Below are 72,089 nucleotides of genomic sequence, written 5' to 3'. Positions count from 1 at the left end.
ACATTGTTCAGTTGCAGTATATCTCCAGTTTCGAGGATCATCGGTGTGTGGTTCTGTTGTGCTATCGTTGGTATAACATGTTTTCCAGGATCGCAAAACCCAGAGTTGCTGATTATTTCAAATCCATCAATGTCAAGGCGGCGTACCAGACCAAAGAGCCTTTTATTTTGGCAAATCAAGCAACACAGATATTTTTCTTGGAAGACACATTTGCACGTAGCGATGACTGGAGAGTATTGCAAAGGTTTGAGCACAGGAATTCGTTTAATGAAGTTGCACAACAAGATGATGCTTACACTGCTCCTGATGTACAAGATTCCACAGATGTTCCTAATATCTTTGGGAACCATCACGTCAATGACGCTGGCGAAAAGATTGCCTGTCGTGCTGTGGACATACAAGAGTTGATCAAGAAGATGCCAACGTTCGAGGACATTGAGGATGAAGAAGAAGATGACACTCTGGGGAATTACGATTCAGACTGATACACATGGCGAAGATGTTGACGCTGCTGCTGCGGATGATGATTAGATTGCTTTTGTCGTATTTGCCTGTCAGAAGACCTTTTTTATCTACTATGTGAAATTTTGTTTGCTATGACAACTGAAACCTGATGAACGTGTTGTTTAGTATTTTGCTGTGAGAACATCACTTGTTATGTATGTTGATTTGTGTTTGGTGATTGTATGATGAGTAAAACATGATGACATTGTTGTTTAGTTGTACTCATATTTGGCTGTGAAACTTGAATTTGATGACATAGTTTGTTGTTGGACTGCAATTTGCTCGACGTCTTCGAATGGGAACAAAGCTGACCCGACAGGGCCTCTGCTAATTTATTTATTTATTACCAAAAGGGCCTCTGCTATTTATTTATTTATGAGCAAAAGGGGATACCCCCCATTTCCGTTAATAGAAATCATTAGATGTTCACAACACTACGCCCAGCCTGCTACACAGGTTTCATTCATTACTAGTTTCAGCAAAGTGCTCATGTCATAGCCACTGAATACATCACGAGTGCTACATACACTGCAAATAAAGAGACAATCATCCTACAGAGCACATCGGTTTTGCCCATTGTCTTCACAAGCTCTTTCATCTCCTCATTGTTGTCAAGGTCGTTCAGCAGCTGTTGCTTGGCCATGATCAGAGGAACTGCATATTTAACCTTCTACTCTGCATCTTCCTCTTCTATCGTTCCATGAGTTACTTGTCCAACACCCCAACCTGCTGGTATTGGGATTCCTCGGCTAACCAAATAATCAGCGTAGTTGCATTCCCCCACATCAGCAACTTCCTAGAAATACAAATCACACGAATCTTCCCTTTTCTGCATGAATCAAATTGGAAGATCATCAACCAAACTATTAAAAAAATCAGCAACTGAAAGCAGTAGAACAACACTTGAACATATTATTACCCCATGATTCGGGCATTTGTAGAAGACTCGGTCAGGGTTGAGGATTGTGGTTGAGACGCGACGGATGACTCTACGTGATTTGCAGCAGTCGCACCACACCAACGGCAGCGGGTTGCGATGAGCAACCGACTGCGGTGCGTGTGTCGGCGGGGGTGTGATGAGACCCACAGGCGATGGTACGGGTGGCGACTTGGCGCATATCTGGTTGTTGCCTGCTGAAGAGCAGGTGACGAGCAGCTAGCGGACATGGTTGCTGCGGCCAGAGCTTCTGATGCTAGGCAGAGTAAGTAGAGAAGAGGAGAAGCGAACGTTGGATATGTCAGTTTCATTACTTGCAGAGTAGCATAGCACCATATATAGTCATAGTCTAGGTTTGGATTCGAACCAGCTACAGGAGCACGTCTCTCTTCTTTCTAAAACTCAGCAACGTCTCTTTACTGGTACACTAGCTTGTTCTGTACGCCTTCTCAAGTCTTTGATTTTCTTTCTTTTTTTGCGAGGAAGGAAGGAGGACAAAACTGAGAGTTCCTGGGACTCGAACCCAAGGCCTCTCGGTTGAAAACCAAGGGTGCTAGTCACTTATGTGGCGAACGTTCCGTGGGAGGAGGACGGCAGGCGAACGCATTTTCCTCGCAGTTTTAGTTGCGAGGCAAGATCGAACAGTCGCAGTTTCGGGAATGTTACCAGGTGAACGAGCCCAGTTTTTCTTTTCTTCCTATATATAAAAAAGAATGCTACTTGGTGTCGGCTTAGCCAACAAATGATTGTGCCAACCTTAACCGTTGGATTGACGTTCAATGTCTATCGTGTTTCTTCAGTCTCTTCTTCCTCCAGCCGCCAAAGCCAAACCAGCGCCGGCGGGACCGCCTGCTCCCGCCTCCCACGGCTGGTTGTGCTGCCGCGCACGCATTGTGTCCACATCGCACCCTAAAACTCTGCGCATCTTCCCCGGCTCCTGTTCGTTCCCGTCCGAGGCCTCACCATCGTCCTTCGCCTTGGTTCGCTCACCGCGGTGCCGCTCTCCGGTGTTGTCAACATGGTCAACAACCGAGAGGAATAAGGAGGTGACTGTGCATGGTGAGGATGACAGTAGGGACCCAGCAGCGCGCGCAGTAATTTTATTTTTTCGGGACGGAGAACGGGAGAAGGGTATCAACTGGGTTGTGCGGGAGCTTTGGCCCGTCTAGCCCAGGCTTTTATTTCATATGTTTAGTGTAACACCCCGAAATCATGCTACAGTAATCTCCCCTAATGGTGCCATGTCATCAAGTTTGACTAAGCCAAATTGCCACTTGTTAAAAACCAGAGTCTAATTCAAATTGAAATTTCAAGTCAAAATAATATTTCTTCAAACAGTAAAACTAAATGTTCACATTATTCTATAATTCCCCTGATCATTTGTCATGTTGAACCCAACCTTATTTGACCCACCAATTAATCCCTAGGGATTGGTAAAGTGGTCCAACAGCAAATAAAATAGCCTTTTCAGAATAAGCAAATATTTATACAATTCCAATTGACCTCAAACTTTATGTGTCATTCCAAGATATTGCGAAGTATTAAAGTGACACGTTTCATGATGAACAAAATTCAATTGGTATTTAAAAGAAGTGCAAAGCAGTGGTGAATAAAAGAAATCAGAGAATAAATTGAAACAGAAAAATAAACAAATAAGAGAAACCTAGCTACTGTACACTTAAGGCCCAAAGGACCAGTAGGTAGCCCAGCCCACCAGGAGGTTTCCTCCTACCTCGTGTTCACAGGAGACGCGCTGGACGCGCCCACGGCGTCCATGGCCGGATCAGCCACGTGCCGGCCATCGAGCGGCGTACCAGCGTCCTACAAGGTCGTCTCGAACCCCCTGCAAACCCTAGCCCCCATTCGCCCCTCTCATCGCTCCCTCTTCCCGTTCTGGACGTGCCCAACGCCGTCGTCGCCATGGCCCTCGTCGATCCCATGGCCACTGCCCTCCCCGTCACCTAGGATTGCGCCAGGAGCTCCTCCCGCCTTCGTTGCTTCCTCTACGCTGAAGAACGTGAGCCGAGTGCCTCTGCTTCGACCGGATCGAGTCGTTCCCCTTCTCTGCACCACCAACGCCATTGCCAGAATTCGTCGCCTCCGCGCCTTCCCCGAGCACGCTATGCACACCTACAGGCTCACCGTGAGCTCCTCTTCCTCCCCCCTCACCTCTCTTGCACGAGCTCGTCCTCTAGGCCGTAGGACCGTCATGGCCGAAGCTTGGTGCCGCACGGCTGGTCGCCGGCATCACTCCGGTGGCCTATTGGTCACACGCGTGTGCCCATCATCTTTGCTGCATCGCGTAGGTGCTCCTCTAGCCTCCTGCTCGTCGTGTGTGCGCTCGTGGCTTCGACCCCGTCGAGTCCGAGCCGGCGCCACTACTCCGCCCCGCGCTCCCTCGCCTCTGGTCGCGTCCGGCCGCGACCTTGGCCGCCCTACGCGCGCTCGCCCGCACCCGCGCTACATCCTGCTTTGCCGCGCGCCATGTCTTCTGCCGCCGCGGCCCTACTGTTGCTGTTGTTTGCTGCCCCGCCCGTGTTGTTGCTGCTCTGGAACCGCTGCTGCCTGCCGCCCCTGCGCGCGCCTGGCCGCCGTGCCCGCGCCCAGCCGCCCGTGGTCGCGCCCCTGCGCCTGCAGCCGGCTGCCGTGCTGCCCTCGGCTCCTCTTGCCGCTGCTCCTGCTCCATGCGGCTCCTTGCTGCTGCTTGCTCTACCTGAAGCCGTTGTTGCTCACTTTGCCTGATGTGCCGTTGCTGCTGCAAACTCTGTCCAAGAGGCCGACCCTATTAGTGCTTCATTGGATTAGGTTAGGGGCTAATCTAATTAGCTAGTCTAATTAGACACTGACTGCTGGCCCCTTTCTAATTAGTTAAACCAAATGACCTCTAGTTTAGTAACCATGTATGACATGTGGGTCCCCTGTCCAGTTTGACCACATGTGGGTCCTGTTTGACCTTGTTGACCAGTCAACAGTTGACTGGTCAACTGCTGACTGGACTAGTTGACTGGGTCAACCCAGCCTTCTGGTCCCATCTGTAAGCCATTGTGACTAGCTGCAGCTAGGTGTAAAAAGTATTTTACTATTTAAATTCGTAATATAAATAAATTCCAGAAAATGCTTTAAACTTTGAAAATTCATAGAAAATAAACCGTATCTCAGATGGAAAAACTTTCTACATGAAAGTTGCTCAGAACCACGAGACAAATTTGAATACGCGGTCCGTTCATCTGTCAGATGCCTATAAATATCTGAATAGGAAACATTCCCCTCCAGTCATCTGTCCGACACATGTCCGGAACCGGGAAAACATTCCCGGTTGAATTCCCCCTTCACCTTTATCGCGTAGCCATCCGTTAGGTCACACACGGCATATCATATTCCCATGTTATGCTTTGTGGTGCTATGTTTGCTTTATATTTATTGTTTCTTCCCCCTCTTCTCTCCGGTAGACCCCGAGACCGATGCCGCCCCTGTGATCGACTACGTCGATGACGACACTTCTTCCTTATCAGCAGAGCTTCCAGGCAAGCCCCCCCTTTTGATCATCCCGATATCGCCCATTTCATTCCCTCATGCTTGCATTAGATTTTGTAACCTGCTTATTGTTACCTACCTACTTATCCTAAACTGCTTAGTATAGGTTGGTTAGTGATTCATCAGTGACCCCCACCTTGTCCTTGTTGCCCCTGCTTCATCATCGAAGACCCGATCAACGGGATCGAAGACCAGGCCCCGGCACCGCACATCACTTTGCCCTTAGTTGCTCGACACTACTGGGTTACTATCGAGTGCCGAGGGTGAGACCTCATGAGCACTTCTGATGTTAACCCTGTAGCGTCGCTATTCGGTCGTGGTCATCGAGGGTGATTCCGCCTTAACCACTTCCGATACGACTCTGTCGTGCAACCCCTCAAGTGTGAACCTCGAGGGTGGATCCTCTTACGTTCACCTTGATGATTACATCGAGTGGAATCCGTCAAGGGTGATTCCTCAGGTTTTCCCCTTGGTGTTAGACACACGGTTACTATGGTTACTGTGACTTTACACTGAATCCTGTTACTAAAGACGGGTCGGCCCTGAGGGGTACCCGCGCGAGCATATTTGCGAGTGATGAGGATTCGGGTTAACCTGGAGGGTGCCCGCGAGATAATTACAAGGCGTGGCCAGGCATTCTTAGCCCTTGCCGCAAGTCCTCGAGACGGGGCGACGGGGTCACATCTTTCGTGAGTCTCTACTTGTTACCGCGCGTTCCTAATCCACTACGATTTGGATATTTGATCCGAGGGGCCTCTGGCCTGGTAGCACTAACCATCACGTGGGCATAGTATGGGCGTTCTGCGTCGTATGCATCAGCCGAAGCTTATTAGATGTCAGCGGCTGAGCGGCGCACGCCGGGTTGGACTGGTAAGCACCTGCCTTTTTTAAGGAGGTAGCTAGGTCTGCTCACCGGCCGCCCTCGCAACGTGCAGGAGTTCCCGGGGCGATAGCCCAAGACCCCTGGGGGCATAGGTTTAGTCCGGCGTGCTAACCTCTCTATTAAGCCTAGGTCGGGTTGCAGCGTATTGTTTGGCCGAGGCCGGGCATGACCCAGGAAAGTGTGTCTGGCCGGAGTTAATCGAGCGTGGTGGGTAAGTTGGTGCACCCCTGCAGGGAAGAAAACATCTATCGATAGCCTGTCCTACGGTAACAGACACTTGGAGTTGTATCCCGATCGATACAACTAGAACTGGATGCTGAGGCATGAATTGGATATGTTGCTTCGGGAATCGAGAAAGGATCCCGGAGCGTTGATACAACAACATAAATATGACTTATGTTATACTACTCTACTCCCTCCTATTGTTGCAAGATGGTGGTTTCCAGAAGATGCTAGTCTTCGATAGGACTAGCTTCTCCCCCTCTTATTCTGGCATTCTGCAGTTAGTCCACAGATACTACCCCTTTCATTGATACCGATGCATAAGTAGTGTAGATCCTTGCTTGCGAGTACTTTGGATGAGTACTCACGGTTGCTTTGCTACCCCTTTTCCCCCTTCTTTCTTCTTTCTGGTTGTCGCAACCAGATGGTGGAGCCCAGGATCCAGACGCCACCTTCGACGATGACTGCTACTACACTGAGGGTGCCTACTACTACTACATGGAGGCCGCCGACGACCAGGAGTAGTTAGGATGCTCCCAGGCAGGAGGCCTTGCCTTTTCGATCGTTGTTGCTTTTGTGCTAGCCTTCTTAAGGAAAACTTGTCTAATCATGTTTGTACTCAGATATTGTTGCTTCCGCTGACTCTTGTATTTTCGAGCTTATGTATTCGAGCCCTCGAGGCCCCTGGCTTGTAATATAGAGCTTCTATTTTTTTATTTGTGTCTAGAGTTGTGTTGTGATATCTTCCCGTGAGTCCCTGATCTTGATCGTACACATTTGCGTGTATGATTAGTCTATGATTGAATCAGGGGCGTCACATTTAGCACATGACCAGCCCAGTTTGTTTTTTTCCTTTCTGAAAATGGCTAGCCCAGCTATTTTGTTTTTTGCAGAATAACCAACGTAGGCCTACTTGCTTTTCTACGCCCTGTTGGGCCGGAAATCTTTCAAGACGAGGAGGGATGCATTTTGCCCAGAAATTGGGCTATAAGTAATAATAATTAGGCTGTAAAATGAAAAAAATACAGCAAACAGGCAATTAGTTCCAAATTACTTTTTTCTTTCGGATTTTGATATTTTAAATTTCATTGTTTTTGTGCGGGTAAAATTTCATTGGATTTAAATTAAGGTATGTTTAGTTTTTTAATTAATTTGAATTTGGCTAGAAATTTCGGGTTGTATGCTGTTTGGGACAGATTTGAAGGCTGACTTGTGGGTCTACTAGGTTGACGTGTACGAAAGGCTTTCTCAACTTAGTCCACAAACGATTCTAGCAGTAGTGACCATTGGATGTTAATCCAACGGCCGTGCTGCTTCTTCAATATCTGATCTTCTTGCTCCAGCCGCCCAAACCAGCGTCGGTGGTACTGCCTGCTCCCGCCTCCCGTGGCCGGCTGTGCTGCCGCACAGGCCGCACCGCCCCACCCTACTCCATTGCTGGCCAGGCCATTCCTCTACTCACCCACACCTCCTGTTATTTTCCGGCGACGGCAGCCGGACCAGTAAACCCTCATACTCCCCACCGCGTGGGCAACCACTGCCGAGTCTTCCCCGGCTCCGTATCGTTCCCTTCCTAGGCCTCACCGTCGTCCACCGCCCTGGTGCTCTCGGCGCGGCGTGGTCAACATGGTCAACAGACGACATCCATCGGACGTGGACTGTACGTGGAGAGGCTGACATCTGGGTCCACGGCCGCACATAAGGAAATGCCTCCTTGTTACGCGCAAAATAATGATTCCTCCACCTGACATCTGGGACCCAGCAGAAGGGCCTCTGTATTTCGTGAAAAAAACGTTCCCCCCGCTAACAGGTCGGACCCACCAGCTATATCTTCGCACGCAAGGAAGTGCCTCCTTATTACGCACAAAACAATGAATACTCCCCCTGCTAGCTGGGATCCACCATAGTGGGAGGCTGACTTGTGGGCCTACTAAGATGACAGGGACAGAGGGCTTTGTCAACTTAGTAAATATGAACGATTCTAGCTCCAGTGACCGTACGATGTCCATCCAACGGCCATAGTGCTTCTTCAGCCTCTGGTCTTCTTGCTCCAGCCGCCCAAACAAGCGCCGGCTGTGCCGCCGGCTCCTGCCTCCCGTGTTCGGCTGTGCTGCCATCGCTGGCCATGCCATCCCTCTATACTCACCCACACCTCCTGTTATTCTCCGGCGACGGCAGCCTCACACCGCAGCCGAAGCAGTCAACCCACGTACTCCCCTCCGCGTGGGCATCCACTGGCGCATCTTCCCCGGCTCCGTGTCGTCCCCTTCCTAGGCCTCGCCGTCGTCCACCGCCCTGGTGCTCTCGGCGCAGCGTGGTCAATGTGGTCAACGAACGACTTCCATCGGAAGAGTACTGTACGTTGAGAGGCTGACAGCTGGGTCCACGGCCGCAGCAAGGAAGTGCCTCCTTATTATGCGAAAAATAATGATTCTTCCACCTGACAGCAGGGACCCACCGGACGGGCCACCGTATTTCATGAAAAAAAATGTTTCCCCCCTGACTGCTGGGACCCACCAGCTACATCTTCGCACGCAAGAAAGTGCCTGACAGTCGGGACCCACCCGGTCGAAGCGTACGTAGCATTGTCATTCTGGTCGCGAACGTGTACGTACAGACGATCGGTCTGTCTGCAGGCTGCAGAGATGAACCGTGGCCGTGTAAGGAAGGGTACGTGTCGTAGTAGAGGCGCGCACATAGCATGTACATGTACGTACAGCGGCCAGGGTGCAAGAAAGTAAATACGGCCACGTACGTACATACGGGCGGGGTCTCGAACGCCTACTCACGCATACGTACGGCCAGGGCTTGCGTACATGGCTGGGTCGGAACGGAGAAGCTACGCCGTCGTCGTGTTCATGGGGAGGCAAGCGGCTGGGTCGGAATGGAATGTGTCATCATGTTCATCGGGAGCCAACCGGCTTGGACAGAACAGGCGATGGAAACGAGGCCTGGTGTACCACGGAACGGAGGAAACGGCCTTGTGTTCGACCGGCCATGGTCGAAACGGGATCCTGTTCATCGAGAGGGGTCTGGCGTACCGCAAACGGAGGAAACGGACTCCTACGGTGGAAACGGGGTCCTGTTGATCGGGAGGGGTGTGGCGTACCGCAAAACGAAGGAAACGGACTTGTGTTGGAGCGCTATGGTCGAAACGGGGGTCCTGTTCATCGGGAGGGGTGTGGCATACCGCAAAACGGGACTCCACGGGATACTGTTCATCTCCATCGTCGACCTCCTCCAGCCTCCATGGCCTACTGTTCATCCACCGTCGACCTCCTCCAGCCTCCACCTGCGACTGTTCATCCACGGGCTCCTGTTCATCCAGCCTCCACCGCGCGCTCCTCCACCGGCTACTATTCATCCATCCCTCTCCACGGGGTCCTGTTCAACCACCCCTCCACGGGTTACTATTCATCCATCCCTCCACCGGCTACTATTCTTCCAGCCCTCCACGGGGTCGTCCTGTTCGTCCAGCCCTCCACGGGGCCCTGTTCATCCACCGGCTTGATCGATCGGGGTACTGTTCATCCAGCGGCAGCGGCCTCTACTACCACGGGTTCCTGTTCATCCAAACCCCATCAGGAACTGCTCATCCACCTTCCCCCCCCCCCCAACAACGCTCACTGTTCATCCAGAGGCAGCATCGATTGGCTTCAGTTAGCAGCAGTAGCGAAGGAATCACTCGGGTTCAGTTAACAGCAAGGGATCGATCGATCGCTCCGGTTCAGTAACGCGTAGCCTACAGTGCAATCGCTCGGGTTCAGTTAGAGCCCAACGCCTCGCTCGAGTTCAGTTAGAGCGCAACGCCTCGCACACGTGCGCGTACGTATGAGAGAAACGCGCATCGCTCGGCCCTCGACCACCCACCGTAACCGGGAACTCCCCCGATATTTTCCTCGCCCTCGCTTCTACCACGGTTTTCTCTGTCATGGACGGCCCAAAGGATGTCATGCAGCTGCGTCTCCGGCCTGCCCAGGACGAAAAGCCCATTTTCTGTCATGATTTTTTGTCATAGAAGTAGGAGCCCACCACATCTATGATGATACCAGGTTTTGCCACAATTATCGTCATAGAAGTGTCATAAGCATGACAGAAAAAATTTCGTTCGGCCCAAAATGTCACGGATGTGTCTTTTTTTTGTAGTGATAACAAACGGAAACGTTTGTGGACTGACTGTGTGGTATCTACTTACGCCCGAAACCGATTGGGCTTGTATAATCCTATTTCATCGCTCGCCCGTCGCACACGGCCTCATTTTGCCGAGCGTGTGTGCCAGGAGGGCCTATCCCCGACGGTTTATGGGTCGTGTGGGAAGGACCCCCCCCCCCCCCCCGCGCGCGCGCCCACACTCACTTGGCGACGGTTCCAAATGTCGTCGCGGAAAGGGGTTAAAAACCGTTTGTATAGCACCTCGTTGTACCAGTGCCTCTCTGAATGAAGAACTCACACTCACAGTAGCTCTGCATAGCCAAGGGATGCAATTTAGTTTGTCTGCTCAGGGCGATGAGATTTTTACTATAGTGCTCTCAGACCCAGCCACTCGCCAGCAGCTCAATAGCTTTCTGTTTACTGCTCTTCGCTCACTAATGGCTTCGTTTGGCCCTTGGAGCAATGGCTATGGAATGAGATCTGACAACATGCAAGTACTGTCCAGACTACGCAAGGCTCTACTAGTTTGCATTTCTCTCAAGTAGCACAGCCACTCCCTGCTATGACTGCGGCACACTCTGTTCTTATTGAAGACATCACTGATCTGCCTGATAACATTGCTCAAACCCATGAGCCTGCTGATGTTGGACTATCCTCTGAAGTGCCTGTTGTATCTACACTTGCTGGTGCAGCCTTTGCAGTGTAGTCAGATGGGGATGATGCAACCCTTGACACATCTGTGACCAGTGTAAAATCTTTACTGACTCGGCTGAGATTATTGCCCACACTCCTACCTGCATTGAGGAGACCTCTGCTACTGAATCCAGTAATCAGTCTACAATCACTCAGGAGCAACTTGCTCTCCCAACAGCCACAACTGGCCTTCTATCAGTGCTTACTGAATCTAATGCTGCTCCCACTGTAGGGGAAACTGAACCCAGGACTACGGCGCGCCGGGGCAAGATGCAAGTTTCTGTTGATACAACTACTCTTCGTCATAGCTTGAGGACCAATAAATATGGTGGCTTCAGGGTCCAGCAGCCAACTGATACCCGCTCATACAAATCCAAGGTAAAGTCGCATGTGGTGCCCACAGCTCAGAGCTCTTCATCCACTCATGATGTTGCTCCTGCTCCGATTGGACAAGCCACTGCTGAGGCTATCCCACCCCCAACTCCCATTCCAGTGATGGTGTTCAGCATGTGCGATCCCTAAAGAAGAACTCACCACGGAGACACTGACAGCACCCTAGGAGGCACGCCCTTCCTCACCATCTTCTTAGTCCCCCAGTGGCTGTCTTGCGCGCACACTCGTTGGTCTTCTGCGTACTAGTTCACCCTACCTTGCGTGATCACTTTGGTACTTTGTTTATCTGCTTATGGTATTGTTGCAAAAGTGGAACATGTTATGTTGGAATATCTATGGTTTGAACTCCGATAAAAAAACGACTAGCTCTTTCCAACGTGATTACCTCTAGCTATTGTTTGATCATTCGCCTTCAAGAATCAAAAATGTCTGATTTCGATCTTCACAAATTGAAATCTCTATGCCCACGTCATTTTTATAAGTATGCTTTTATTCCCTCGGTTGGGGCATCAGGAGGGATTATAACCATTTGGAACAGTCTGATCTTTAACGGTACTGTTATGTTCTCTGAAACATTTGCGTTAGGGATCCAATTCACATCTACTCAATCCGCTTAGTGTTGGACCTTAGTGAATGTCTGCGGCCCTTGTTAAGGAGAATACGAAGAACTATTTACCAAGTGGCTTTTTGACATTGATATTCCAAACAATGAATGTGGCTCTTCTTGGGTGATTTTAACTACTTCCAGTCTCCTGGCGATCGTAACAAACCCGGGGGCAGTGTACAAGACATGTTGAGATTCCATGATTTTATCAGGGAATAGCACTTGGTTGAATCCCCATCAAAGGTTGAATGTATACGTGGATTAACATGCAAGTAGACCCTCTTCTTGAACAAATTGACTGGTTTCTAACCTCCACCAAGTGGACCTCCACATTACCTAACACCACTATTAAACCACTCAGCTGACCAGTCTCTGATCATATCCCTTGCTCGGTTTTCATTTAAACCAAAATTCCCAGAAGCAAAATATTTCGCTTTGAAAACTATTGGATTGCTCACCTGGGCTTCTTTGAGGTGGTCTAGCAAGCGTGGAATAGACAATTACAAATCAAAAATGCAAATGTTGCTTCTGCATTGTGCCAAAAATTTAAACACTTATGACAAGCCCACAAGCAATGGAGCAGGAAAATTTCAAGACTCTCGGCTGCCATCGAGAACACCAGTAAAGCCCTAACCGAACTTGATGACCTTGAGAACAAACATGCACTCACAATGCTTGAATGTAATTTTAGGCGAATTCTCAAAGCCCACCTTCTTCGACTCCTAAACCATCAGGAAGAGTATTGGAAGAAACGTTGCACAATAAGATGGATTCGGTTTGGTGACAAAAACTCAAAACTTCTACAAGCTATTGCCACAGAGAGGTACAGAAAAATTCCATTGCCACCCTTATATCATCTGATGGAACGGTGACCGAGGATCATTCAAGGAAAGAGTCAGTACTGCTTGAAGCCTTCAAGGAAAGGATGGGCACCTCCACCCCACATAATATGAGATTTGACTTACCATCAATCATCAAACGGTGTGGCGACCTACACCAACTGACTACCCCCTTCCAAAGCTAAGATCGATGAGGTCATCAAAGAAATGCCTGTGGATAGAGCCCCTAGCCTAGACGGATTCAATGGAACTTTCCTCAAAGCTTGCTGGTCTATCATCAGAGAGGATTTCTACAAATTGTTCTCTGAATTCCATGATGGATCTCTGCAGCTAGATTGCCTAAATTATGGGTTCATCACTCTCATTCCTAAGGTGAATGCCCCAGCCTATATTAATGATTAAAGGCCGATCACACTGTTGAATTGTTGTCTGAAAGTCATCACAAAATTACTCGCTAATTGACTGCAAAAAATAATCTTGAAGCTCATTCACCGTAACCAATATAGTTTCATCAAAGGGCGCTCAATACAGGACTGTCTTGTGTGGGCTTTCGAGTACATACATCAATGTCAAGACTCTAAACGGGAAATTGTCTTACTCAAATTAGACTACGCCAAGGCGTTTGATACAATTGATCATTCGGCAATGCTGAATATCATGGAACATATGGGATTCACTAACAAATGGATTGGCCGGATCCAAATCTTCTCATCGGGGAAATCCTCAGTACTCCTAAATGGAATCCCCGGCCAGCAATTCCCATGTCGATGTTTTGTTAGATAGGGGGGCCCTTTGTCACCGCTCATCTTCGTCCTCGCAGTTGATCTTCTTTAGTTAGCAATCAATGATGCCTTCAGAAAGAACCTACTCCAGCTCCCAATGGAGGCTCGCGGAAACACGGACTACCCTGTTATACAGTATGCTGACGGAACGATCATCGTGATGCCAGCGTGCACGAAGCAAGCCAAAATCATGAGGCAAATTCTCACTGACTACACTGAATCCATTGGTCTGAAGATCAACTTCCACAAATCCACTTTGATCCCAATAGATGCACCGAATGATCTCTGCAATCCATCGCCAATATTTTTGGTTGCATTATGGGTGGCATGCCATTTACCTACCTAGGGCTCCCCCTAGGCACCACCAGACCCATGGTCCAAGACCTCATGCCCCTTGTTTGCAGAGCCGAACGTCGTGTGACCGCCACCATGTTGATGTTATCGTACGGCGCCAAACTATCACTGCTCAATTCAATCGTCACCTCCTTGGACATGTTTGCAATGTGCACAATCAAGATCAACCCAAAAATAATAACCCAGCTCGATAAAATTAGAAGACACTGCCTTTGGAACAAGAAAACAAACAATGGAGACCGTTGTAATTCCCTGACAGCCTGGGATCTAGTCTGCCGCCCCAAAAAGCACGGAGGACTCCGTGTCTTGGATCTGCAAGTTCAGAATGACGCCCTTCTGCTGAAATTTTGAAACAATTTCTACAATCACCACAACACACCTTGGGTCGAGCTCGTATGGAATACATACTACCCGGATGCAACCACCCACGCCTCTGATCCTTGTGGCTCCTTCTGGTGGAGAGATGTCATGCAGCTCAGCCCATTATTTCGAGGGATCTCCATGGTCCAAATCAGAAATGGATCATTTGCTCTGTTTTGGAAGGACTTATGGCATGAAGAGCTTGCATCATTGGCCTTCCCGCGTGCCTACTCCTACACAACAAATGAAGATATTTCGGTTATAAACTTCCTACGAACGACGGTGTTGAGCTCTGTCTTTCAGTTGCCCCTCTCACCACAAGCCCATGAGGAGGTCAAAACGATTCAGCAACTGCTCACAGAAATTAATATACCCGAGCAAGGTGAAGACAAATGTACATATGTGTGGTGAGCCTCGGACTTCAAGGCCAGCAGATATTATGCATTCTGCTTCAGAGACGTTCGAGCCCACAAAGCTTACAAGTGGCTTTGGAAATCCAAATGCATGCTCAGGATCAAAGTCTTTGGGTGTCTACTGCTCTCTGATTAGTTAAACACCATAAACATGCTTAAGCGACGACACTATAATATAGGCGACAACTTGGATTGTCTAGTGTCAACCACGTGGAGGAAACTATCGAGCATATGATATTTGAATGCTCTTTCAGTCGGCAATGCTGGAATAAGTTGGGGACGCAATGGAATGATGCAACCCACAGACTAAATCTACTTGAACATGCCAAGAAGAAATGGGGCAGACCACTGTTCATGGACACCTTCTTACTTGCTGCCTGGAGCCTATGGAAGGAAAGGAGCAATAACTTATTTAGAGGTGTCACGCCAACAGTTGGAGCCTGGAAGCTACGGTACAAGACTCCAACCTGATCTACAGAGTGCCAGAAAAGCTGAAACCCAGCATCTCTGCTTTGGTGAATTCTATTAACTAGAACACCCCCCCTTCCCCTATAAAACCCTCCCCAACGCTGTCTGTAATTCTTACCCCCCATATGTCAGTTTGTTCTAGGGGTGCCATGTAAATCATTGTACATTATCTTTTAGATATAATATATATGCAGTAGGAGCCTCTCCTACTATTTAAACCCTCAAAAAAAGAGCTCATTAGAGCTACTTGTCCTGATTTTCTACGTTTTTCTGAAACTAAGAAAGCTGATTTCACTTTTAACTAGCTTGAGTCTATTGATTCTAGGAATGGGTTGAACTCGCATTGGCTCCCTACAAATAAAACTATAGGGGGGTCTTAGTTGGTAGAAAGAGTGATATCTTTGACATATTGTCTTGTGATATCCATGCTTTTAGTGTTTCCTGCTTGCTTAAAAACAAGAATGATAATTCTGTTTGGAGATTAATTTCTGTTTATGGCTCCTCTTATGACAATTTGAAACTTGATTTCATTAATGAACTTCATAACTTGCTAACTGGCTAGTTTGGCCCTACTATTGTTGCTGGTGATTTTAATCTCATTAGAGAGGCTGAGGAGAAAAACACTGGGCTGATCAACCATCATTCGGCGACTTTGTTTAATGACTAGATTAATAAATTTGGTTTGATAGAACTTAAAAATTCTGGCAGGAAGTTTACCTGGGCTAATAACCAGGAGAACCTGATTATGGCTGCTCTTGATAGGATTTTCATTTATGCTGATTGGGAAGGCCTTTTTCCTATCTCCCAGGTTAAAGCCCTCCCCAGAATTGGGAGTGATCACACTCCTCTAGTTCTTAACACTAATGCTTTTACTGCCCCTAAGCCAAAAATGTTTAGATTTGAGAGGTGGTGGCTTGAAACTCCAGGTTTTAAGGAAATGATTCATAAAGCTTAGAATGTTGATTGCCATCTCTCCAAATCTATTGACATTTGGCAATTCAAGATTAGAAACACCAAGAAAGGTGCTAAAGGGTGGAGTGCTAACTATGAGGACTCTCAAAATAGACTTAAGCAAACCTTAGTTGTTGAATTCAATTGTTTAGACATTCTTTCTGAATCTCAACCTTTATCTCCTAATTCTAAAGCTAGAGTGAAAGCTATTTCAGGTGAACTCAATGAGATTTGGAAGAAAGAGGAAATCAAGGATAGGCAGAGATCAAGGGAGAGAGACATTCTTGAAGGGGGTCTTAACTCTGGATACTTCAAAGCTCTAGCTAACCAGAAGAGGAGGAAGAAGCAGATTACTGCCCTAGACAGCCCTGATGGGCTAGTGGAGGACCCTAAAGGTATTCTAAATATTGCAGTAGAATTCTATAAGAAATTATTTGGTTATGTTCCTACTATTGATATTGATCTCAAGGATGATTTTTGGGATCATGGTAGCATGGCCACAGCAGAGCATATCACCCTGCTTGAGTCCCCCTTCTCTAAAGAGGAGATCAAAACTGTTGTATTTGGCTCTTATGCTTGTTGGCTTTTGATCGGTAGATCAAATTGCCCACGAGCTGAAACACGTGTGTGCAAAGCTAGCAAGCAAGCAAGCTGACAGCTTGATTGATTTTGTAGCTAGCTAGCGCTACGTGCACGCGTACAGGATCGATATGATCTTGGATCGACGCAGCGACTCTCTCGACGGAACTCTGGTAAACTTGCGAACGTAAACTAGTACAGAGGAAAATTGATTTTTGGTGATAGCTACAGGGGCTTGTCGCTCCTGGCTTTTCTTTATTGCTTTTTTCGTTGTGGTACATCGTGGGGTTTACATGGGTATATAAAGGAGCTAAACAGCCCAAGTGCTAACCTAGTCGGTTCCTACTTGGGACTACTAGTCCGATACGTACACACACATGGACTGGGACATCGGGTTTAATCCCAATATTCACCCCCCTAAACATGACGTCCTTGATGCGACTTGGATCCCAAATGCGATGACTACTACTCATAGGGAATATCCTTGGCATTGCTTTTGCCGTTCTTCGTAGCATATTAGGGATCGCCTTTGTTGTGGTCAGCTCGTCCGTAGCTTGACGCCAGCGCTTCTCCTTGGTCACGTCTTCAACTTTCACCTGTTCTCCGGTGCTTGAAAGACTGTCTTGTAGATCCGTGAGGGGATATCCTTTGAACCCAAGTGACACCAATCTTCGGTCTAACTTTGAGTTCCAAGCTCTCGGCGCTTGTTTGAGCCCGTAAAGTGCCTTCTTGAGCTTGTAAACTTTCCCTTCCTTGCCTTTCTTCTCGTAGCCGAGGGTTTGTTCCACGTACACTTCTTCTGTGAGGTCGCCGTTGAGGAAAGTGGATTTAACATCCATATGATGAACCTTCCAGTCCTCTTGTGCTGCCAAAGCTAGGAGCAGTCTCATTATCTCGAGTCGAGCAACCGGTGCAAAGACCTCCTCATAGTCAACTCCTTGACGTTGTACGTAGCCCTTTGCAGCGAGTCTTGCCTTGTACTTCACAATGGCATCCTTTGTGTCCTTCTTTAACTTGTAAACCCACTTCAAACCTATGGCCTTTTGGTTCGGAGGTCGGGTTACCAAAGTCCACGTGCCATTGCTCTCGATCGCCTTCATTTCCTCATCCATGGCGTGCGTCCAACTTGAACTTTTGCTCGCCTCTACGAAGTTCGCTAGCTCCTCAACTCCGAGTAAACACAAATCGGAGTACTCGAGTGTAACTGGCTTTGCGTACTTGTAGACTTTCTTGAGGGTCTTGTAACGACAAGGCCTGGAAGAATCCGTTGTGGCTTGCGAAGGAGGGGACACAAATTGTTTCGGCGTCGATGCACTTGAGGAAGACGGTTGAGTCTCGGGCGTGGTAGATGTCGGGTCATTGGCATCCGCGTCATCGGCGTAGTCGTCATGATCGTGACCATCATCTTGATTGTCATAATCACTATGCGCCTCGTTGTTGATGTCGTTGCCAAGATCTCTACCCGTGTCTTGCGCGTCATTATCGCTATCACCTTGCGACCCATGCGCGTCGTCGTTGGTGTCGGCACCATGATGATCACTATCATTGTGGTCACCTTGGTTGGGCGTCTTGCCAACCACCTGGACGTCCTCCCCTGCATCATCATCAGTTGGAAATTCAACTGTGAATATGTTACCGATTGGAGCATCGTTGGCTGATGCGCTCCAATTCCACGCTTGATTTTCTTCAAACACGACGTCGCGTGAAATCCGTAGACGCTTGGTTCGTGGATCGTAGAAGCGGTATGCCTTGGTGCCGGAACTCCTCTCGTATCCGATAAACACCATCTTGGTGCTACGATCGGCAAGCTTTGAGAGATGCGGCTCCGCCGTCTTCACATGCGCCACGCACCCGAACGTCCGTAGATGAGACACATTCGGCTTACGTCCGTAAATAGCTTCATACGGAGTCTTGCCGATCACCGCCTTCGTTGGAGCCCGGTTGAGAAGATAGACCGCTGTCGAGACAGCTTCCCACCCAAAAAGTCCCCAGCAGATTCTTGCTCTTGAGTAAGCTCCTTGCCATGTCAATGACAGTTCGATTGCGCCTTTCAACAACCCCGTTCTACTGTGGCGTATAAGGTGTCGTGAGGAACCTCTTTATGCCAATTTTCTCGCAGTAGTCGTTGAACTCGTTTGACGTAAACTCTCTGCCGCGATCTGTCCGTAGAGCACGAACCTTCAGCTTGTGTTCCATCTCCGTTGCAGCCTTCAGCTTCTTAAACGCTTCAAACGCCTCATCTCTAGATCGTAGGAGAACGACCCACATGTATCTCGAGTAGTCATCTACCACAAGGAAGAAATAATTCTTTCCTCCGTGAGTTGCTGGGGTGATAGGGCCACATAGATCACCATGGAGCAGCTCGAGTGCATCACTTGCACGATAGGTAGACTTAGCAGGGAACGGCCTGCGGTGCTGTTTTCCAACCAAGCACCCATCACATACTCGATCAACATGGTCGATAAACGGCATCCCAGATACCATCTCCATCTTCGACATCTTCTTCAAGGCGTAGAAGTTAACGTGTCCAAATCTAGCATGCCATAACCACAAGTCATCATCACTCTTGGCGAGCCAACACTCCGGTTGAGATTGATCAAGGTTGAGGATATAGAGCCTATTCCGCGTGCGATTCACGCGCGCTAGCACGTTTCGGAGGTTGTCGAAGATCGTCATCACTCCGTTCTCAGTATCCACCTTGCATCCATTCTCGTCAAGTTTCCCGATAGAGATGATGTTGTTGCGAAGCCTTGGGATGTAGTATACTCCGGTGAGTATGCAATGTTCTCATGTGAGACCCTCAAAGGGGACAGAACCTTGCCCGCAAATCTCCACATTTGAACCATCACCGAACTTGACCGAGCCTTGAACATCATATTCCAGCTCAAGGAACTTCTCCTTGCACCCCGTCATGTGGTTACTGGCACCTGTGTCTAGATACCACGACACGTTCTTGCTCCCGGATAACTTTGGTGTTACCTTTTTCTCATGAAGTAGCACCTTCCGGTTTGGTTTCACAACGTTGTTTGGACGAGATCACAAACTTCGGCCATCAGAAGACATGGACGTTCGTCTTCCTACTTCGCCAAATTTGCCTTGATCTCCCGCTTGTTAGGCTCCAGACAATCCTTCGCAAAGTGACCCATCTCGTTGCAGTTATAGCACTTGACCTCGGACATATCCAAGTTCTGTGGCTTCCGCTCTTTAGATCGGTCCGCCTTACCACGACTTTGTGGCTTGCCTTTTCCGGTTTGTCCGCCGTGCTTTGCGTTGCTTGAGCCTTACCACCGTCACGCCTACCTTTGCTACTTGGGGCCTCCCAATCTGCGCGCGAGTACATGAGTTGGTCACCACCTCCTCCTTTGCCTTTCCGACAGCCACGAGCATTCTCTTCCCATGTCCGCAAGCGTCCGATCGCCTCCGTTATGGTCATGTCGTCGATGTCGTAAAGCTGCTCGAGCGTGCCGATGATGTACGTGAATTTATCAGTCACCAAACTGAAATACTTCTCCACAATCTCGGCTTCCTCGAGCTTTGCACCAAGCGCGCGGATCTCTCCCACCAATGTAGTCAGACGCATGGCATAGTCGTTCACCGATTCAGTTTCCTCCATCTGCAACTTGTGAAATTGGCGCTTCAGCACTTGTGCCCGAGCCTTCGTGACGCGATCTTCTCCGATCCTCATCTCTTTGAGTGCGTTCCACGCCTCTCTTGCTGTCTCGAACTCCGCCAATGTCATCAGCACGGAATCTGGCACAGACTGAGCTATGGCGGCCATGGCACCTTCGTCGCACTCCTCGTCGACGTCGTCGTCCGTAATGGCCTGCCACACTCGCAGGGTTCGAAGAATGATCTTCATCTTCACTGCCCACACGCCGTAGTTGGCGTCGGTGAGCATCGGGTAGTGGATGGGGATGTTGTGATGCACCAGTACGTTGGCGCCGCCCGTTCCGCCACCACTAGTCGCTGACTTGCCGCCCTTCTTCACCTTGTCGCCATTCTTGTTCGCCTTGGAACCGCCGTTGTCGGACTTGTTCCCCTTGGAACCGCCATTGCCGGACTTGACTGACTCAGTGTCGCTGTCCGTCATCGTAGATCGTCGAGGCTCTAGATACCAATTGTTGGCCTTTGATCGGTAGATCAAATTGCCCACGAGCTGAAACACGTGTGTGCAAAGCTAGCAAGCAAGCAAGCTGACAGCTTGATTGATTTTGTAGCTAGCTAGCGCTACGTGCACGCGTACAGGATCGATATGATCTTGGATCGACGCAGCGACTCTCTCGACGGAACTCTGGTAAACTTGCGAATGTAAACTAGTACAGAGGAAAACTGATTTTTGGTGATAGCGACATGGGCTTGTCACTCCTGCCTTTTCTTTATTGCTTTTTTCGTTGTGGTACATCGTGGGGTTTACATGGGTATATAAAGGAGCTAAACAGCCCAAGTGCTAACCTTGTCGGTTCCTACTTGGGACTACTAGTCCGGTACGTACACACACATGGACTGGGACATCGGGTTTAATCCCAATAATGCTGAGGGGGCCCTGGCCCTGATGGTTTTCCTTTTCTTTTTTACCAATACTTTTGGGATCTTATAAAAATGATCTATTTGCTCTTTTTAGAGACTGGGAAAGAGGAGAACTTGATCTATATAGACTTAGCTTCTCGCTCTTGACCTTGGTTCCTAAAGAGCCCAATGCAGTGACCATGGATAGATTTACACCTCTTGCCATGATTAACTGTAGTTTTAAAAAAATTGCCAAGTGTGCCACCAATAGGTTTGGCCCTGTGTGCAATGATTTAATTTTTCCCAATCAGACTGCTTTCATTCAAGGGTGGTTTATCTTAGAAAGTATTGTGTCAGCTCATGAGATAGTTCATGTTGTTGCCAGCAATAAACTGGTTGGTTTTGTTTTTAAGGTTGATTATGAAAAAGCTTATGACATGATTAGTAGAGAATTTTTGCTTAGAATGCTGAGGAGGAGAGGATTTGGCCCAAAGTGGATGCACAACTTGAATCTCTTCTTCATAATGGTTCTGTAGGTGTCAGAATTAATGGTACCGATTGTGATTTTTTCATTGCTGGGAAGGGTGCTAGGTAGGGGGGCCCTATCTCCCCCTGTTGTTTAATTTAGTAGCTGATGTATTCACTAGAATGTTGAAGAAAGCTATTGATAATGATTTGATTGCTGGGGTTTTCCCCCCTTCCAATCTAGCTGGTGTGAAAAGCATGCAATATGCTAATAACACCTTACTCTTTTTAGATGATAACATTGATCATGCTAGAAATCTGAAATGGTTGCTCTCTTGCTTTGAGCACCTCTCTGGCATGAGGATTAATTTCCATAAGTGTGACTTAGTCCCTATCAATATTAATAGTGAAGTGGCTGCTTTTGCTCAAACATTAGGATGTAAGCTCAGTTCTTTCCCCCGTTAAGTATCTTGGTGCCCCTCTCCATCATAGCAAGGTGAGAAGAGAGGATCTTCAGCCTTTGGTTGATAAAATCATTAAAAGGGGTGCTGGATGGAGAGGGAGGCTCCTCTCTTTTGGCAAGAGACTTGTTTTAGTTCAAGCTTGCCTAGCCATTATTCCTTCTTACTTAATGGGTTTTATTAAATTTCCCAAATGGGCTATTAAGCTTATTAACTCCCAACTAGCCCATTGCTTTTGGGATGACTACGAAGGTCACCACAAATACCATTTAGCATCTTGGGGCTCCCTCACTATGAGAAAAGAATTTGGGTTTTTGGTATTACAGATATAGTTGATATGAATTTGTGTCTATTAGCTTCTTGGGTTAGTAGATATCACAAGGATAATGGGAAAATTTGGAAAGACATCATTGATGCCAAGTACAATACCCAAGGTCCAATTTATTTGCCTGTGTTTCTACTGGTGCTTCCCCTTTTTTGGAAAGTGTTCTTTGGGCTGCTAAAGCCTCTAAATTTGGTTTCTCTTGGAACAGAGGCAATGGCAAAAAAGCTAGGTTTTGGGAGGACCACTGGTTTGGTTCTACTCCTCTAGCTACTCAATATTGGGAGCTTTATTCTCTTACTACTGAGCAAAATCTAATTGTTGGTACAGTTTGGGATGGCACTGACTTGAAAATTACCTTTAGGAGATGCTTCCTTGAAAATCTTCTAATGTTGTGGTTTGAACTGCTTGAGATTGCTAAATCTATTATCCTTTCCGACGAGGAAGACACTTTAGTCTGGAACCTCAATTCTAGAGGAGTATATATTGTTAAGTCCTTTTATAAAATAGTAAACTTCAGAGGGGTGCTCCCTGTGAATACCCCAGCTGTCTGGTCTATTAAAATCCCTGCTAGGAATCATATATTTCTCTGGTTGTTGGCCAACAACAAGCTGTTGACCAGAGATAATCTGCAGAAAAGACAGGAAGTCCCTGATCCTACCTGTGTTTTTTGCACTGAACTTGAATCCTACCACCATCTATTTTTGGTTGTGTTGATTCCTTGGAGTTCTGGAGAACTGTTGCCAAGTAAACTGGTTTTAGAGGAGAGATCAATATGATGTCCTTCTCAGATTGCTGGTCTAGGGGTGATAGTTTTGCTGCTATTAATATTATTCATGCAGCTGGCCTTTGGGCTATCTGGAATTTAAGAAATGACATGGTTTTCAACCGCACCACGTGGTCTGCTTTGCAGGCTATTTGGCGCAAGACGGCAAGACCACGGTGAGCCTTACGTTATGGGAGATGCTATCCTCCGACCGTGTCAAGCTTCATCTACAAAAGGTGGCTCAAGAACTGGAACAATTGTCAAGAGACCCACCACTACTGTTGTGGCCGGACCCAGGCTGAAAACGGCCAGGCCCCTGAAGACCTGTCTTCTCACTTTGTGACGCAGTGGGAGCTGCTGTTTGCTGGAGACGTCCACATTGCATAATCAGTCTCCTACTGCTACATGTAGTTTTGGGGCCTCAGTTTGCTCGCCTTTCTGCCACTTGTGTATCAGCATGTTTAGGAACCTTTCTTCCGCCCAGTTTCTACCCATGCATGCAGACTGTTGTTTGGTTTTCTTTGTGTTTTCTTCTATAGTTTCTTGCTGAGGCAGCGGTTAGCTGTCCTCCGCGTGCTGGAATTGGTGTATGTCAGACGCTGGTTTTCTTTGCTATGCAAATGGAGCTGGGGTTTTTGTGCCCTTTTCCTCTAAAAACATTTATTGGCCAACTTGTAGTGTTTCATGGTTTCGTTATACACAATTACTTACTTTACAAGACATTTTACACCTCTAAAAATTGCCTCAAGCTCAAGGTAGTACAGCACTGGGACTCTCACTGGACTATCGAAACAAAGAGGACATGTCAGTGGATAAATAACAAGCCCAGCCGCACAACCATTTTCATCGCTGGACGTTGCTCGCCTCAGCTACAAAGGTTGGGTATACAGGTTCCCTCCGGATTGGGCTGCTCTTTCCAGATCCGTCCAGTCACCCTCAGCTTCAGCTCCTTCCTGTCACCGCCGGAGAAGAACAGCGCCATGTTCCTCTGGATGATGAGGCCATCATGACTGTCCCGAACCTTCCGGTGACTGTCACGAATGCTTCTAGGGGTGCCCTCCCATACCATCTTCCTACCGTTACCACCAACCTCGAGGCTGTAGGTGTAGTTCCTTGCTTCGTTCTCGTCCCCCATGAAACGAAGGAAAGCCATGTATACTGGTGCCATGCCGAGCTGGAAGGCCTCAAAGTGCAGGCAGAAGTATTGTCCAAAACAATGGAACACCTGATTCAACGAAAACATCAAATCAGCAAGTTAAGGTTGTGAAAAGCATCCCAAACCTCAGATTGAAAAATAAGATGATTTCACACAGATGTCTAAAAATGAGTACCACGAGACTTACTGTTAGCATCCAGGTGGCATTTTCAACCTCTCGTGGATTGGACTTGACATATCTATGGTTGAACGTGCAGCCGCTGTGCATATCGACTTTGTGATCATCCCTCAAATGTGCAACAAGGAAAGGTATATCACCAGCCACAGCACATTCAGAACCAGCATAGGGGCAGTTATATGGCCTGAAGCTGCACTGCCCTTCATGTTTTATCTTGCTGTAGTATGGGAAGATCTCTGGACAACCTAAAGAGCAGTACTTACAGGGAAGCTCTAGTGATTCTGCTACTTTCTCCAATGCCAAGCACCTGATGTCGCCAAGCTCTTGTCTGCATGTAGGGCAACGGTTGTGCACCCTAGCCTTGCATGTCGAACATAAAGTATGTCCATTTTGGCACTGTAGAAACATCAAAGTGCTAACAATCAGATTACAAAACTATACACATAATAGCCTTCAGATGATGAACAATATGTTTAGCACCGCCAAGAAAAATGGGTTTCAATAAAAACATGTGAGAAGGGTTTCCATGATTGTTAGTGACCCTGTAATAAATGCTTCGAGCACAACATAACAACATGCATGTTTTCTCTCACATATGATTGTCCAACAACTCAAACTTCAAAGGATAGCCTTCACTAACTCAACAATAGAGTACCTATATTTTTTATCTGGCTAGGACCATAGAATAAAGATCATACAGAAGTTGAACTGAGAAATACCACACGGCTTTACTTTTTTTAGCAAATGGAAAAGATTCTCACTTGCTGCCACATAAACATTACATCTATCTACAGAAAAAGACTAACATTTAGAGTCTTCAAAATTGTCTGATTCCTAAAACTGAGTACAGCCAGTTCATATACAGCTAGATCAATGTGTGACATGAAAAACACGGAATTAAAAATTCCATGTTGAGAGTTAAAAAAATTAATTTAAAGATCCAACATAATGAACTTGTTACAATAGGTAAGAGAAAATAGTGGCCAACATTGCACATGTGCAAGGTTTTTAGATAATGGGTATGACAACTTCAATGGTACAATGGAATAGAAACAAGGTAGCCAATCATAAGCACTAGCAATATTATTTCATGTAAAGGGATGATTAGTGATATTTCCTAAGTATCATTTTTGGATGAACCAATAAGGGTGATGGTTACTAGCGCAAGCAAGCAGCTACATTAGTCAGGACAGGCAAAAGAGTTATATTTCTGGCAGTGTTCAAGTCCACTAGGTTGTTCCAAAAAAAAGGAAGGCTCAATAGCAGGAACTAAGCAGGTGCACGCCTTGCTATCAAGAATTGAGAAACAGGCAAAGGCACAGAGAAAACTCAGGCTGCGATAAAGAACAGATGAAAGGAGGAAAGTGAAAGTAGCTACCTTATCTGGCTCATTGTACTAGCCAAGGCCCAAAATGGCCAAGCCCCCAACCCTAGCAGCCATTAAGAACAACTCCGGCAAGGAAATAAAACAGGGTAGGAGAGGCTGAGACCCACAGATGCTCCTTCAGTGACTCCGCGGAGATCCCCACAGGCACTTCAACCTACCAGAGCACCAAGCTCGTCCTTCACACCAGTACCCTCTCAAGTGGCAGGAGAAATCGTGGTCGATTACGGGGAGCTAGATTCATGGCGGACAGCCTCGATCCAGTGGGAGAGGACACCCCTCAGCCGCTGACAAGTTCCCCATCGCATCACCATGCTCTACCTCGCTTTGACTCGCCGATTAGCGGTGAACAACGGTAACAGGCTCAGCGCCGATTAGCCAGCCATCTTTCAGAACATTGACAACTGGCAAAAATATGGTTGCCATATAGAAGTCACTCTTGACTTTCTGAAGTCTATGAAAGTGTGGCTACCTAGCAAGCAAATTTAGCTCTCTTTACTAGACAATAAATTTCTCTCTGTTTCTGGACTTCTTATCACCTCTCTTCCACCCAGTCGATTTAAAGAAATCGAAATGTGAATATGTTACTACTCCCTCCGTTCCGAATTATAAGATGTTCTAACTTTTTTCTGAATCAGATGTATAGACACGTTTTGGTGTGTTTGTTAGCTCATTTCAGTCTGTATGTATTCCCTCCGTTCCTAAATATTTAGAGATTTCAATAGGGATTACATACGGATGTATATAGACATATTTCAGAGTATAGATTCACTCATGTTGCTCCGTATGTAGTCCACATTGGAATCTCTAAAAAGACTTATATTTAGGAACGGAGGGAGTAGTTCATATTGAAATATTCAAAACGTCTTATAATTCAGAACAGAGGTGATACATCATTACAGTGATGTTACTCATATTCTGTCAACATCACTAATTATTCCCTGATTTCACTTTTGTCTCACAGAACTCATGTTCTTAAAAGATAATTCTCCCTGTTTCCCAACTATAAATTGCAACTGAGTTCAGGAGTGATGTACGTTCCATTCAAACAGAATACCTATGGAAATAGAGGTGATTGCATTGGTATAGGTAATTATGTTGAATATCTAATGTAAAGTCAGTCTCCTCTCTCTAGCTTTAAACAAAATGGCAAAGATAATGTCTCAACTAGATGCCACAGTAGTTTGCTCATGTCCAAACAGGGTTGATATGCCTGGATTATCAGTTTAATAACAATCTGACTAACCGACAACGGAAGACACAGAATCATCGAAACAGCCAGTCTAATTACAATGTTCAAGCAGGAATTTATATCCAAGCTGAAATGGCATGTTAGCACTACAGTTGTTACAACTGAAGTTAGCACAGATGATACAGCTGAAGAGGTAACAACAATAAACTTCAATTTTCAAGATAACTCAAATAAGTGAAACAACTGTGATGAAATATAGGCGACACCTGGCTTTTCAAGTTTCCGGTGTTAGAAATGTTCTTGGAAAATGGTCCTTAAGAAAAGAAAATTCAGCGTGTGGAAGCCGCAGCTCTCCATATGCTTCATTCATGTTAGCATGGAGAGTGCACAAATGAGTCAACCAAAAAGCAAACATGTTAGATTGCGCAACCATTATGTTTGGTAAACTATCTCGTTGGAGAATATGAATCCGGGGTCCCAAATCTGGATATATGAAAAAAACTGAGCAGAGAGCATTTGCATACCATTACTTCACTTCCATTGATATCTCTCATCGATTGTTGTGCTCTAAATTTTGCAAGTGCAACTAAAAAGCCAATCCTTGTTGCAGAGAATACCGACATAGAAGGTATGTCTAGTTGTGCATTGTCATATTGTTCTTACTATATCTGTACACAATGCACTCCCTCGGATTCCAGCATATAGGGGAGTTCCTCACTCATTTCAACTGCTATCTTTTGTTGAAGCTAACTGTGATTGCCATCAAATCGTCCAAAACGGGGCGATGGTAAGTGCCTATAGTGCCTCCTGAGGGTTTTGAATGATTAAAAGACAAAACAGTTAAGGGACTAATGTGTTTGCGAGATTACACAGGTGAAAGTCCCTGAGGATTTGGTTTAACCAAGAGTTATCTTTCCTACTTCTAAAGTTTTGAGTTGGTGGTCGTTCGTTCACTACCAATGTCACATGGGACATGCCCCTCTACCCTGAAGTGGACCATCCAACTGACAAAGCTTAAGAGACAAAACGTCAGGCAATCGATTCCTTCCCCACGATCCTTCTCGTGCATCTTGCCTTATCGTTAATTTTTTTCTAATAAAAAAAGAAGTCATCCCTATCGAGACCCTTCTCGCCTCCACCGCTTCTACCGCCTGCCCATGGCTTCCACCAATGCTGGGCCTCGCCGCCGCCAATCTCCACCAATCCCGCGTCTCGTCGCCGCCAATCTCCACCAATCTTTCTCCCCCGTCCACCACTATAGGCAATCCCAGTTCAAATTTCAAATCACTATGTACACCGGCCGACTCCCAGTTGCTCCTCCATCTTCCCCTTTCCTCTTTCTTTCCTCCACACCTTGTTCGTCGCCCTGCTCGGCCGCTTTCGCCCGGCCACTCTCGCTGCCGGTGCCACTCGATCCCCGTCGTGGCCTCATGGGTACGCGGAAGCCGCACCCCCTGCTTGCGTTCTCGCTCGCCATCCTGGGACTGCATGGAGGCCGCGCAGCCTGACGGCATGCCTGCCCGTTGTCGCCGGAATCAAAAGCTCAGTGCTGCCACGTCGACCAACATCTGGACCATCCATCCCGCTCTGCGCTGCCTGTGATTTTCCATCCGAGCACATCGCTGGCTCTTCGGTTCTATTGATCTATTCACGTTTTCTGGGTCTCCAATAGGTACACACCATGGCTCCTGATTGAGACATGAGTCAGTTGGTTTGTAGTTTTATGAACTGTACTTTACTGTTGTAGTTGAATGTATGCACGAGACATGACTGTGGATTGTAAATTTCTTTCATGATGCTTGTACTTCATGCACGTTCATGTCTTTCTGCTTGAAACTTTCTCTGTCTTCTATGTGTTCTAGAAAATATGATTCATCTCTGAACATGAGCAATTTGTACTTCTTAGTGCTTACTCAAACGATTACTCCTTGCAATTCAGATTAGACTTACAAGTCCGTGTGTACAGACATAATAAAAATAAGATGGGCAATTCAGATCAGATTTGAATACAAGAAATTCATTCAGTTTGAGATACTATTTGTTTTAGGTGAAGAGATTGCCAAATATAATCATGATATAGCATACAGCATGAGGTTAATGAGTGCAAAAGGAACTTTTAGGTGACTGAAAATCTGTGTCAGAATGTACAAAAGGTTCATATACAGCTAATTAGGTTAGATAGAAAGAAACGAAGGATATGCTCAAATTGGAGACGTGATCTGTTCCTAAAAACAGATTGCTTCAGACGCCTATACCTGGATAGGAGTGCAGACAATATAGAGAAGTACAAGATGGCGAAGAAGGCTGCAAAGCGAGATGTTGGTGAAGCAAGGGGTCGGGCATATGAGGACCTCTACCAACAGTTAGGCACGAAGGAAGGCGAAAGGACATCTATAAGATGGCCAAGATCCGAGAGAGGAAGACGAGGGATATTGGCCAAGTCAAATGCATCAAGGACGGAGCGGGCCAACTCTTGGTGAAGGACGAGGAGATTAAGCATAGATGGCGGGAGTACTTCGACAAGCTGTTCAATGGGGAGAATGAGAGTTCTACCATTCAACTGGACGACTCCTTTGATGAGACCAGCATGCGTTTTGTGCGACGAATCCAGGAGTCTGAGGTCAAGGAGGCTTTAAAAAGGATGAAAGGAGGCAAGGCGATGGGCCCTGATTGTATCCCCATTGAGGTGTGGAAAGGTCTCGGGGACATAGCGATAGTATGGCTAACCAAGCTTTTCAACCTCATTTTTCGGGCAAACAAGATGCCTGAAGAATGGAGACGGAGTATATTAGTACCAATCTTCAAGAACAAGGGGGATGTTCAGAGTTGTAATAATTACCGTGGAATTAAGCTGATGAGCCATACAATGAAGCTATGGGAGAGAGTCATTGAGCACCGCTTAAGAAGAATGACAAGCGTGACCAAAAATCAGTTTGGTTTCATGCCTGGGAGGTCGACCATGGAAGCCATTTTCTTGGTACGACAACTTATAGAGAGATATAGGGAGCAAAAGAAGGACTTGCATATGGTGTTCATTGACTTGGAGAAGGCCTATGATAAGATACCGCGGAATGTCATGTGGTGGGCCTTGGACAAACACAAAGTCCCAGCAAAGTACATTACCCTCATCAAGGACATGTACGATAATGTTGTGACAAGTGTTCGAACAAGTGATGTCGACACTGATGACTTCCCGATTAAGATAGGACTGCATCAAGGATCAGCTTTGAGCCCTTATCTTTTTGCATTGGTGATGGATGAGGTCACAAGGGATATACGAGGAGATATCCCATGGTGTATACTCTTTGCGGATGATATGGTGCTAGTTGACGATAGTCGGACGGGGGTAAATAGGAAGTTAGAGTTATGGAGACAAACCTTGGAATCGAAAGGGTTTAGGCTTAGTAGAACTAAAACCGAGTACATGATGTGCGGTTTCAGTACTACTAGGTGTGAGGAGGAGGAGGTTAGCCTTGATGGCCAGGTGGTACCCCAGAAGGACACCTTTCGGTATTTGGGGCCAATGCTGCAGGAGGATGGGGGTATTGATGAAGATGTGAACCATCGAATCAAAGCCAGATGGATGAAGTGGCGCCAAGCTTCTGGCATTCTCTGTGACAAGGGAGTGTCACAAAAGCTAGAAGGCAAGTTCTACAGGACGGCGGTTCGACCCGCGATGTTGTATGGCGCTGAGTGTTGGCCGACTAAAAGGCGACATGTTCAACAGTTAGGTGTGGCGGAGATGTGTATATTGAGATGAATGTGTGGCCACACGAGGAAGGATCGAGTCCGGAATGATAATATACGAGATAGAGTTGGGGTAGCACCAATTGAAGAGAAGCTTGTCCAACATCGTCTGAGATGGTTTGGGCATATTCAGCGCAGGCCTCCAGAAGCTCCAATGCATAGCGGACGGCTAAAGCGTGCGGAGAATGTCAAGAGAGGGCAGAGTAGACCGAATTTGACATGGGAGGAGTCCGTTAAGAGAGACTTGAAGGATTGGAGTGTCACCAAAGAGCTAGCTACGGACAGGGGTGCGTGGAAGCTTGCTATCCATGTGCCAGAGCCATGAGTTGGTTGCGAGATCTCATGGGTTTCACCTCTAGCCTACCCCAACTTGTTTGGGACTAAAGGCTTTGTTGTTGTTGCTGTTATCTGTTCCTAAAAACGTGAAGAAACCATGGTTGGATCTTTGACGGTTTGATACCTAGATCATGTACCAGATCCAATTCCATCAATATTATAAAAGTACAGCTTCATATGAATGTATTCTTAAAGTGAAAACTCAACATTGCTCAATATTTCATTTCTCCAGGGAATCGTCGGTAACTACTTTTAAAGTAAGGACTTATTTGGGCAATGTCTTGCCGTCCAAGTGATTCCGCTGCTAAAGCAAAGCAAGGTCCTTCTTATCTCAGCCCTTCAAATTGTGTGTATATATAGAACTATATATTATCATAATTCTTGAATAATAAGATAGGCTGACATAGTTCACTTTGGAATAATTGCAGCGGTGCTGGATGAACATGATAAAGCAAAGAAATTGTGTCTCGGCACTGTGCGCCATAGTTCAACAGGTTTGTCCATAAGGGAGCCATTGAACACGGGAAACTTAAGTGATTTCTCCTCGGACGAAGAACCTGTACTTAACCAATTAGCTACAACATTTCCTGCCTTCAGTACGGGAACATTAGTTCGTGTGTTGGAACAAGGAGAAAGCTCAAAGGGTATTGTTCTCTAACTACATGACGTTTTTATATGTCAATATATCAATATATTTGCACAAGTACGCTGATTATGAAAACTATTTTTCCTGGGATTATTTAAGGGAAAAAGCGATCCTATGATTCTGCTCGCTATGCTAGCCTTACAGCAGAGCAAAGAACAGCCAGACAGGACCGTGATAGAGCCCGCAGGCAAAGTTTAACACCTGAGGCTAGGGAAGAGGTCAATGCTCACCGAAGAAGTCGCATGCAAAGTTTAATACATGAAGAAAGACAAGAAAAGAATGCACGTCGAAGAGCGCGGCGGCAGAGTTTACCACCTGAGCAGAGGCAATCATTGCTAGATCGGCGCAAGGCAAACTATATTGTTGGGCGAGACACGATATGTGCTGAATCCATCGCAATGCGATGCCCCGAGCTAGGTGCTTCATCGTCAAGAAACCCATCATTGAGCACACCGGCATCAACTGTTGGAGATGGTACTAAAGTCCCAATCTGTATTAACTTTCTTCTATTCAAAGATTTATTCCATCGTATTTACTTGCTCACCCAAATACAGATGCTCGAGAAATGCTCCATAAGGATATCATGGATATGGACACCATCCTTGAGTCTGGTGCTTCACCGCCGGCCATTTCATTTTTGAGCACACCAACGTCCACCATTGGAAACGGTAGTAAAACTCACACCTGTGTTCACGCTTTTCTTCTAAAAGATTGTTCTGTTATTTACTTGCCCACCCACATGCAGGTCTGGTGGAAACCCTCACCGGCGATCTCACTTTAGTACCATCTTGATAACTTCCTCGAAGATGTTATGCATGAAGGAACAATCCCCGAAGAGGACATGGACGAGGAGCACTATATGTTTGCTGGTGAAGGTACATTTTGATGATGTTAAGATAATAATGAGCAAATTCTGTTATATTAATTATATGTTTTCATATAAATTAAATTGCTTGAATTAAAATACAAAACAGGTGGGGACATTGGTGAGGTCTTAGAACCAGCTGAGCTAGCAGATGCCTCTATCCTCAGTTCTAATGTCCCCGATCCTTATGAACATGTCTGCTCAAATATCCCTGATAGCACACACGTGTTGAAGCCCATGGCAGATTGTAAACACTCTGGAGCAAAGAGGTTTGAGTACGAGCCAAAGTCATTTTGTTGTCGTGGTGGGCAAATCAGGTTACATGAGGAACCTCCCTTAGAACTCCGGAGGTTGTGGTCAAGCTCAGATGGCAACGCGAGGCATTTTCGCGACAACATTAGGTTCTTCAATGGACACTTTTCCTTCACCACCCTTGGTGTAAGCCTTGATAACAAATATACGATTATGAGGTTGGGGGTGTACACGTTTCAGGCGCACGGACAGATTTATCACAACATATATTCATTTGGCCCTAGCGAATCATGTGGGCCATTTGCAGTTGTACTTTTACGATGACGATCCGGGCTTGCAGCATCGGTTTCAACACTCCCCTAGACTTGACCAGGTGGTCATTAGAAGGCTGGTTGACATTCTTAGGGACAACCCCTACTCGCAAACTTTTAGGAGTTTGGGCCAAGCTGAGGACATGGAGGAGTATCGTATCTCTGTAAACACCGACCCAAGGATGGACCAACAGACATATAATGTGCCGTTGTCTTCAGAGGTAGCTGCCGTTTGGGTCAAGGGAAATGATCTTATCAAAAAGTTTAACCGTAGTATTGTCCTCTATGGGAACAACAATGTGAAAGTATGGAATAAAGCCATATTATGGATGCTATGACCCATTGTCGTACCCTCCCTTTTTCCGAGAGGGGGGGGGGCTTGGTTGGCATGCCCAAATCCCAAAGGTTGGTGTGTCCTTGGATGAGGTGCTTCGGCCCCATGATAATGAAAATGAGGGCCCAGGTTAGCCTTCTTAACTATTAACCCTCTTCTTACTAAGAATTGCACCGCTTAACATTTTTTCATCTTTACATTTCAATAGATATCAATACTCGGTTGTGTGTCTCCGTTCGAGACTACTACTGTTACAAAATCCAGATGCGTCGTGGGATATTCAATCCCATATTATACGGCAAGCGTCTTTTCCAGCAATTTGTGGTTGACATGTACATAAAGATTGAGGGTGCAAGGCTTGACTACATCCGGGGTCACCAGAAGGAGATATGTGTCGATCTTTACAAGGGAGTTGTTGATAGCATAAATGCTGGCGAAAGTCGTGCTGATGCGGTAGGCAAAAGGACGGTACTCCCGGCAAAATTCATCGGGGGAAAGCGAGATATGAAGCGACGGTTCATGGATGCAATGGCCCTGGTTCAGAAGTACGGGAAGCCCGGCATCTTCCTAACGATGACGCACAACCCCAACTGGGAAGAGATAACACGTGAGCTTGAACCTGGATAGACGCCTCAAGATCGTCCTGATCTCATCGTTCGGGTCTTTCAAGCGAAGCTAGCAGATTTGAAGAAGCAACTATTTAAGAAGCACATCCTTGGTAAAGTGATTCCATATGTCTATGTTGTTTCCGCATGCTCACTTCCTCCTTATCATGGAGTCTGGGTGCAAGCTCATAGTTCCAGAACAGTACGGCCGTCTCATCTCGGCTGAGCTCCCGGACAAGCATAAGTATCCAGAGCTTTATGCGATGGTCGTTAAACACATGATGCATGGGCCATGTGGTGTCCTCAATCCCAAGGATGTGTGCATGTAAGACGGGCATGATGCATGGGCAATGTGGTGTCCTCAATCCCAAGAATGTGTGCATGCAAGATGGGGGTTGTAAGAATTGATATCCACGTCCTTTTAACTCAAACAACCGTCCAAGGAAAGGATCCATATCCTATGTATCGAAGACGCGATGATGGTCTTTGGGCACAGGTTCGAGGGCGGACGCTGAATAATAGGTGGGTTGTGCCATACAACCCTTACCTTCTTAGGAGGTACAACTGTCACATCAATGTCGATGTGTGCTCGAGTATCAAGGCGGTGAAGTACCTATTTAAGTATAAATACAAGGGCCATGATCGGGCTTCAGCTTCCCTTGACGAGGCTGATAGCAATGGCAACATCGACGAGATCAAGCAGTATAGGGATGCAAGGTGGCTAACACCGCCAGAGGCGTTGTGGAGGATCTACAGCTTTAACCTTAGTGGGATCTTCTCATCTGTGAGACAATTGCAACTTCACCTCCCGAACATGCATATGATCTCATTCAATGCAAGAGAGGATCTGAGTGATGTCGTTACTCGGCATGGTGCCTCCAGAACAATGTTGACCGAGTATTTTGAGGCAAACAAGAAATACCCGGAGGCTCGGGCATTGTTGTATAGGGATTCCCAAAGGCATTCGTATGGGATGTATGTAGAAAGCAGGTAGGCAGAGTCGTGTCGGCCCATCCAGCCGAGAGGGGCGATACTATCTCCGAGTGCTCCTAAACCATGTCGTAGGCGCAACCTCCTTTGAAGAACTTAGGACAGTCGATGGATTTGTTTGCCCAAGCTTTCGTGAAGCCGCTGAAAGGAGAGGCCTTGTCGAGGCCGACAACACAATCGACGAGTGCATTGCGGAGCTGAGCTATTCCAGATCCATCCTCACTTCGAAGGCATTTTGCGACTGTCGAATGTGGGGTTCCGGCAAACCCTTAAGGTTCGAACTCTGGGGTGCGCGCGAAGTCTTTCCCTCCTACCGATCTTCGCCCTAGCTCACTAAGATCTCGCGGACGAACTCGACGAACTCGCAACACAGAAAGACACGAGATTTATACTGGTTCGGGCCACCGTTGTGGTGTAACACCATACTCCAGTGTGTGTGGTGGTGGATTGCCTCTTGGGCTGATGATGAACAGTACAAGGGGAAGAACAGCCTCCTGAGGTCGGGGCGTTCTTGTGCTTGTCGAACTTGTGCGGGTGAGGACTCGATGCCTCTACTGTGCTGGCTAGCTCTACTTATATAGGCCCTGGTCCTCTTCCCAAATATTGAGCGGGAAGGGAGCCAACAACGGCGGGCAAATTTGAAAGGGGACAGCTAGTACAAACTATCCTGACAAAAGTGGTCTTCGCCTGCGAAAGGCTCTGGTGGTGACGCTGTCTTGGGCTCCACGATGACCTCCGTCTTGCCGTCCTCCTGGTCTCGGTCTCGTTGCACCGATATAGCAACCTTTGCCTGATGCCTCGGTACTCCTCGCCTGCGCTAGCCTTCTTAGCACCAAAGAGGAAACAAGGACGCTGCGCGCGCTGGCGCCCGCCTGGTGCCGGTCGTCATGGCTCACGTCACGAGAGCCTCGTGAGGTTTGCCCCGCCTTGATATCTCCGCTCTTCGTGAGCCTACCTGGCTAGGCCACTCCTGAGGAGGTCTTGCTTCGTCCGCCTCGCGAGGCTTGGCCCCTCGCGAGGGTCTTGGATGCCTTGTTGATGAAGATGGGCCATACGGCCCGCTGACGGCAGGCAAGTCTGGGGACCCCCGTTCCCAGAATGCCGACAGTAGCCCCCGGGCCCAAGGTGCGCTCGGGCTTGGCTTCGCGGCGAAGCCAAGGGTCAAGTATGGAGCGCCGCGGGCCCCCAAAGCCTGCGGCCTCGGTTGACGCGTGGCGGTTGATTGGACGTGGGCGTCTCCGCTTCCCCACGCTGCCTCGGCAACTGCACGACTTGACAAATCCCTGCGACATGCAAGGAAAACCATTATTACCTGCGATCGTGGGAGGCGCCGGTTGGCCTTCTTTCGCTATAAATGGGAAGGGGGGGCGAAGCCCCCGTCGCCCATCTCTTCCTTGCTTGCTTGCTCCTTCCTCCTCGCTCCACTGCTAACAACAATGGCGCCTATCAGAAGGTTCTCTGCTGAAGAGAAAGGAAAGGCCCCCCGCGATGATCCGGGGCCGCTCCCGCTGAAGAAGAGGCCGGTCCACCGCCGTGATGAAGCGGCGATGCAGGTGGTGACGAGGCCTTGGTGCGAGCGGCCTCCTCCCGGGTATCCGCTACCCTTGTATGCCCGAGCCGAGGGCTCAAGAGGACGGAGCGACGAGCGGCGTCACCCGCGCTGCGCTCGTGGTCGCCGCGCCACGGCGACACGCGTCCATGCCGCGGACTCCTCGCGCGAGCTTGTGCTATGGGCGCCGATGCCTCCAAGCTCTTGGATCCGCTTCCCTCGGTTCTTCTCCGACGTGATGCCGCCAAGGGGGCCTCTCGAGCTCTGGTTGCAGCACGCCGACTGCGACACTCCGGCGACCGGAGCAGAGATCGAAGCGGTCCCCACCGGCAAGATCTTCATGACTCGCGGCTGGGGCGAGGTCGCGCGGGTCTGCCATGCGAGGGGCGCCCTCGCGATCCACTTCGCGTATGACGGCGCCTCCACGCTCTTCTTCAAGGTCTGATGCGGAGGGCCGCCGCCTGGAATGCTGCTCCGGAGAGGAGCGTCAGGCTGACGCGCGCTCCGCTCGCGGCCACTCCAGCAGCAGCAGCCCTTGGGAGTCCAGCAGCTCTCCTGAGCTCTACGAGACTCCGGAGACGAGCGACGACAGCTACGTGCCGCCGAGCTCTCGCCGCGCTCGGAGCAGAGCCACGGCGTCCGGCCGTCGCCGCCGCTGATCTGGATGGGGTTGGCGCCGGCCTCCCGTGGCCCACTGTTGATGATGGCGTCCGCCACGGGAGGGTGTAGATAGGATCCCTCTTAGTTCTAGCTTTTGTTCCCTGCGAAGAATCATAAAGTGCCCCATGGGGGCGTGTAAAGGGTCTGTAATGTCTTTTGCGCTCATCTTCCCTGTTATGAAAATTTGGTGAACGCATGTCCCGTTAAGGCTCGGTCCCCCCTTTCTTCCCTCGTGATAGCTTGTTGCTCTACGCTGACAGGTCCCGGTCCCCAGGCAGGCTACAGCCGTCGCTGGTATGCCAGGCCGCGTGCCGTGGTCAAGGCCAGGAGGTGTGCGGCCCGAGGTCCAGTAAGAGCCCCTGAGGCGCGATGCTCAGGAGGTCCCCCTTAGCGCTCAAGCAGCCATGGTAAGGCAAGAAAGAGAGTCGACGTGGCCGCAACGGGGCTGCGGCGAGGGTGACCCTTAGGCCCCAACATTTAGCCGATCCGAGAGCGGGACTTATCTTGTTGGTTTCGTGGCGATTCCTGGTGGTGCGCTAGGCCTGCGCGCCAGCTTGTGCGGCATAGCTAGGCCGGCCCATACGAGTTTCCCTCCCCCATGCTCTCCTTAGTGCTCTACGTCCTCAGGTCCCGGCCCTCGAGCAAGCTCAGCCGCCGCTGGTATGCCAGGTCGCGATGTCGTGGTCAAGGCCAGGGGTGAGGGCTAGAGAGCCAGTAAGAGCTCCTGAGTCGTAATGCTCAGGAGCCCCCCCTTTAACGCGCAAGTGAATTGCACGAGAGAAAAGGAGACTCGCGGTGCCGCCTGCTATCCTCCCCATGGGATCCCTGTGAACAGGCACAAGAAACACGGTTTGCCGTTATAGCTGCCAGCCTGCCGCTGGCTGCTCTGGGATGAAGTGAAGGCACTGAGGGCCTGGTGAGGTGACGTGCGCGGGGCGTGCCGCGAGCCAGAGCTCGACCGCTCAAATTTGTCGACGTGGCAGGGACGGACCCATGCACCAGCGCCGTGCCTGTGAGAAGGCCTCGTGGGAGGCGATGATCGAGCAGGTGATAACCGTAGGCAGGTTAAGCATGAAAGGCAAATCAGCGATAAATGCAGGAAGATACATGCCACTGGGTCCGGCCCGAGCGGCTTGGGGATGATGCAGCCCGAGGGGCGCCCCCAGCAAGGTAAGCTAAAGACATAAGCAAAAAAGGGGTACATGCCACAAGGACGAACCCATGCGGCCTGGGAATAATGCAGCCCGAGGGGCGCTCCCAGCTAAACGAGCTTGGAAAATGTCACCTGGTTCTGTAGACGAAGTAGAGTTGGTGCAGCTGAAGGCGCGCGTCGAAGGAGTGGCTCCTCACGAACCACCAGGGCCCTGAGCCTCGGGAGGCTCTGGGGGCTCGGGAGGTTCCTTGAAGACCGTCTCCATTTCCTCCAGAACGGCGTGGTATCTGGCCTCCTGAGCCGCCAGGGCGCGCCGCATGTTGCGCTGATAGGCTGACACCACGCTCGGCAAACCGAAGGGCATGCGAACGGAGCTGTGTGGTGGACCCTCGCAACAGCCCACACGCGAAGGCCAGAAACGCTCCTGAGAAGCGGCCCTGTTGAGCCCTGGGACGTCGATGCAGACGCGCAACCCAGCATCCTCGCCTGGATGGGGAGCTGCGCCTCGTGAGCGGCTGTCGCCGCACATGGCCCTTGCGTCTTGCAGTTCCTGAGTGGTCTTGGTGATGAACTCCTGAGTGGTGGGCACTCCTTGCCCTGTGTTCTCCTGAGGGAAACGTGCCGCGAAGCACGCCTCCAAGTGGCGCCCAAGCGCCTCCCTCGTGAGGTTGGCAAGGTCTGAGGCCCTCCAGAAGAGAGCCCCGAAGCCCTGCCCGAGGAGGGCGCCGGGCGCGCCTTCCTATGTGATGGAGGGAGGCGCCCCTGGAGCGGGCGCTGATCCTGACGAGGCTCCAGCTGCGTCGCCACTCTCCTGAGGTCCGGCACGGCGCTGCTGCTTCTTCTTCTGGGTGAGGGCCTCAGGAGGGCCCTCACTCCTGCTGTCGGGGTCGTTGATTGCTGCAGCTTGGAAGGCGCGCTCGAGGGAGCACACCGCATCTCTTTCTTCACATGGGACCGTGATGATTCCGCCGCTTCCCGGCATCTTGAGGATGTTGTAGCCGTGATGGGTGACTGCCATGAACTTGGCCAGGGCCGGATACCCGAGGATGGCGTTGTACGGCAGGCGGATGTGCGCGACGTCGAAGTCGATGAGCTCGGTGCGGTAGTTCTTGCGCTCTCCGAAGGTGACAGGCAGGTGGACCTGCCCTACCGGTGTGGTGGAACCGTCGGTCACTCCTGAGAAAGGCTTGGTAGGCTGGAGCTGCTGATATGGCACTTGGACGTTGTCGAACGTGTCGACGGACAGGATGTTGAGCCCTGCGCCGTCGTCGATGAGGGTCTTGGTAACCTGCCCATTGCTGATGACTGGGGAGCACAGCATCGGGAGGGCGCCAGCGGTGACCGCGCACTTGAGCTGATCTGCCGAGTTGAAAGTGATGGCGCATTGGGACCACTTGAGCGGGCGCGTGGCCTCGAGCTTGGGGAGCACCGTATTCACTTCTCGAGCGAACTGTTTGAAGATGCGTTCAGAGGCTGGGGCCTACGCGCCGCCCAAGATGCAGGCGATTGCACGCAGCTCCTGGAAGCCCCCAGCCCCCTCGTCCTGATGGTGATCGTTGTTCCTTCTTGGTGGTGGCGGCAGCGGGGGAAGACCGGCGTTGCCCTGAGGGCGATCCTGACGAGGCTGGTCCCTCCAGGCGCCCTCGCGAGGATGGTCCTGCCAGCGGTCCTCACGAGGCCTGTCGCGCCACTCCTGGCGCGGGCCACGGACGTCCCAGCGTCCGCCTCCACGTCCTCCTCCACGGTCGTAGCCCCGGTCGCTACGCTCGGGGCGTCGACCGAAGCGTCCTTCTCGTATGGCTCTGAGCTCTTGACAATCACTGGTGTTGTGGGTGTTTAGGTTGTGGAAAGCGCAGAACGGTCGGCTGTTCTTGGATGACTCGGGCTGATCTCTGCCCCGCTTGGTGTCGGGCTCCGCTGCGAGCACTGCCGCTTCCTTGCGCTTCACGTCCTTGGCCTTGGCTTTCTTCTCCTCTGTGCCCGCGGCTGGCAGCTCGAGGAGGGAAAGGCGCCCCTCCTCAGCTCTTGCACACTTGGTCGCCAGGTTGAACAGCTCCTGAGATGTGCACAGCTCCTCATGGATAGCGAGCTCTTCCTTCATCTTGACGTCACGGACGCCGTCCGAGAACGCGGAGATGATGGCCTCGTCCGTGACCTTGGGGATCTTGAGGCGAGTGTTGTTGAAGCGTTGGATGTACTTCTGGAGGGTCTCCCCTGGCTGTTGCTTGATGCGGCGCAGGTCGCCCGCGGCCGGCGAGCGGTCGCGGGTGCCTTGGAAGTTGGCGACGAAGCGCTCGCGCATCTCGTCCCAGGAGGAGATCGAGCCGTGCTGCAGGTTCAGGAGCCAGGAGCGGGCACCATCCTTGAGAGCCATGGGAAACCAGTTCGCCATGACTTTCTCATCGCCGTTGGCTGCTTCGATGCTCAGCTCGTAGAGCTGCAGGAACTCCGCGGGATCGGCGGTGCAGTCGTAGTGGGGAGGCAGATCCGGCTTAAACTTGCCTGCCAGGCGACACTACGCAGCTCGGGGGTGAAGACGCGGCAACCGGCCGTGGTTGCCAGGGCCCGCTTCGGAGGTGGAGCTTGGTCTTGATGAGGTCCGCGCAGCGCCGCTGCGGACGGTGCGCGGTCTTGACGAGGCGGCTTGGGGAGCGCGGGTGCAGCTTCTCGCGGCCGTGGGATTTCTTGGCAGCTTCTCTCTTCGCGCGCGAGCACCGTGCGTGGTGGATCACGCCGCGGGGCCGCACGCCTTGGTGCCAAGGCACCGTCTTGGGGCAGAGGTGGTGGAGGCGCGCCATGAGCCTCGTCGCCCGTGGCTGGCGGAGGGTGAGGCAGAGAGAGGAACGGCGCCGGGCAGCCCCCTGCGGCGCGGACGAGCTCGGCGACGTGGTCGAGCCACTCGTAGAGGTCGTCGACTGGGCGGTAGCGCAGGAGCTCGTTCGCCGCGAGGAGCGCGGCCCGCGCCTCCATGGGAGCGCGGCGAGCATGAGACGAAGAACCGGCCGGGATCAAGCAGCGAGGACGCCTGCTGCTCGTTCCCCGCCGGGCCGGTGGCAGCGTTGGCGGCGGGAGACGGAGAACGATGAGGTAGCCCGCCGACGGGAGCCGTCTGAGCAACGCGGGCGGTGAGGGCAGCCCGACGCTCAGCTCAAGCACGGCAAGCGTCCACCATGGAGACGACGGAGCGACGGATCGACGAGAGGGAAGCTACAGTGCCCCCCTACCTGGCGCGCCAAATGTCGGATGTGGGGTTCCGGCAAACCCTTAAGGTTCGAACTCTGGGGTGTGCGCGAAGTCCTTCCCTCCAACTGATCTTCGCCCTAGCTCACTAAGATCTCGCGGACGAACTCGACGAACTCGCAACACAGAAAAACACGAGATTTATACTGGTTCGGGCCACCGTTGTGGTGTAACACCCTACTCCAGTGTGTGTGATGGTGGATTGCCTCTTGGGCTGATGATGAACAGTACAAGGGGAAGAACAGCCTCATGAGGTCGGGGCGTTCTTTTGCTTGTCAAACTTGTGCGGGTGAGGACTCGATGCCTCTACTGTGGTGGCTAGCTCTACTTATATAGGCCCTGGTCCTCTTCCCAAATATTGAGCGGGGAGGGAGCCAACAACGGCGGGCAAATTTGAAGGGGGACAGCTAGTACAAGCTATCCTGACAAAAGTGGTCTTCGCCTGCGAAAGGCTCTGGTGGTGACGCCGTCTTGGGCTCCATGATGACCTCTGTCTTGCCATCCTCCTGGTCTCGGTCTCGTTGCACCGATATAGCAACCTTTGCCTGATGCCTCGGTACTCCTCGCCTGCGCTAGCCTTCTTAGCACCAAAGAGGAAACAAGGACGCTGCGCGCGCTGGCGCCCGCCTGGTGCCGGTCGTCATGGCTCACGTCACGAGAGCCTCGTGAGGTTTGCCCCTCCTTGATATCTCCGCTCTTCGTGAGCCTACCTGGCTAGGCCACTCCTGAGGAGGTCTTGCGTCGTCCGCCTCGCGAGGCTTGGCCCCTCGCGAGGGTCTTGGATGCCTTGTTGATGAAGATGGGCCGTACGGCCCGCTGACTTAGCCATGCCGTGGGCCGCAGGCAGGCAAGTCTGGGGACCCCCGTTCCCAGAACGTCGACAGCGACAATCTTGGTATTCTGTGAGCCTAGCGATGTGCGTGGGTTATGGGATAGGCACCTGGAGGCGATGTCGGATGACTATCAGTGTTCACAAACGTGCCCACACACAATAGAGCAGATGGTGCTGCATGATATCAAGAACATGTTGGAATCAATGGGGAAAGATATAGCATCATTCCCTCTTCCCAAGATCGACGAGTCATATGACACTACTGCTGGAGAGGTTAGAGAAATCATTGAAGAAGCCATGATTGAGGTAGACCATGAGCATACTTGTCTGGCATCCTCCCTCAACCCAGAGCAAAGGTCCGCCTTTGATGAGATTTTGGGAGTTGTCGATAGTGGCAACGGAGGCATCTTCTTCGTTGACGGCCCAGGAGGCACAGGGAAGACTTTCTTGTACAAAGCATTGCTCACGAGAATCCGAAGCGAGGGCAAGATAGTTGTGGCAACCGCAACATCCGGTGTTGCCGCTTCCATCATGCCTGGAGGCAGGACTGCTCATTCAAGGTTTAAAATCCCCCTTAACATTGAAGAAGGTGCGATATGCAGATTACAAAACAAAGTGGCACGGCCAAGCTACTTCGGATGACATCTCTCATAATATGGGATGAAGCGGCAAGCTGTTGAAGCACTAGACAATAGCATGTGTGATATCATGGGCCGATATGACATGCTTTGGAGGAAAGACTGTCGTGTTTGGAGGTGACTTTAGGCAAGTGCTTCCAGTTGTGCGGAAGGGGACAAGGCCGCAGATAACTGACGCGACCTTGCGTATGTCCTATCTATGGGAAAGTATGCAACAACTACGCCTTGTTCGTAACATGAGAGCCGACAACGATCCATGGTTTGCGGAATTCCTCATGCGCATAGGGAATGGCACGGAGGAGAACGATGAAGAAAATAATGTACAACTTCCAGAGGATATTTGTGTGCCCTGCACAGGGAAGGACACTGACATTGACATGCTGATTGAACACGTCTACCATGATCTAGATGAGAACCAAACCGATCCTACTTATATTACCACAAGGGCGATACTGATGACTAGGAACGAGAATGTTGATAGGATAAACATGAGGATGATCGAACACTTCCCAGGTCAAGAGATGATATATCACAGCTTTGACCACGCGGAGGATGATCCATACAACTACTACCCCTCTGAGTTCTTGAACTCGCTTACTTCCAACGGGCTACCGCCACATATTCTCAAGCTAAAGTTGAACTGTCCAGTTGTACTACTACAAAACATTGACCCAGCAAACGGACGATGCAATCGAACGAGGCTGGTGGTACGGGGGGTTCCAAAGAAACGCTATGAATGCCGAGATAGTGCTAGGACAACATGCTGGAAAGAGGGTGTTCTTGCCTCGGATACCCCTATGCCCCTCAGACGATGAGTTGTTCCCTTTCCGCTTCAAGAGAAAACAGTCCCCAGCCAGGCTTAGCTTTGCCATGACAATCAACAAGGCACAAGGGCAGACTATTCCTAACATCGGCGTGTATCTACCTCATCCGGTGTTCTCTCACGGTCAGTTGTATGTGGCGCTTTCTAGAGCAACAGCAAGAAGAAACATCAAGATACTCGCTGTCATAGAGAGACAAGGGCTGGCAGTGCAAGTCTACTAGGAATCGAGGAACAAAGACAAGGAATATTGTCTACAAGGAAGTCCTTAAGCATGTAAACATGTTTGGCAGTTCCAAAGGGCTCGCCTAATGTCGCGTGGGTTGCATTGTTGTTATTCGTTGAGGAAGTAGCAGCTGCTTATTCAATCTAGAAGTCTCAAATGTACAAAGTGTTTGTTGAATATCTTCTGAGAAGACTTTGGAATCTCCTTTCAGGCGAGCTATTTAGCCTCAATGTCTTCAGGACATCAGAGCCAAATGTCTTCATTGAGGAGTTGAATGTCTTGCCCCACAAACCAGTTGAGGAGATGGATGTCTTGCCCCGCAAGCCGTCCACGTGTGTCTGACTTCAAATTCGATCAATAGCCACTTGTCGTGTCGTCGTTGTGAGTGCGCCTCCAACGATCATATCAGCCCTTGGTTGCCACCCTCGGCTATAAATAGCCCCCTACCTCAACAATTGGTGGTTCGTTGCACCGTGAGCAAATTAAAAAGTGATTGTTTGAGCAACCCATCTTCCTGAAGATTTGAGTGATAATCCTAAGTGAGGAAAAACCCGGAGCCTAAGAACATAAAGTAATTGAGCATCACTGAAGAATTTGATCGAGGCCTAACTTGAGCTTTTTACTATTGAGGATTGTGCATCCTCTAGACGGTTAGACGTCTATTCAAGAACATCCAGATTGTGTATTCGCCTAAGAACAAGTCTGTGAAGGTCCGGACATCCCCTCAAGATCTACCTCAAGTGACTAGGCGAGTTCCAAGGAACTTAGCTCAGGAAGAACAAGACAAGGATTTAGTGTTCTCAGAGTTGTGGTGCAGCCTCTCCAGTCCAGACGTGGAACTGTGCGACCAGTTTGAACTGGGGTAACACATCTATGTGTCTTCGCCGAGCAATGGATTGTAATTGCCTCTGTGACGAAGTTCTACCCTTTCTTCATTATCCGTGATTGTTGCAAAGACATTTGTAAGTACTTTCTGTTTATCCGCTGCCCAACTTCATGCTTAGCTTTGTACTCTATTTCGCTATGCTGAAGTGTATTTGTCTATTTGTTAAGACTTCTTTTCCTGTACTACTTAGTTATTCTTCTAGCTAGCATGTCTGTGTCTCTAGCTTACTAGTTTTGCCTCGCATACTTCTAAGTTATTGTCTATTTTTGTTTAGCTACTCCTCTATTCAGTACTTGCGAAGTTCTGTTTACGCTGTTATTCTTTGGAGAAGTTTGCTTTCCAAAGAAATTGTTAAAATCTTCCATTCACTCCCCCCCCCCCTCTAGTCGATAACCTGATCCTACAAATTGCCACCGTTGATGTTCAAGAATCAACTTTCCACTAGAGGCACCCTTAGCAACGTGGTTAGAGATTAGTAGGTGGGGTTGCATTCGGCCCTATAGCGAAGGTCGTTGTACACTCGACAAAGTGACACAAGGATGTTTTTTAAGTAGGTTCAGTCGCCTCATAGGAGCACGACCTACGTCCTATGGAAGGGTCATCAAGAGTGGTGCCCGACGCAAGGAACACTTGAGAGTGTCACCGCTTCCAGAGTCCCACGGCTCCCAACTAGTCCGGGCCTTTAAGGTCCCTCGGACTCCGAGTCTCGACCTTCTTTGCTCTCCTGAAGGAGCTTGGAAGGGGAGAGTGACCCTTCTCTTGAGTTTATTCAAATGGGAGTGAGTGATCTTACATGCCCATAGGGGGCTTATATAGCTAGGTGTCTTTGACAACTGACGACTACCCTTTAGGGTTGAACTAGGTAATTTTCCATCCTTTGGCCCATGTGCTCCTAGTTGGGCTAGGAGGGGTGGAGGCCCAATTAGGAGGAGATTTTCTCTACCATAGAAAGGCCTTCTTGCTTGGGCTTGGCCTTCTTTGCTTCTTTGTCTTCATCTTTGACTTATTCTTTTATGTGGTCTCCTTTCTCTGACTTGTTGACCACGAAGGCTTGCTTGGACTTTTGTTGACCGGGGTGTCTTGCTTGGACTATTGTTGACCATCTTGACTTGTGTTGACTGCCTAGGTGGTGTGCCTCAAGTATGGGACCTCAAGTATGGCAGGAGTCATTGCTACAACAACCACTATTTCCTATTTGTACTAATCCACTCTGGTGAACTAGAAAGGGAAGGACTATATTATAACTGCAAAGGGCAATTTCATCCAAAACAAGCAGAGAAGACACAACCTATCAAGAATACTGAAATGGATGCAAGACCAAACACGGTACTGAAAAGTCAGTGGAGTAAAAGAATACTATACTAGCTCACAACCAAATACTACAAGAGTGATCCAACAGAGGATCCTCTACGTACTATGAAGCAGCACAAAGGTTGTGGAGGAGCAACTCCACTTTGTTGCTACAATGTGTACAGCACAAGTGTTGAAGGAACAACTTCAACGTGTTGCGCTAGATAGAGCTCTAGAGGCGAATGTAGGCTGATATGGCAGCAAGAGTTCAATCCAGAACTCCTAGAGCACAAGATCTACTCCAAGATCTTAGATAAGAACAACAAGTTCTATTATAGGTAGTGGGTACATAGTCTGGGTTACAAAGTAGAGGTGGGGACCTCTATTTATAGGGCTTTGGGAAGCCTTCACATACTTCTACTTATAGCTGGAACACTCTAGAAAACATTATTTAGGATTCACCATTCTACTCACGGCTACTTATAACTAGAGAACTCTAGAAATAGCAGGTAGGGTAGAAAGAAAAGAAACACTACACTAGAGTGGAAGCATCTAGAAGTAGCCAAACAAATCTGACACACGATTTTTTTTTCATCTAGTGTTCCTCATCATTCTCCTCTGGTTGTTTGGAACTCGCCCTCGAGTTATCTTCATAGAGCGCTTCTTCTGGATGATAGAGTCAAGTCCGCAACATTGAAAGTGTTGGATATGCCCATGTTGCTTGGAAGATCTATCACATAAGCATTATCATTTATCTTCCTCATGATAGAGAAGGGCCCATACCTTCGCTGCCTAAGCTTCCCCTTAACACCTAAAGGCAGCCTCTCTTTTCGAAGGTAGACCATCACCTTATCACCAACTTGGAATGATTTTGGCCTCCTTTTGCAATCAGCAAGTTGTTTATATTTCTAATTTTGTGCTTCCAGAACACCACGAATCTCTTCAAATAACTCGGTGTAATTATCAGCAAAGGACAATGCTGATTTTGAGTTTCCCCTTGATGGTAGCTTCACCAGGTCTACCACATGTGTTGGAACTTTAGTGTAGACAATGGAAAAAGGGCTCCTTCCTGTGGATCTATGCTTGGAGTTATTGTAGAACTCTGCAAGAGATGGGGCCAAGTCCCATTGTCTCTTTCTTTCTCCACAAATGCAACGGATCAGATTACACAAAAACTTGTTCACGACTTCCGTTTGTCCATCTGTTTGTGGATGAGCAGTGCTAGAAAATTTCAAATTCAGTGTTGAATTGCTTCCACAAAGTGAGCCAAAATGCAGCAAGAAACTTGTTATCACGGTCTGAGACGATGGACCTTGGTACTCCATGAAGTCTGACCACTTCTCTAAAGAATAGGTTTGCCACATGATGAGCATCCGTTGTCTTGCAGCATGGGATGAAATGAGCCATCTTAGAGAATACAGCATCACTTCCTCGTCTTGTTCTTGGCAAGCCCAAGACAAAGTCCATAGAGATGTCCTCCCATAGAGCGACAGGAACAGGCAAAGGCATGTATAACCCTGTGTTCTGGACTTGGCCTTTGCAGGTTTGACATATAGGGCATCGCTGAACAAACTTTCCAGCATCTCTCTTTAGTTGTGGCCAAAAGTAGCGAGCTTCCAGGCTAGCGATAGTCTTGTCCCGTCCAACATGGCCACTAAGATCACTTGAATGGAGCTCTCTAACCAGCTTGTCGCGTAGAGAACCTCTTGAAATGCACAAACGATCATTTTTGAAGAGATATCCATCTTGCATCAAATAGTCATCACCTAATGGTTGGCCCCTTGCGTGCTTTTACCCAAACATGGCCAAAGTCTTCGTCACCCTCATACAACTCCTTTATTTGATCCATGCCCGGAAGTTCAGCTTCAAAAGAAGTCAAGAGGCATGCACGGCGACTCAAAGCATCGGCCACTCTGTTAGTTAGTCCAAATTTATGCACGATAAGATAGTTAAACCTCTCCAAATATGCTGCCCATCTTGCTAGCATGTGGTCAACATGCTTTTGATTTCTAAAATGCTTCAAGGATTGATGGTCGCTATAAACAATGAACTCTTTAGGCAGCAAATAGACTTCCCAAGTTTTCAACGCTCTGAAAACGGCATATAATTCTTGCTGATAGGTACTCCATTTCTGTCTAGCTTCACTTAACTTCTCACTAAAGAAAGCAATGGGCTTCCTTTCTTGAGATAGGACAGCTCCAATGCCTACTCCACTTGCATCACACTCCAACTCAAAAGTCTTGTTGAAATCAGGTAGCACCAAGACAAGAGCTTGTGATAGTTTTTGTTTAATCTCATTGAAACTAGCTTCAGCTGCTTCTGTCCATTGGAACTTTCCTTTCTTCAAACACTCGGTAACTGGTGCCATGATAGTGCTGAAATTCTTCACAAATCGCCTATAAAAAGTTGCAAGGCCATGAAAACTTCTTACCTCAAAAATGGTCTTCGGAGTTGGCCATTCTTGGATTGCTTCAACCTTAGAATCATCAACATGAATGTCGTCACATGTTATGACGAATCCTAGGAAAAGAAGCTGTGTTTACAAGAGAACACATTTCTTCAAGTTGACGTAGAGCTCATTTTCCCTTAGTACTTCTAGCGCCTTCCGAATGTGATCAAAGTGTTCATCCTCATCCTTGCTATAGATCAAGATGTCATCGAAATAGACCACAACAAAGTGGGATAAGAAGGGTCGAAGGACTTGATTCATTAAGTGCATAAAGGTACTTGGTGCATTTGAGAGTCCAAATGGCATGACTAGCCATTCAAACAACCCTTCCTTTGTCTCGAAGGCGGTTTTCCGTTCATCCCCGGGTCTTATACGGATTTGATGATATCCACTTCTTAAATCTAGCTTTGTGAACACTCTTGCTCCACTAAGCTGATCCAACATATCATCCAGACGGGGAATCGGGAATCTATACCTTACGGTGATCTTGTTAATGGCTCTACTGTCCATACACATGCGCCAAGATCCATCTTTCTTTGGCGCGAGTAGGGCTGGTACAGCACGTGGGCTAATACTTTCTCGAATGTGCCCCTTTTGCAGCAATTCCTCCACTTTCTCCTTCAATATATCATGCTCCTTTGGGCTCATTCGATAGTGTGGAAGATTAGGAAGACTTGCTCCCGGAATTAAGTCAATTCTATGTTGAATTCCTCTCATCGGTGGTAGGCCTTGTGGCTCCCCAAGTATGTTATGAAATTCTGCTAATAAGCCACGTACCTTTGCTGGAATTTCAACAGTCGGGTGCTCTTCTCCTTTTATAATAAGTGCAGCACATAAATCTGCCTCCTTCAAGTCTTCCATAAACTCATTAGAGGTGTGGGAGATAGTTAACATACTTTTCCCCTCGTCCTTAGATATATTACCATTAGTTTTGTTTGGTAGAATAATGATCTTTCTCTTGTTCCAAATGAAAGGGTAAGAATTTTCCTTGCCCTCGTGTGTAGTATCCACATCAAATTGCCAAGGTCTCCCAAAAAGAACATGGCTGGCATCCATGTCAACCACATCACGCAACACATTTGAGCAATAATGCTTATCCAAAGAAAGTGGCAGGTTGCATTGTTTGGTGATCCTCATATTCACTCCTTTCTTGATCCATCCAATAGTGTAGGGATTTGGATGATCATGGGTTTCAAGCTTTAAATGGTCCACCAACTTCTGGGAGATAAGATTCTCGCAGCTGCAACTGTCAATCACTAGTTTGCATACCCTGCCATTCACCGTGCATTTGCTCTCAAATATTTTCTTCTGTTGTGTGTCATCGGGTTGTGGTGCGGAACATAGGAGATGCTGGATCACAGATACCACCTCTTCACCTTCTTCTTGACAAACCTCTTGTCCGTCTACATCTTCAGATTCGTATTCAGTATTCTTCCTCATCGCCTTCACCATCATGGATAGTCGTGTTAACAAATTTCCTTAGTGGGCAACTGCTGGATATGTGTCCCTCTTTACCACATTTATAGCATTTTGGGCCTTCATTTGCCTTACAACTGCCTCTAGTTTGCTTCGGGATGAGTTGTTTTGTCTTTGGTGGAGTGGTCTTTCTTCCACTCTATTAGGTTGGCTCCTAGATGAGCCTTCGATATGAGGATATGGAGCCTTAGTTGTATTTCTCATCCTCACAAACCTCTCGGCCTTTAAGGCTAGAGCTTGTGCTTGATCAACAACAACAACAACAAAGCCTTTAGTCCCAAGCAAGTTGGGGTAGGCTAGAGGTGAAACACATAAGATCTCGCAACCAACTCATGGCTCTGGCACATGGATAGCAAGCTTCCACGCACCCCTGTCCATAGCTAGCTCTTTGGTGATCTTGTGCTTGATCAACGGACCAAATTTGTTGCATCATCAATCGATCTTGAATAGCATCATTGAGACCATTGATGTACCTTGCAACTTGTTGATCTTCAGTTTCAACAAGGTTGCACCTCACTTGTAGTCGTAGAAACTCCCCTGTGTAGTCTGAAACAGTCCTATTTCCTTCAGCACAATTTTGAAATTGGATAAATAGGATCTGGTCTTAATCAGCGGGCAAAAATTTCCCTTTCAAGAGACTTTTCATTTGCCGTCAAGTTCTCACACGAGGTTCTCCTCTCAGCCTGCGCTCTTTTTGAATGCGATGCCATCATGCACCGGCTCCTCCTTTCAGCTTGTATGCGACCAAAGGAACTCTACGATCTTCCGGAACCTCCATGACCTCAAAGAAAGTCTACACTTCATATAACCAATCTAGGCACCCTTCAATATCAACATTTTCATTAAAAGTTGGGATCTCATCTTTCACCTTGTATGTATCCCTTGCATATGTAAGGTTGGGTACTCTCCAATATGCATAGACATCAGCTTCTTCAAGGGCTTCATCATATTCTTCACCTTCAGAAGTTTCAACATAAATTGGCCTTCTTGAAGCACATTGAAAAGCACGTTGTTGTGACGGTCTTGCTCCAAGATTACCTCTCATTCTTCTTTGATGAACATCTTCTTCTTCTTTAGATGAATCTCCTTCATTGGTAGCAGGGGGAACACCCTTTCTTATCATCTCAACCAGCTGATCAAATCTCCGATTAAGATCTTCACGCAGCTCTTTGATTTGTTGTTCTGCAGCATCCATCCTTTTCTCCAATTGCTCCATTGCTTGCTGCAGCTTGCTCTCGAAGGGGACAGCAAGAACTAGTATGGATCAACGAGGCTCTGGTACCACCTGAAGCAGCACAAAGGTTGTGGAGGAGCAACTCCATTTTGCTGCTACAATGTGTACAGCACAAGTGTTGAAGGAACAACTTCAACGTGTTGCGCTAGATATCGCTCTAGAGGCCAATGTAGGCCAATATGGCAGCAAGAATTCAATCCAGAACTCCTAGAGCACAAGATCTACTCCAAGATCTTAGGTAAGAACAACAAGCTCTATTATAGGTAGTGGGTACATAGTCTGGGTTACAAAATAGAGGTGAGGACCTCTATTTATAGGGCTTTGGGAAGCCTTCACATACTTCTACTTATAGCTGGAACACTCTAGAAAACATTATTTAGGATTCACCATTCTACTCACAGCTACTTATAACTAGAGAACTCTAGAAGCAGCAGGTAGAGTAGAAAGAAAAGAAAAGAAACACCACACTAGAGTGGAAGCATTTAGAAGTAGCCAAACAAATCTGACACGATATTTTTTTTTTCATCTAGTATTCCTCATCATACTACCTAAGCGACTGGATCAACAATTTCTCTCACTGGATCAAGAATTGCTCTCGGTTGCATACAGTCCAAGAAACTAGAAGTACCAAAGGTTACTAAAAGCAGCAACAAGACAAATGATCGGCAACAACAAGCTAAACAGTAAATCAAAAGAAAAAGAACAAGTTAAGCGGCAAATAAAACCAAAAAAATGCTCCACTATTCCAAAGTATTTGGAGCTTGCGAAAGCAAAAAAAAAAATTTACCCCCTAAATAATACAATTAATTCGTAGATAGGGAAAGACTCCACACACTAATAGCTCGACTCAGATCCAAAACAGAAGATATGTGTCAATTCAATATGTGCATGGAAGGGAGCAAATCAACACAAAACCTAACAAAAATCCGTATATGTGCCCATTTCGAATCACAATCACCCAATCCCTACAGGGAGCAAAAATCCCCATTCCAGCTAAACGATTCCGCTAGAATACGCGAGTCTAATTCGATCCCATCAAAATTAGCATAAAGACCAACCTTTGTGCACCTGAATACCCTAATCACAGCCACCGGATCCAGTTCTAGACTCAAACCCACACGCATACTCATCTCAAATCGAGAAGCGTAGACAAGCCACCCCCAAATCAGGGAACGCGGAGTGCCACGAAGAGCACCTACCTGGTGGATGGGCGGGAACATGGAGTTGGTGCAGACAGGACACTCGAGCAATTCGTGTACGCTGGTCGCCGGTGGCCCGCCGGCGGCGGCCGCGGTAGCACCCACTCCCCCGGCCGCGGCCGCGCCCCCGGCATTCATCTTCGCGAACGCGCGTCCTCCGACGCCCCCGTTAGCGGCGAGGTGCACGGGATGGATCGGGATGCTGTGGTGGTGCTGCTGGTGCTGGTGGCTGTCGACGTCGTCTACGTCCATGGAGGCGTCCGGGAGGGAGAGGCACTCCACGCTGTCCATGTCCATGGTGGCCTCCCAGGCGAGCGTGCCCCGGCGTCCGCTTCCGTGTTTCTCTCGGTTGCGCTGGGAATTGAGGACGGAGGCGCCTGGCCGCCGCGGTGGGTTCGTTGCGTTTGGGTAATCGGGATTGGTTTGGTTTGGGGACGGGACGACGGGGCAACGACGCTGGGCCGTCTCATTTGGCGTCCGAAACTACGCGGTGATAGCGACGACGTCGTCTCGTGAGGTAGGCCTACCGGGCCTCTCAAACCAGTGAATTCTTTTTTGACACCGATATCCACTACACGTATGGCATTTAGGATGATGGGGAGCATTCCAAGTCCATCTGTAACGACACTTCATCACCACCGCAAGCACCGAGAGGACCAATGACAAGAGCACGTGCACGCGCCATCCAGAATGAGGTGAACTCCTTCTTCGAGCTCCACTCAAATTCACACGAGAGTTGGGTCCTACCTTAAACGGAAGGTTAGCACGAGGACCCGAGCAACTACGGACGAGAAGAAGGAGGAAAGGAGCGAGAAGGATGAAGGAAGGGAGACTCTGGACACTCCGGGTGTCCGGTCACTTTGCCCCCGGGTGCGCGGCCCCTGCAAGCCCCGGGTGCCCGGCCATGGTGGGCCCGGGTGCCGGCACCCCCGGGCGCTGCTCCCAACCACCCCTGGGTGCCCGGCCCCTGCTCCCAGCCCGCTCCCCCCCCCCCCCGGGTACCTGGACATGGAGCCCCGGGTGCCCGGCCACTCCCCTGTCGGCCCCCTGACCAGGCCGGGTGCCCGGCCCCTTCGCCCCCGGGTGCCCTGTCCTTCCTGAGCGGGTGGCTCTGACCGGTCCGGGTGCCCGGGCCACTTTGCCCCAGGTGCCCGGACCCCTCCGAGGGCCTGCGTGCCTTTTTGGGTGTTTACCCTTGTATCCCTCTTCCCCTCTTATTTCGCCTCTAAACTATAAGTACCCCCACCTAGCTCATTAGAGGGATAGAAAAGATTTAGATGAGACATTTGTGAGTTTTGCTCTTCTCACCTCCTCCCTTGGAGATTAAGGCCTCCTAGGAGAGGATCCACATATGGACTCAAGACCTCCACCTTGGAGTAGACTAACACCATCAAGCCCTCATCTCTAAGGAGTGGGATGAACATTATCATTGTATCTTTCCTTTGATTGTGTTTTGTGAACTTGTGGATCTTGTGATGCTATTCTAGTGGATGTCTCATTGGGAATTGTTGGAGTGATTTTCTCTTGTGTTCTTGCCCTTTTCCCCCTCCAAGTGTGAAAAGATCCCACCTAGGGTTTCACCCTACAACATCTTTGTGACACCCCAAAATTTCGGCCTTGTTTTATTTATTAAAATGTTGCCAGGAAATAAAACTTTTTCCAATTGTCAAGTTTTACCTTTTGTGATTCTGGATTTTTGCTTCAAGTGGGAAAAACCTTCAAAGGTATTGTTGGACTTGATTGCTCTCTTTTATAAAACAATTCCTCATCAGTGGATTTAAATTTTGCAAGATTTATTTTTCCTCAAAGCTTTCTTCCTTTAAAATGATTTCTTTTACATTTGGAGCCTGTTTGCACTACAACCATTTGACAAATGCATTTAAAATTTCCACCAAAATTTTGGGATGTCATGTGATGGTTCCACATCACTTTTATGCAAAAATACCTTCTGGCCATTGGAGATTTTGAGCTCTACACCAACTTTTCCAATCTGGTCCAGTAGGCATTTTTGCACTACAACCCATTTAAATATTTCTTTAAAAATTCTTCCAAGTGTTGGAGATGTCAGTGGATGCATACAATTCATCTTCAAGCAAAAACCCAGTGATGTTCTTTGAAAAAATTGAGTGGATCAACCTCTTTTGCATTCTGGTCCAAATTGGTGATTTGTACTGCAACCTTATTTCCTTTGCTCTAGTAACCCTGAGCTTTTTCCTACTTGTAGCCCTCCCTACCAAACTCTTAAGTCCAGGAGATTGGGCTCATTGGAGGTTTTGAAGTGCATGCTTTAAACCCTTTTTCTTTCTGTCCAAAACTGGAGTTTTGCAAAACTTGCACTAACAAGTTCCTGGTTTTGACCAAGTGATCTTACCATCATCTCCTGCATCTAAAGAGACCCTGATCTGGGGATTTTGGCCACTCCAAGAGTTGCCTAAGTGCTTTTGGCATTCTGTCGAACACCTGGTGTGCACAGTCTGTTTTGGCATGAGTTCTTTGTGCACTGTGATTTTGTTCCACTGGCCCAACAACCTTGTCCACTGAACTCCTAGCCACCCCTACCCTTGTTCTGTTCTTTGCCAGCCTCGCCCAAGCTCTCCACAGCACACTGGCATTGCGTCGAACACCTGCCGTGCGTGCTCTGGGCGCGCCCAGAGCGCACGTTTTGCACGCGCGCACTGAGCCGACACGCCGCTCTGCCGCCCTCGTCGCGTCCCATCTCTGGCCCCTGCTCGCCTGCCGAACCACGCCAGGCACTCGCCCTCTCTCCAGTACCCTCCAAGCTCTCCCTGGCACCCTGCAGCGCCGCCTTGGCAGCACGCCGGCGTCGGCAGCGGATTCCGCCGCGGACGGCGCCGCCCAAACCGCCAGCGCACGCCAGCTGCCCCAGAGCACAGGCCGTGCTTATCCTCCCGCTCGTCGGCACGCTTTCGTCGCCGCCACGATGCCCTGCAACTACAGAAAAGTGGTCGCCGGCGATCTTATCCTCGGCCACTGCGGGAGCCAGCCTCGAGCGCCTATTTAAAGGGAACCCCGAGCCCCTCCGAGCACTCAGGCGACATCAGACCCTCCTCGTAGAGCTCCCCTAGCAGTAGATTGACCGGAGAGGACCGTCTTCACCAACTCCGGCAAGTTCGGTCGCCGCCACAATCCAGTGCCGTTCGTCGCAACCGGAGCTTCCCCCGCCAATCCAACACCACCAGTAGCTCCCTTTGGTCCTTGCGGAGCTGCCCAGCTACCCAACTTCGATCGGAGACCACCGGAGCACAAAAAGCACTTCACCACCGTAGCCCTCTCCGCCGCGGAGCTCGCCGCCGGCGACTCCTTCCACCTCCGACGACCCAACAACCACCCAGAGGACCGCCTCGGTCTGGCCGTTCCATCCCCGCCCTTGGATGCCCGTGAGGCGCTGTCGTTCGTCGACGGCGATCGCCGGAGCCCCGCTCCCGTCGGGTAGAAGAGAGGAGAAGGAGGGAAGAACGGTCAAACCTGACCAGTGGGCCCCCTGGACCCACTGTCAGTGACCCGCGCGGCCGTCCTCTCTCTATTTAAGTGAAGGCGCATAACTCCCGAGTGCGTCTCCTCTACTGCGAAAGCGTATTCCTTCTGAATCGTTTTCTTTTCTGGTTTTATTTAAAAACAGAGATTTGACCAAACTTTGACTGACTATAACTTTTAAAATAAAACTCCAAAAGAGTTTATTCTTTTTCCTACCTCTCTCAAATTTCATCTAGTTTATTTTAAGATTTATTTCAAAAATATTTGAGACAATTTTTGGTACTGTGTTTGAAATATTTGTTATTTGTATATTTTGCAAAATAGGATTTTGGAGGAAAGGGAAAGCTTTCAAAAAGTGCATCCCTTGCATACTCTTGAAGGCAAGCATTTCTGAACTCTGGCATAATATTTTGTTGTGGTGTTCTGGTGCGATCACAACACCTTTTGACTTGGTATATGCGTTGGCTTTATGTATCGATATAGTCTCGTGCATGAGTGCACTTTGGAGTTGTGTTGTGGTCAGCAATGGATACATTAGTGATTTGGATCATCCTCGTGAGCTCCTCATGCATACCGGTAGGAAGCCGGGAAAGTCGTGGTCTTGGGTAGACACGAGCTTGTCCCTAGTCCCTCGTCGAGACGAGTATGTCCGGCATGGCATGGTGAGGCTTGAGGAGTGGTGATTTATTTCACTAGTGGTAATATTGTTGGAGGATTCTTGGACCACCTGAGTCGGTTGTAGATCGAGTCTTGATCAATAGCTTCCTTATTTGTTGGTACCACCACTTGTCCCTGCAGGGGACAGGGTATGGTTCAGTAAGTTGTCAACCCCTACCAAAGAACACACCGTACAGAGGGGCCATGGTGGAAGATACCGGAGGCCTCCGGTAGGCATGCCACTTGGTCAGGGGGCATGGGTGTTTCCGGTTGGGACCGAGAGGGGGGGCACCCCCTTAGAGCGCGCGAATAGAAATTTGATCCCATGCTACGTCGAGGTTGTAGCCTCCCCACTTAGAGTTTTGCTTGGCAGGTGTCGTGGGTGATTCCAGACACCGGTGAGTTAAGCTGGTGTGTGCAGGTCAGGCATGTTTTCAATTAAAAGACCGTAGACGGAATTAGTCCCGATGGACTAAGTAAACCCGTCACTCGTGGGAAAATGGTACTCCCTCTGCAGAGGATATATCCTGTTGGATAGTCATGTTCTTGAGTAGAGACCACAGTCTGAGTTGAAACCAGTAACGGTATTCGGATGGAGAACGGTTTAGCTAGAACTCAGTGACGGTTTTCGGATGGAGAACGAATTAGCCAGAGCTCAGTAACGGTATTCGGATGGAGATACGTTTCGACTAGACCATATTATCGGTTTTCGGATGGAGAAACGACTGAACTAAATATTGTTTATGATTATGGCACATATGAATTATTTCTGGACTAACCATTTATATTATGTATTCTTTTTGAGTATCCCTGGGATGGTTCTACCTCCTGGATACTCACTGTGATTATTCTCTTATAAGCCCTTTCTGTGGTGTCGCTCAGACGCCCGACTGCGGCATGCTTGTTGTTCATTTATCTTTTATAAGCCCTTTATGTGGTGTCGCCCCGACGCCCGACTGCGGCATTTTTATTCTTGCAGTTTCCTCTCGAGGAGTCATTCAGACCCTCGTTTGGCACCAGTATTACTATTCTTGCAGTTTCCTCTCGAGGAGTCATTCAGACCCTCGTTTGGCACCCAGTATTTTATTTTGGAATATTTTTAACCATATGTGTGCATCATGGTCTTTTGCATATTTCGCGGCAGACGTGTGATCATCTAATTAATCCGGAGCATGTTTTGATATATTATACCCGTGTTCTTAATGTTTGCGAGTACATTCAAACGTACTCACTGGCTTGTCCCTGGCTATTATCTTGGCCAGATTCCTTGCTTGGAGATAAGCATCGCGGTGACAAACCTCGGAACCTACGTGTTGACGTTTGTAGCCTTGCGAAGATAGGAGTTATCCTGGTCAGCTGTTCTTGTGGGAAATGGAGTCCCATAGACGCAGATGTACCCAACCGCTTCCGCCCTCAACCACTAGAAACCAAGTGTTGTACTCCTAGGCCTAAATGGTCTTGTACTACATATTTTTTGTACCTCGCTTGGAATCCTTGTATCAAGTTGGTGCCTCACCAGCTAACAGTAATCCTGGGGCTGGTGGGCACAAGGCCGTTTTTTTGGGAATTTATATCCCGAAAATCCGGTCGTGACAATCTTGGTATCATGAGCAAGGTTGATTCATATCTTGGAGTCCCATCCCCCCATTTGCTAGTTTGATTTTGTTGTTTTTCGTCCAAATTCGAAATTCCCCACAAAAATAGCCTCAATTTTTTCTTGCAATTTGTTGGATCTTGTATATTTGGTTGTTTTGGTCAACGGATTTGTTGTTTGGCAAGTGAATCTAGCCCCTACCCATCAATCCCCACCCTTCCCACCACGAAATCCACTGAATTTTGCTTTTCCCCACAATTTTCCGCCCAAATCGACCACCACCGGGTGCCCGCACCCCGAACCCCCGGGTGCCCGCACCTCCGGGCCAATTCCCGCTGACCACCCCGGGCACCCGCACCTCCCACCCCCGGGTGCCCGCACCCCCCCCCCCCGAATCAGCCCACCAACAACACCATATTGACCATAACTTCCACCCCCAAAGTCTGTTTTTCGTGTTCTTTAGCTTGTTTGGAAGCTCTTGACATCCCCCATCCACATATATCATTACCACCACCATTAGCCTCCATAAAAAATCATCATAAAAACACCCACCTTCCGCATTTGACCGATTTTGAGTTGCGGTTTTCGTTTCCTAAGGTGTTTCGGCTACTTAGGAACGTGTGACATCGACATCACCGCCATTCATCATCGCCTCGGAGTCATCTTCGCCAACGATCGTCACCGTTGACACCGCTAACCGTAAGAAAGTACGGTAACCTCGACGACACTTACTTCTTACCCTTGCTTTTGCATTGATAACCCGAGCCATTTTGCGTTACTTACCCATCGAGACTAGCAAGTTGAGAATTGTCGGGCCACGCTATTGTGCACTGTAGTGATCTTGTTATCATCTTAGTGACATAAGTCTCTCCCGTGCATATCTTACATGCTTGTCTCATATCATATTTGGCTCGAGCATCAAGCATAGTGAAAAAAAAGAAAAAAGAAAGAAAAGCTTTTAAGCAAAAGAGGAGAAACAAAGAGCTTGTAAGAAATAGCATTGAGCATCGACATATCATCTTGGTCACCACATACATAGCATAGTTGGGATTTAAGACGGCACGTTTCTCTCATAGGTTGGTCCACAAGCGTATATTGCCCATTTGAGCAATCGAGCTAGCGTCTCTCTAGCATTCGCACAACAAGAGCATTTTCCGTGGTTACACATTTTGAGCTCACTCCTTGGTTGTGCGGATCCCATCTATCTTCTGTGCGTGTGTTCCTAGTGATATTCTTGGCTTTGATCTATTTGCTTTACTTGCAATTTTGTGAACCTTCTCAACCTTATCGATATCTTGACTAACATTTGCTTGAAATTTTTTGCCACCATCCTAACCGAGCTACTCCATAAGCCTTTTACTTGTAGGTGTGAGAAACAATACCCGGTACCAATTCTCCTATTATAGCATCACGTGGGATCGTACTTGTTTCATTCACAATCTTCGGAAAAGGTAACTTTGGTTTTGTTCTCTCATTTTCCTACTCACCTCCACTTTCATATGATGGATAGGCCGAGTTCTTCTACCAATCCACTCTTCCTCAAGCAAGACGGCGACATGACCTCCTTTGTCACCAAGAGCCACCTCTTTGGTGCACAACGAGCTTTGCATCAAGAACAACAAGCAATGAGCGACCGCATCGACCATCTCGCCACCGACCTACGCCTCTCCGAGCAACGTACAAGAGACTACTTCGACAACAAGCTCGACGAACAAATACAAGAGAGCAATGCAAGAATGGACAAGATTCAGGCTTTGTTGGTCAACCGCTCTTCTACCTCGTCGTCCTACTCAAGACAGAGTCACTCGATTCGGCACTCCTAGGACACCATCTTCGGCTCAAGTACTCCGACATCAAACACTCTTCGACGAGCTACGTGCCAAGACCGTCAAGCAAACCGCAATCCTCTTCACGGCATTGATCCTCAAGAGCAACTTTGAGCACAAGAAAATCGCCATCGCCACAATCAAGCTACCTTTATGGAAGCACAAGAAAGGCAACGCCAACATCTACAAGAGGAAGAGCGGGCGCGCCAACACCAAGAGGAGCAAGACGCTGAAGCACTTCGACAACAACAACTCATCGACAACGACCATGTACGTGAAAGCTTAAGCCCTTGTGCCGTTCCGGTTATCCTTGTGCCTAAACAAGATGGTAGTTTTCGCATGTGCTCCGATTGTAGACCCATCAATGCTATCACCGTTAGATATAGGCATCCCATATCTCACCTTGATGATATGCTAGATGAGCTTAGCGGTGCCACTATTTTCGCAAAAATTGATCTCAAAAGTGGTTGCTATCAAATCCGCATACAAGAAGGTGATGAATGGAAAACCGCTTTCAAAACTAAATTTGGCTTGTATGAATGGTTGGTTATGCCTATGGGCTTATCCGAAGCTCCCGGTACTTTCATGCGTCTTATGCATTTTGTGCTTCGTCCATACATATTTGTTGTGGTCTACTTTGACGACATACTTGTTTTTAGAAAATCCATCAAAGATCGTGTAGCTCATGTTAGGGCCGTTTTGCAAACTCTTCGCAAGGAACGTCTTCATACCAACATGAAAAAGTGCATGTTTGGTGTTGACAAGCTTGTTTTCTTGGGTTTCGTTGTTTCTTCAAAGGGTGTCCATGTTGATGAGTCTAAAGTTGAAGCAATTAAAACTTGGCCACAACCCACAAACTTGCAACAAGTGCATAGTTTTCTTGGCCTTGCGGGCTTCTATCGTCGCTTTGTGAAAGATTTTAGCACTATTGCCGCACTGTTGCATGCCTTGAGTAAGAAGAATGCACCCTTTGTTTGGGGACCTTTGCAATCTACCGCATTTGATGAGCTCAAATCCTTGCTTACTCATGCTCCGATTCTTGCTTTGCCTAACTTTGAAAAAACTTTTGAGGTTCATTGCGATGCTAGTGGTAATGGAATTGGTGGAGTTTTGATGCAAGAAAAGCGAGCCATTGCATATTTTAGTGAAAAACTTTTCAGTGCTCAACTTAATTATCCCATCTATGACAAAGAATTGTATGCTTTAGTGCGTGTGTTGCATGTTTGGGAGCATTATCTTCGCCCACATGAGTTTGTCATGCATACCGATCATGAGACACTTAAGTACCTTAAAGGTCAAACCAAGTTGAATAAACAACATGCTAAATGGAATGAATTTATTGAATCTTTTCCCTATGTGATCAAGTACATTAAGGGAAAAAATGTTATGGCGGATGCCCTTTCCCGCAAATGCATGTTAATTACTCAACTTGAATTGAATGTTGTTGGATTTGACCATATCAAAGATTTGTATGCGCATGATGTGACTTTTGCTACTCCTTTTGCTAAGTGTGTGACGCCTACAACCACGCAAGACATTATACCACCGTCAATTCCCCCTTCGAGGTTGTCTACGGCTTCAACCCATTGTCGTTGTTGGACATCCTTCCTCTACCGCTTCAAGAACGAGCAAACCTAGACGCTAGTGCAAGAGCAACCTACCTCAAGAAGATGCATGAAGAAACACGTTCCACGATCAAGCGCCAAGTACAACGACTTGCCTCCAAGCTCAACATCAACAAGTCACTGATGGTGTTACGACCTGGTGATCTAGTATGGTTACATCTATGTAAGGACCGTTTCCCCAAGGAGCGCATGTCAAAGCAACTTCCGAGAGCCGATGGACCATTCAAGGTGCTCGCACGCTACAACGACAACGCCTGCAAGATCGACATTCCACGTGACAAGTACAACATTAGCGACATCTTCAACGTCAAAGACTTGGCCAAGTACCATGGTGATGATGATCATGATCCGTGGACGGATCTCTCCCAAGGGGGGGGAGATGATGCGGAGCATCCCGAGTCCATCTGCAACGACACTCCATCACCACCACAAGCACCGAGAGGACCGATGACAAGAGCACGCGCACGCGCCATCGAGAACGAGGTGAACTCCTTCTTCGAGCTCCACTCAATTCACACAAGATTTGGGTCCTACCTCAAACGGAAGTGTTATGCATGATCAGATATCAAGGTGTTGATCATGAAGAGGCTAGCATGAGGACCCGAGCACCTACGAACGAGAAGGAGGAAAGGAGCGAGAAGGATGAAGGAGGGGAGGCTCTGGACACTCCGGGTGCCCGACCACTTTGGCCTCGGGTGCCCGGCCTGAACCTAGGCGCGGCCCCTGCCAGGCCCAGGTGCCCGGCCATTGTGGGCCCGGGTGCCCGCACCCCCCTGGGCGCTGCTCCCAGCCACCCCCGGGTGCCCGACCTTGAGCCCCGGGTGCCCGGCCCCATGCTCCCAGCCGCCCCCCGGGTGCCCGGACATGGAGCCCCGGGTGCTCGGCCACTCCCCTACCGCCCCTGACCAGGCCGGGTGCCCGGCCCCTTCGCCCGCGGGTGCCCTGTCCTTCCTGAGCGGGTGGCTCTGACCGGTCCGGGTGCCCGGGCCACTTTGCCCCAGGTACCCGGACCCCTCCGAGGGCATGCGTGCCTTTTTGGGCGTTTGCCCTTGTATCCCTCTCCCCTCTTATTTCGTCTCTAAACTATAAGTACCCCCACCTAGCTCATTAGAGGGATATAAAAGATTTAGATGAGACATTTGTGAGCTTTGCTCTTCTCACCTCCTCCCTTGGAGATCAAGGCCTCCTAGGAAAGGATCCACTTGTTGAACCAAGACCTCCACCTTGGAGTAGACTACCAGCATCAAGACCTCATCTCTAAGGAGTGGGATGAACATTATCATTGTATCTTTCCTTTGATTGTGTTTGTGAACTTGTGGATCTTGTGATGCTATTCTAGTGGATGTGTTATTGGGAATTGTCGGAGTGATTTCCTCTTGTGTTCTTGTGTGTTCTTGCCCTTTTCCCCCTCCAAGTGTGAAAAGATCCCACCTAGGGTTTCACCCTACAACATAGGGGGTATGTGCCGCACGTCCCGTGCGGCATCGACACCGTCCCGCCCGCATGAGGATGCCCGGGTGCATCCAGTCACAGCCCGCATGTCTGGTGTGCGGCGCGATCATCCACACGTCCGGGCGAGCGACCCCGTGGCCCGCAGGACCTCTCTCGGTCGTCGTCCCTCTCCGCCTGCGAGCCACAGTAGCCATCATCCGTCGCCTCCAACCTCCGGATTGGCTAATCTTGCCTTACCTCCATTGTCTTCCTTCTCTACTTGCAATGGCAACTAGATCGGATCGCTAGCGCCCCCACCCTACCTCCATCCTCTTCCCTCTCTACTTGCCATGGCAACCAGATCAGATCGCTAGCGCCCCACCTCCCCCCACCCACGGCGACGAACTCACACAGAAGGTGAGTTAAACATCCTGCATCTAGTTCTCGTTCTCCTATCTCCTCCCCCCAATAATTTCACTTCTAGATTTCCCACGTAGATGGCAACTGGATCCACAAGGTCATGGAAAAACATACCACATACATACTAGATTTGTGTCGCATGGATCTACAAATCACATGAATCAGACCGTTCATGTGCATTATCCTCTGCCCTGCAAAGTATATAAAAGTTGCCATCTTGTATCCTACATCTGATCTTTCATAATTATGGGTGATCAGAAGTTCGAACTAAGCTCTTAAGTTGGGTTGCCACCAGAAGGTGCTCGAAAGTATGTTTAGGATTCACTAAAAGTTGGACGAAAAAACGATGGGGGGAAATGTTGAAAACAGTGGGAAAGCAGGGCATAACAGAGAAATTCGGCCAGTACGTATGAAGGGAAAAAAATAGTTGCCACCTATCTATGTTGGTAGTTGCCGTCATGTTATGTTGTTAGTTGCCGCCAGTTCAACATGGTAGTTGCCATCCAGGTTGTAGAAAGAGAATGAATATGCATGCCCTATCAACAGAAATGCACGGCTACGATGTTTCCTACTTGCCATCCTGTAATAGCTGTTTATGCCAGAAATGTGATAAGATTGCCGTGTTCCCTTTTATGTGGAAATAGCAAATTGGAATTCGAATAATGATGCGTTCGTATTCATCCAGTGATTGAGAACACAGTGGGAGAAGAAGAAAAAAATGAATCATGAAGACGGGACTGATCCTTGGTTTTTCGGAAGGCCGCAAGCGCCCCCTTGAGATGCAGTAGAGTACGATCAACTCGTTTCCGCAGGACCATTGCTGCCACTACTAGAGCAGTACGCGGGCATAGGTACGATGCATGATCAAAAAAAGGACAGATGACATATTCGTGGACTTGGAAATGGCATTCTACTTATGTACTACAATGACATTGTTCACAGGTTCTTACGACACAACCACAGGCAGGGATACCATGGCAAGATGCAACAGGGGGACTATCGGTGATACATATGCGGGGAACCAACTTCAAGTAGCAAATGTGACAAATCAAGGTAACAAAAAAAATAGCATGTTAATGTGGCGAAGAAAACTTGCAAGGATAGCAGTACTCACGAGTATTTTGAAAAAAACACGGGACCATCATGCAACACGTGGCAACAGGTGGCAACCGGATACCTGCCATCAATGTCATATAGAGGTGCGACGTATGAAATGATCTTGCGGACAGTGTATCAGAAAAGGAAACTAGATGACATTGGTGTTTACGTGGTGTGACGAGAAATGAAAAATAGATGACATTGGGTAGAAATCAAAAAAATGATGGAAAGTGCACCTGCCAAGCCTGGTCAGCTGTATTTGCCATCCGTGGACAACTTCATGTGTCAAATTAAATGTACGACTGCCAGTTTCCATACCTGATTGCACGCAGTTGCCATGTCTGAACAATTGTAGTTGCCATGACTGAACAACTGTGCTTGCCATGTGTGAACAACTACAGTTTCCATGAGTGAACAATTATATATGTCATGTTTTAATAGCTACAGTTGCCATGCCTGACCAACTGCAGTTGGTCAATGCTTGTCAACTGTAATTGCCTTGCATGGTGCACTATGTTTTCCATGATTTCAAAGCTAAACTTCCACATGATACGACAAGGAAAAATGAGATTTAACATGTTTTCATACAAAAAAATAAAACATGGCATCCCATCTTATGATATACGTTGACATGATCGCAGGTTCTTATGGTACAACCACACCAGCAGAGGTCTCGTGGCAAGCTGCACCATTGCAGGCCATCAGTAACGCAGATACAACACACCAACTTGAAGTGGCACACCAACTTCGATTAACACGTATGGCACAACAAGGTAATATGTGAACCAGGAAAAATTATGCATTTGCTTTGTGGAAAAGCATTGGGAAAGTGCACTTGTCATGGTGGTGCTAGCATGTGCAATTGCCACCAAGTGAATACGGCCATTAGTCATCTATGATCATCTAGATTTATCAATTACTGTCTGTGTGTACTTGCCATTAGTGATTATCTGCATTTTCCTTTTGTGCTCATATCTAGAATGCATTTGATGTTAAGATGTTGATTGCAATGACTTGGCAACTGCAGATGCCATATTAGGTCAACTGTAGCTGCCATGGCTGGAGAACTGCAGTTGCCATACATTGCCAAAATGCAGATGCTCAAGACTTGCAGATATGCATGATGTCATGCCAAAAAAAGATGGTTTATAGTTGCCATGATTTTGAAGTTGCACCTTCCAACAATTTATACATGTAAATTATACAACTGCAGTTGTGTACCATATTTTCATATGCGGTTGCCATGAACAATCAGATGCAACTGCCATATTTCATTTCAATGAATATGCCATTCAAGCAATACTGCTTACACACGTACCTGATTTTGCAGGAGCTTCGACTACAATCAACAGTGATGCACGAACATCTACTATGGGTACCTCAGAGCACGCGGAAGGGGCGTTCCACGAGCCAGTCACCGATACTACGAGAAACAATGCAGAATCAGTGTCAGAACTGGCAATCGTTGCAACAATGACCACAAGCACGCCTCTGCGCACCAACACAAGCAATGCTTAAACAGAAGAAACAACCGCCAATACTGCAGTGGATTATGAAACTGATGACGAAACACAAGGAGAGGAAGAAGAGGGGCAATCAAAAATCATGCCACCTCAACCACCTTATGTTGGATAGAGATTTGGTTCATTTGAAGATGCCAAGGAATACTACCAGAGATATGCGTTGTTTCATGGATTTGCGGTGAACACAGAATACCATCGGAAAATAAAAAAACTAACGAGTACAGCAGAGGTGAGCTAAGGTGCTACAAGGCATGAAAGAACAAGAAGAGTTAAGGTGTTGTGGATGTCGTGCCGGAACGAAAGAGAGGCATCATTCTCAAGACGGGATGCCCTGTCACGATGGAGCTAAACGCAGATGGAGCATGGTGGGTGGTCACCGAATATGTCAAAGAACACAACCACAACCTGATAAAGAAGTTTTACCTAGTAAAATTTCTGAGCGCCCATAGAGGATTCAGTCCTCACGAGAAGAAATTCATAAAGTTGCTACATGATTGTAACATCGGTCCATCAAGAATGGTCCAGATACTGTCCCTGATCCACAGCAAAGATGGAAGTTTGAGTAGCATGCCCTACATACCAGCAGACATCACAAACCTAAAGGCAAAGTACCGCATAGAGAGCAAGTTGGCTAACATAGAAGACACGATCGCCTACTTCGAAGAGAAAGCAAAAGCAGATCCTGTTTTCTTCTACAGGATAAGACTGGACGATGAGGACCGTGTCAGAAACATGTATTGGGTGGACGGTGCTGCAAGAAGAGCTTACAAACATTTCCGTGATTGCATTTTGTTCGACGCGACATATCTCATGAATATGTACAAGATTCCATGTGCTCCATTCATAGGAATAAATAACCACAATCAGTCCTTGCAGTTCGGTTGCGGTCTCGTTCGGAACGAAGATACTGATGGTTACACTTGGCTGTTCAAAACCTTCTTGGAGTGCATGGATAGACTTGCTCCGATGAACATAATAACAAACCAGGACTTTAGCATGCGTGCATGCATAGAGGAGGTATTTCCGTTGGCAGTATACAGGCACTGCAGGTGGCATATTATTAAGAAGGCTGAAGAGACGCTAGGACCATTCTTTGCTGACCGTCTAGAGCTACACAAGGCATTCGAGTTGTGTGTGGACCACAGCTTGACAGTGGAGGGGTTTGAACGGAGCTGGACGGCTATGATTGAAACATACCAAGTCCAAGACAACGAGACACTTAATAGCCTGTGGGAGAAGCGGATGTACTAGGTGCTAGCCTTCTTCATGCAGTGCTTCTATCCATTTATGCAGACTACGCAATGCAGTGAGGGTTTCAATGCTGTTTTGAAGCGTTACGTGAGCCCTGGCAACTCATTGCTGCAGTTTGCCAAGCAATATTCAGCTTTTCAACAGAAAATATTGGGATCTGAGCTACAGCAAGAAGCAAACACCGCACTCAAGCAGCCTAAATTGCTAACATATTTACCGATGGAGAGGCAGATGAGCAAGATATACACCAACAAGATATTTAACAAGTGAATGATCATACGGTCTTATTTTCCATGTATGATACGGCACATTCAACCATGAAAATTGCTAAAAAAACAAAAAAATGTTTGCCATGTCTGCTGGTTTGAAGCTGCCATCTCTAGTGAACACATGAATGCAAAAAGATGAAAAAATGGAATAAAAATTATGTAGTTGAAAAACAAATATTAGTTGATGTTTGTTGTGAAAGTAAGTGTAGTTGCCATTTTGAATGTGGTGTAGTTGCCATGTGGGATGTAGTGTAATTGCCATGTATAGTGCAATCGTATGTCACATGTAGGATGACCTGATTTGCCATGAGAACAATATGATGCAGTTGCACTACCAGGAAGACATTAGTTGCCATGTGGAATGCACTGTAGTTGCCATCTTTTTACATGCTAGTCATTTCAAAAATAGCACATGATTACACTGTAGAGCGTAAATTGTAGTTGCCATGTGAAATAAATTGCAGTTGCCATGTGAAATAAACTACAGTTTCCATGTTGATGAGGACATCAATACCATTGTTACACCCTCAGCCCCTAGTGGTACATATATTGGACCAATTACTAGAGCTCGCGCACGCCAATTAAATTATCAGGTACTTTCGTTTCTTGGTAATGATTCTAATGTTCATGAGAATATGATGCTGCCTAAATTGGATACATTTGTTTTGCTGACAAATGAAGGGCCTGGCATGGATAAGAGGGATGAACACTGGAGAAAGACCAAGCATGGAGATGATGGCATGCGCAAGGGGAACAAGAACGGAGTTACAAGTGATGATTTCAAGAGTTTGAAGCCACCATAATGAGTGCATGAAGCCTTGGATGAAATATACATGATGCCACTTCATAAATTTCATCCAGAGGCTATTCTAGGTGCTGCGTCTCCTTATTATTGGGTCAGGCCCATGTAATTTCGAAATACTTAAGTATAGGCTGTTTTTAGAGTCCGTATGTGTGGGGAAACAAGAGTTGGGATGGGTTTCGGACCCATCCTCCAAGGGCCACGAAATTCCCCCCTCTTCCTCCATATATACTGCCCTTAGGGCATCGTTTAGACTTTGGGTTTTGTTTAGATTAAAAGTTCGCCATAGCTGCAACTTCGCGTACTTCGTTTGTGTTCAACGACCAGACCAAGACATCACAGAACCCCACCTTCATTAATAAAGCTTTCCTCTTATATTCGCAATATCCAGATTGAAATTTCAGTTTCTTGCTCGTTCTTCATTTTCTTGCAGGAAATAGACCTTCGTGGTCAGGTTGATCCTGCTCCGGCGTGGTCAATAACCTCTCGGAGTTGGTTTAGTGATTGCTAAGGCGCGACGTCTTCGCACGTTCGTAGTCGGATTATCAAAGTCTACTCCACAAAAACGATAGCCACCATCTCATCGAAAGACAGGACACCCTCGCCTCTATCAAGTGGTATTAGATTTCCAGGTTGCTCGGTGAGACTTTACAATTTTTCATAGTTTAGATCGAGTCTGATCTTCATACCTACAGTCCATGAAAAAGCCACAAAAAAATTTAGGGTTAGTTCATCATATCTGAACCCGTCTGAGCCTTTGCATAGTCTTTTCAGTATTTTGCTTTGTTGAATTTGCGGTTGCATCGTCGTGTCAAGTTGCTGGTCTTAGCGTCTAGTCTTTTAGAGTTTCGACTTCTAGTCATAAGTTGTCACGCTCCCGCCGCACCATCATCATCGCCCCTGCCATCTACCACCACCGCTTGTCCGCCACCGATCCATATCCATGTACCACCACCAATTCGTATCCATATACCACCACCGCTACTATATACCACCACCGTTGCCATATCTTACCATCATATATCCACCACTAATCCGAGTTCTTTTCATATTAGGTTTGTTTTCGAGATCCATCTATTTTCTGATTCGTGTTTCCTTGCCTGAGTAGGTTTCGGAAAAAAATCGGCAGGCGAAAATATTTTTTCCCTATCCTGTTTTTAGGCTGTTCTGAGTCTTTTGAGATACTCGACATCATAGTGATTTTTTGTCGCACTTTTTCGTCGTCGTTGCCCTGTTTTTTCGAAAAAATAGTCAATTTTTTTGTGCCTATCCTGTTATTTTGACTTGGGAAGAGTTTTGAGACACCCGCTATTATAGTGATTTTTCAAAAAAAAGAGGAGCGCAAAAATAGAGTGATTTTTTTTCAGAGTGGGCTTTTCCCTTGTTTCTGTGTCGCGCCGTGATTTTGTTAGTGTCCTAGGATCGCGTCTCTAGTACGGTCTAGCCTAGGACCAGCACAGTACCGTCGTTGAGCGTTTATTCAACTTTGTATCTCTGAATTGATCATTGCTGACCCTTTTTGCTACCATATTATAAGCCTCCCCAGCTCCACATACATCTACGTCGTGCGTTTGACTCTCCCTGGTAATCGCTCTATCCAAGCTTTGAGAGTTTTTGACTACAACGGTTGCCAATCACCACCTGCTGCTTGGTAAGAACTGGTAAGAATTTGTGATTCGCTTGACGGATTTGTGACTTTCCACAACACCACAGCCACTTCCTAGCAGTCTATAGGATCATATTCTTGTGTTTTTCGCTTGCTGCTAACCATGCCAGGATCACAAGCGGATGAGCTGGACTGGGAGAACATGACGAACAAGGAGCTCCATGATAAATTCCAGGAAATGTTGGGTCAACAGGTAGAAGACGTGATGGCCAGTTTTGGCAAGGCATTAGCGAGGATTGATGATGTTGAGAAGACAATTAACACCAAGTTGGACGCCAAGTTCGCTGAAGTGCTTGCGTGTCTACCTCCACCTCCTGCCTCTGCTACACCATTGCAACAACAACAACCACCTCCACATAGCGAAACAGCTCTCCGCCGAGCAAGCCGTGTTCCTCTTGAGCCTGGCCAAGCTTCTGGTGCCGCTGCTACTACTGTTGATGCTTCTGTTGCTCCTGCTGCTGCTGCTGCTGCTGCAGAGGAGGATGATAAAACGGGCAATTACGAGGATGAGGTTGGTCAAAATCATAACTACGTGCAACCACCACCACCAGGTCGTCCACATGCATATACTCGCAATGGTAGGGCTGCACCACCACCTCAGGTACGAGAGCCTGACCATCTCCCTAAACTAAAACTGAATATTCCACCATTTGAGGGTAGATATGTTCCTGATATATATCTTACTTGGGAGTTAGAAACTGAACAACGTTTTACATGTTCATAATATCCCGAGGAGAGACATGTTGTTGCTGCTCTTTGTGCATTCACTAGTTTTGCCTTTGTGTGGTGGTCTGAACATCGTAGATTATATCCTAATAACATTCCAACTACTTGGGCTGCTTTGAAAGCTGCTATGCGTACTCGTTGGGTTCCACCATATTATCAACGTGAGTTACTACAAAAATTGGAGCATTTAAGACAAGGAAAAAATTCGGTAGAAGAATATTATCAGGAATTACAAACTGGCATGATTAGATGTGGTATTGTTGAGGATAATGAAGCTATGCTTGCATGTTTTATGGGTGGATTAAATAGAGAGATTCAGACCATTTTAGAGTATAAGGAGTACAATAATATCACTCGTTTATTCCATATTGCTTGTATAGTTGAACGTGAAGTGCAGGATCGACAGGCATTGACGCGAACTAACTTTTCTGCAGGTCGACCTTCATCATGGACACCGCGTGCATCCTCTACTTCCACACATTCTACTGCACCGACACCTCCATTAGCTGTCACCTCCAGCCGTGATACAAGAAAGCAGGCACAACCACCACTATCTGCCAAGAGCACACCTCCCGGGCCTACACAGAGCTCTTCTTCTTCCATGGCATCAACATGGCACACAAGTGATATTATTTGTCGTCGTTGTAAGGGAAGAGGTCATTATGCTAGAGAATGCAAATCTCAGCGTGTGATGATTGCTACTGAGGATGGTGGGTATGAGTCCGCTAGTGACTATGATGATGAGACTTTGGCTCTTATTACGCGTGAAGAATACGGTGGAGATGATTCTGAACACGAGACACAATACATGGTGCCTGAAGATGCTGATAGGTATGAATGTTTAGTTGCTCAACGTGTTTTGAGTGCGCA

The 72,089-nt window shown here is 48.1% G+C and overlaps 1 protein-coding gene across 1 annotated transcript; it reads right to left on the bottom strand.

Annotated features, from left to right (window-relative positions):
* Positions 1-23,831: 23,831 nt before the first annotated feature.
* LOC123180859 (E3 ubiquitin-protein ligase SINAT5) lies at positions 23,832-53,298 on the bottom strand. The gene is made up of 3 exons (XM_044593028.1): positions 52,837-53,298; positions 24,532-24,918; positions 23,832-24,413 (listed from the first exon to the last, which is right to left on the bottom strand). Exons 1-3 carry the CDS (start codon positions 53,131-53,133, stop codon positions 24,054-24,056), a joined length of 1,044 nt encoding a protein of 347 aa, XP_044448963.1. The 5' UTR covers positions 53,134-53,298; the 3' UTR covers positions 23,832-24,053.
* Positions 53,299-72,089: the final 18,791 nt, after the last annotated feature.

Source organism: Triticum aestivum, chromosome 1D (genome assembly GCF_018294505.1).
Source record: "Triticum aestivum cultivar Chinese Spring chromosome 1D, IWGSC CS RefSeq v2.1, whole genome shotgun sequence".
NCBI classification, from domain to species: Eukaryota; Viridiplantae; Streptophyta; class Magnoliopsida; order Poales; family Poaceae; genus Triticum; species Triticum aestivum.
The sequence above is the reverse complement of the archived record's forward strand: the minus strand, read 5'-3'. Positions and strand labels throughout refer to the sequence as shown.

Excerpts from the sequence above, each read along its gene's own strand:
- LOC123180859 (XM_044593028.1), bottom strand. The coding sequence starts at position 53,133 with ATGGACATGGACAGCGTGGAGTGCCTCTCCCTCCCGGACGCCTCCATG. Across the intron at positions 24,919-52,836 it reads TGTTCCCGCCCATCCACCAG|TGCCAAAATGGACATACTTT; the intron begins GTAGGTGCTCTT and ends ATGTTTCTACAG. Across the intron at positions 24,414-24,531 it reads ATGCCACCTGGATGCTAACA|GTGTTCCATTGTTTTGGACA; the intron begins GTAAGTCTCGTG and ends TCGTTGAATCAG.